The sequence below is a fragment of the Sciurus vulgaris genome (genome assembly GCF_902686455.1).
Source record: "Sciurus vulgaris genome assembly, chromosome: 9".
Classification (NCBI taxonomy): Eukaryota; Metazoa; Chordata; class Mammalia; order Rodentia; family Sciuridae; genus Sciurus; species Sciurus vulgaris.
The window spans coordinates 82,993,949-83,054,896 of NC_136469.1; the positions used below are offsets into that span (position 1 = coordinate 82,993,949).

A 60,948-nucleotide genomic window follows, 5' to 3' on the forward strand; every position below is an offset into this window, starting at 1 on the left:
GGTAGGAAGAGTGGGGTTTATCACATGACCTCATTTTAGTGACTAACTTAAACAGATGCTTTATGGCACCTGCTTAAGTACATGATCATACAGGAAGATCATGATTACTACCAACAGGTACTGATTTGAGAGGCTGATGTGTATCTGAGAATTCCTGATTTCTTCATAGAAGATGTACATAACTGAAGCCATCCTTAGAATCAAGACTAGATTGAACCATGGAATGCAGATGCCTGGCTTCTAGGAACTGTCAGAAAGCATGTGGTGCTGCTTAGAAATTGTTGTTTTCTACCTCCTTCTGGAATATTTCCCCTTAGGAGAAGGGCTCACCTAACTCCACCCTATCCTGTCCATCACAGAAGCTCCTCCAGGTTCTTGCCCCCTTTATGTTCTAAATAAAAGTTGTGCAAGTTGGTTTAAGAGGCCAGAGCTGGTATGGCCAGACCTATCATGCCCCCTCATTTAAAAATATTGGGTAGTGTTTATTGAGTAGGTAAGATTTGGGTAGTTGAGTGATGTACAGCCAACATCCTCCTGCAGCAGTTAACCCTCACGCGGGACATGGCAGAGGCCGCCCCCCATAACTTTTTTTGATCCTGTCCTGAAGTTTTGCATCTTTATTCAAATGTTATCTTTTGAGTAATAACACTGTTGCCGATGTGGTCCATCCTTGCTTTATTCTAAAGGAGATTGTGTAGCTTACATGTTTCTAAATGTTTCATTTAAGTTGTTCAAAGGTTGTATTCACTGTCCAAGGCTGGAAATCAAGGGGACTGTCCAGTTTTGATTTTCTACCAGGAGACTACGTAAATAGGATAAAGTCTTTACTTACATATGGTTTGTGTGTATACACATAAGTTGTGTTGAAGAGCTGCATACTTATTTCCATAAGACTTTTGTGATATAAGTACCACATAATAGGCAAAGGCACCCCTGCATTTGAAGAGCAGGTTCTCATTTGTATATTTTGCGAGTAGAATACGATTTGTAAATATAACCCCCCCAACAAAAAATAGCATTAGACAAAAGGCAATCTGATAAAGTAAATAGTTTAAGCGATTAAAGTTCTAGTTTGATGTACTAAGATTTGTAGTCAACTGACAGTAATATTGAAGCTACATTCTGTACAAGTAACTTTAGACCAACATCTCCATAAAGGCAGATAATTGGGCCCAGAAGTTTTATCTGATGTTCTGTCCAATGCAGCCACTAACCATTGAGATTTGTGATGGGCCAAGTTTAGATTGGTTTTAACTTTCAAGTGTACAGATTTTAGAGACTAATATCCAAAGTAAGCTTGTTGATTTCTGTTACTTGAAGTATTTGATCCATTGAGCTAAAGATGAAATTCTACTTTTGAATGTAGCTACAAAAACATTGATACATGTGGCTTGTAGCTCACATGTCAAAGCACTAGAGTGTTCCGTTGACAAAGACATGCAGAGAAACGTGATCTTGAAGTGCTCTAGGAGAGCCATTTCTGGCAGAAGTCGAGGGCTCTTTGGGATGAGAACTCCGTTTCAGGCAATTAAGATCATGAGATGGTTTATACTACATCCCACTTTTTACCTAGAATTTCCTGAGCCCCAGACCTGAAAAGTGGTACTTTAAGTCCTTTTCAATCATTAGTTGAACATGCCTACTTCAGATGTACCTAGACATTCTCCAGATGGCTTCAAAACCCTCAAAAGAATTAAAGACCAGAAGTTACCCTGAGCATTTCCAAAATTCCTTTCCCATCCCAAAATTTGACCTTGCTTCCAGACATAACATTAGGAAGTAAGACCATGTTGTCACTTCTACAGTTCCTTTAAGATTTCTCTCCCCTCAATTCCTAGGGCATTCAAGTCTCAGTGTTACGTGACCAGGTTAGAATATTTAGATATAGAAGCATAATGAATAGGCAAAAGCATACCAAATGGAGAATTACTTTTGAACGTTTTAAGATTTATTCCCTTATTTCTGAAAAGTTGTGTTGCTGTTAAAAGCTACTTGAGCTACAGTTGGGCCCTTGTCTTCAAGTTGTGACAAGTTTCCGGAGAACAGAGACTCCCTTCAAAGTATGCTCAGCACAAGAGCATTAACTACGGTCTCCACACCAGTCAGTCAAAATCTTCAGGTTTGTTTGCTGGTGGTCTTATTCCAGTTACCAGCTCATGCCCATAACTTGGTATTTGTTCTCTTGGTTTTAAGTGCAGGGGAAGGAGGATCTGCTTATCCTGGATAGCCTCTGGCGGGCATTGACCAGTTCCAGGTACATGCTACACATTAACAAGTTGAACACAATGGTTGGGGAATTTCACTGGCCACCTGAAGTATAGCAGGGTTTGAGCTCTTCAGTTGGGTATCAAGATAAGCATGTTCAGGCTAGACTGAGCCTAGTAACAAGCAAGAAACTCATGGCAAACCAGAGTGCAAAGGATGGTCACAGATGACGTTGTCTCAGGCATAGCCAGATCTCCATCGACAGGGAGAAAGCCTACACTTCTCCCTATTTTGTTCTAAGTGGCCGATTTGAGAAGCTTGCCATTTTCAGCTTTTTCTCCTCACCTTCCAGCTGTGGTTTTAACTGTTAGTCACGTGATTGTGTCCAAAGCCATAGCTGGTTCTCTAAGAAGCTATGCAGCGACACCCTACTACATATGGTGTTATGGTTTAAGTATTCCCAAAAGCTTGTCAATGAAGATGTTTGGTGGCAAAGTTATTGAAATGAGAGCTGTAACCTTAGTTCATCTTCGTATGGAGGAAGTGACTGGGTGAACTGGAGGCAGGTGAAGCATGACGAAGATGCGTCACTGGAGGAACACCCTACAAGGGTTCGTCTTCCCTGTGGCCCTTTCCTACTTCCTGGATGCCATGAATGGAGTAATGCTCCTTTACCACACCCTTCCGCGGTGTTCTGCCTCACCCTGGGCCCAGAGCAATGGATTCAGCCTACCAGGGACTAATCCTCACGTAGTCAAAGTAAACTTCCCATCCTGTTCTTGAATATTTTAGTCAGTGACAAAAAGCTGATTAAGTAGGAATTGGTACCAAGAAGTGATATTGCTGTACTAACCTGACCAGATGGTTGAGACTTTAGAGTTGGTTTGCAGATATTTGAAGATGCCTTAAAAATGTAAGCAAAGCTGAATGGGCAGTTCTGGTGGGCACTCAGAAGACTAGGTTGTAAATTAGGAATGCCAAAAGTAAATACTTTGAGAGGAATGAGGATTCAGTTGGAAATTTGGACTACAGGCCACTCATTACATTCTGGCAGAGATGCTGTTTACATTTTGTCCATGTCCCGACAGTGAGAATGAGTTTAAATAGGTAGTGGACTAAATCCAGGGGAGGAACTTCAAGGCACCAGGACATTCAAGCAGTGGCATGAATATTTCTGGCTACTTTTAGCCAGATTTACTGTAAGAACCTGGAACAGATCGAGCTAAAATATTTTTAAAACTTGCCTTTTGGTCAGAAAAGTGCATGTAAAGTTGGGACCAAGGAAGGTGTGATTGTTAGATTACCACCACAAAAGATGTTAAATACTTTGCCCTCAAGTCAGCCTCTGTGCATCAAGAACTTGCAAAACCACACCTTGAGCTTGCAGGCTCAAGGATGAGGGGAAAATTCCTTTAAGATTACATGAGCACCATACTTTGAGGGCCCTAGAAGTTTTTCCGCCCTGCACAGCCATACAAGCACTCAAAAGCTACTGCAGCCATAATTCCAGGGAGCCCATGTATTGAGCAAGCTGGCAACCAACTTTAGCATGATCCATATAGCGCTGGTTCTTCAGGAGTACAGAATGCTGTAGTTAAGGGGCCAGGGAGACGCCAGATTTAGAAGGTAGTGTGTAGCCAGGTCAGTCCCTGCAGATTGCCCACAAGGTGGTGATGCTTGATGCTGTAAGAGAAGCAGAAATGGAGATCCCAGGAATTCAGATGCCAGTGGTGTGGACTGAGAAAAGTTAGTGCCTACGTAGAGCCAGGCTGAGAACTCATTTGCACCGCAACCATTGAGGTCAAAAGGGACAGAGCCTCCCAAGTCCTCTGGGGGTTACGTTTCACCACATGTCCTAGATGCAGTATGTGGAGTTACAGAACTTGTTTGCCCAGCTGGGTTTGTGGTCTGGTTTTGTTCCCATCCTTTCTGTACCCCCGTTTCTCCTTTTCAGGATGGAAGGGTTTGATCTGGGCCAGTGTAAATTAGCTGTGTGTAGCTTGCTTCAAATTTCTACGAGGGCTCACAGCCAGGAGTTTGCCTTGAGCTTCAGATGAAATGTGGCAGTGTTTACAGTTCCATCATTGCCCAAAAGTCTGATGTGGACTAAATGCATTTTATGTTGTGAGTAGACGTCATCTGGGACCAGAGAAATAGTTTGGATATTGGTGTGCTGCAAAAGCTCCTGCATTCATGCAGGAATGTTTGGAGGTGAAATGAGGTGATTACATTATGAGAGCTGTAACCTAGTCAGTTCATACTAGTTTTAAGGCACTGGGTGGTAAATGCAGGCAAGTTGGGCATAGCTAGAGGTGGGTCACCAGGAGTCATGCCCCGCAAGGGTTGTCTTCCCAGTAGCCCTATCCCCAGCTGCCATGAATAGAGAAGCACTCCACCACGACTTCCCACTGTGGTCCCACCATGGACTACACCTCTGGAACCATGAGCCAAAATAAGCTTTCCGTCTAAGTTGTTCTCGAGTATTTTGATTAGTGATGAAAAGTTAACAGATGGGTAGGGTCATAAGACTCACCTGTAGTTGAGCCCATAGTTGATTAATTGGGTTAGTACACAACAGTTACTTTGTCCTTCATTAGGGGGGAATGAACTACGTTGTCTTCATTTTGTTATTCTTTGATCTATCGGCATATTTGAAATATGCCGATTGTGGTTTTTATAGTTTTTGGTGATGTTTACAAAAGTGAGGGCTGTGAGTCAAAGCATTCACTTCATTATCTTAGATGTAACGCTAGGTTTGACAACTCTTGGAGGACTAAGCTTCTAGAATTCTTAGAAGCAGAAAGTTGCTGTCAAAGTGAGATCTGATTTAGGTCTTTTAATTTTAAGAGGACACAAATGTTGCTGCCCCAGAGCTGCATCCTACAGAATCTTCTGTCCCAACACCCCAGTTGTCCTTATGACCTTCAGTTAGCAACATTTGCAAGTACTGAAGCTTCAAGACCCCAGGTCTCATTTGTCCAGTGATTCTACAGCAAGAGAATTACTAGTCCAGAACCACGACTCCCCTGCTCAGATTATCTACGTGAAGGTAGGAACTTGGCACTTAAGCTCTACTCCCTCCCATGAATAAGTTCCCCAGTGATAGAATAAACGCTGTGCGTCCCTAAATTTATGCTTATTCACCATTCATGTTTTAAGGCAACTGAAGGCGCCCAGGTAGTGTGCCATCTTTGTTGATAGATCAGTATTTCAACTGTAGTGTGCTAACTTGGGACATTACTGTGGTCAGGACAGTGACCACATCCATCACCATGTTCTTCACAAGTCTGTCACCATCGCATCATTCCCTTTTTCTTGGGACAGGTATGGTTCTTGTCCCATAAGCTTAAACAATGTTCAACCCTTCTCTTACTGCCTTGGGCAACCACTTACTAGATTAGATGTTTCACTGCCCCAACCACACAGAAAACTTATTTGCCCATCAGAAAAGTGTTTTCAGGCAAGACTAGTAATGACTGAAGGACCCAAAGTGAATGCATTTCTGCCTCTGCATCCAGGTTTAAGGTTAGTACCTGTCTATAGGTTTTGTAGTAACTTCAAGTCAGACAGCCGCTGAACTCTGGTGAGAGGATTTAAAAGCCATAAGACACCTAATGTTTACTTCAGGTCTTTGTTATTATCTCAAGGACATTCCCTTTTGAGGGAGCTTAATCCAAAACACCTGCATTTTCCTCTGCAGTACTCAGCTAAGGATATCCTGTCTTCCATGTTAAAGAGAGCAGCTAGCTTTAGTTTTTGCCATTGTACTGAACAGGCTGTTTCTGTAACAAGAGGTTTCAGGATTCTAACTTAGAAAATTGTTCCTGGAAAGAGGAAAGGATTTCTGAGCTTTAGGTATAGAAGGGTTTTTTTGTTTGGGTTTTTTTTTTTTTTCTTAAAGTTGAGAGGCTGGAGATATAGCTCAGTTGGTAGAGTGCTTGCCTCGTAAGCACAAGGCCCTGGGTTCAATCCCCAGCACCAGAAAAAGAAAAATAGGTATCAGGAATGGTTTTGCTACAGTTTTGTGAGATAAAGTGTTCAGGTAAGTTTCAGAAGAAATTTAAGATTCAACATTCAGCTTCCACAAGGCCCAACTTGTTTCATGAACCTTGTTAGGGAAGTTTTTCCTCTATTTCAAGGAGGACTGTGCTTAATAAAGTGACTTGAGGAAATTACTGGGGTATTTTCTGTACAGTGACTGGTTCCCTTCTTTCCACTTCCTCAATATGTCTGCTCCATTTCCCCTCACGTCTAGTCTTCGTTCTTCTTTCACTTCTGAAGTAACTCTAGCCAAAATTTCCCCTTTAGACCTACCAAAGGCTTAGGTTCTTTCTACCCATCACTCCTGGTCATCAAAAAAACCCTTGAGAACGTAGGACGTCTAATCAAACCTGAGACTGCATCCAACTCAGAATGACCTACAACCCACACCCACCAGCCCAGCAGCCAACCCACCTGCTCCTGGCCTCTCTTTTTATACTCAAAGCCCTGCCTTCTTTTTGGGCGTGGACCAATGAGAACGCCTAAGAGCTCCTTCAGCTCTGCAAATGGTTCCTAACCAACAGCAGGTGAAACCCAGCTTCCAAAGGCCCACAGGCGTTCTCTTTGGACTTACTGATTTAAGAAGGCATAGCTCCTTCTCCCACTTCTTTTTTGCTGCATTGTGAAAGTTGATGAAGCAGTAAGATTATTTTAAGGGAATAATTCAGTCACCTTCAAAAAATGGCTGAATCAAGTTCCCCTCTACTGTTTAGTCTTAAGATAGATGTTTAATATGCCCTAAGGAATTTCAGAAGGAGAAATATGAATAGCTACGTGCTCAGACACTGGTGTAAGAGTCAAAAGTCCCAACTCTTGGAAAACGCTGATGAACTCTACCACTCACTGGTGTGTCATGCATTTGTTCTCACTTGCACGTGTTACTGAGGCTAAGGATAAGCAAGGAAGGAACCTAGTAAGATGTGGGGTTTTGTGCTTCACAGACTGCATGCTAAAGAATATGAGAATCCTCAGAATAGACATGATTCTGGAAAGTTAATTACATCTGTACATTTGGGAGTGAAAAGCATCACCTTACATTAAGACAACAACAGTCCAAACCAACATAAAAAGATGATTTAATGAATGGAGATAACAGACCAAACTTCCTTACAGAAGAATTTCAAATATATGTGCACACTCCCCCCTCAAAGGTGAAGTTTAATTCTTGAGTATAAGCAAGTCTTAGAGACTTGCTGGGAGGCGGTGGGGGTAGATGGAGTAAAGGGAAAATAATTACAGTGAAGAAACCTGGCAACCTACTTTACTTAAGTGATCTAGACTGACGTCGCCAGTGGCAAATCATGTTACGTACTCACTGATAGGAAGTGGGGAAAAGAGCACTTCCCTCGTGTAGTACGCATCCCTTAACAAAATCCAAACTCCAGTCTAATCATGAGGAAACATCAGACATAACAAAATTGAGGGAGATTTCATAAAATCCTAATCAATACTCTTCAAAATAGATAACCAAGGTCAAGAAAAATAAGAAAAAACTGAGAAAATATCCCATACCAGGAGAAACGAAGGAGCCATGAGGACTAATCTCAGTGTATTACCCTGAATGGGATCCTTATACAGGAAAATATATTAGTGCAAAAATGGGAAATTCTAATACAGTTTGGAGTTCAGTTCTACTAAGACATACAAATGTCTCTCTTAGTCTTGGCAAATGACCATGGTTATGTAAGATGTTAACATTAGGGGAAACTGGATGAAGGGACTATTGACCTCTGCTCTCCCTGCAACTTTTCAGTAAATCTAAAACGATTCCTAGACAAAGCATTTATTTAAAAGAAAAAAAATACGTTGTAAAATTTGCATGAAATTAAGATAAAACATAAACCTTCAAAGAAATCTTATGCTTGTAGCAGACTGCTTTCAACTCTGCCTCAAGGCTTTGTAGAAGCACTTTTCCATTGTTTGGGGTAATTTGGAGTAAACATTTGAAAACTTGAAAGTTTAGCTCAATGAATCCCAAGGCTGTTTAGAAGACAGTCATGAGGGGAAAGGAACAGAGCCTGAGGACAACTGGAATCAAACTAGGATAGAACCAAGTCTAAGGCAGTAGGTCAACAGATGACTAGTTACAAATTGGCCTGCTTTATTCCTGTGACTGCCACCAGTGTATTCAGGGAGTTTTCTGATTCCAAATGCTCACTTTCTTCTTGAGTTTTCATATATCTATAGTCAGGAGAAAGGGGATCCTCTTCTAGGGAAGCCAGGTGGCATCCACAAAATTGGCAAATGTGCTTGAGAAGAATGATTTCCAAAAAACTTAACAAAAATGAAAAATACCTACTATGGGAGACTATTTAAGTAGTGGTTATGAACATGGGCTTTAGAAAACCCTGGGCTTAATTTCCAGTTTGATTACCAACTGGCTGTGTGATCTCACACTGATTGACCTCTCTAAGCTTCATTTTCCTCATCTGTGAAATGGAGATAAAATAGGACTGATGTGTAAGATCATTGTGATGGTCGATCAAAATCATGTTTGAAAAATATCTAGAACAGCTCATGGCATGAACACATAGGGCATTTACTTATATTATGATCTATGTGCAATAGACACTGACTCAATATAACACAACAATCCTTTATGAGGATGAATAACCGGTCCAAGGTAATACAGCCCAAGTAATGGAGCTGGATTCAATTCCAAGCTCACTGGTTCTAGAATCCTTATCTTTAACACACTACATGACATTGCCTCTCCTTCAGAAGGAAAACATTGCCTCTCCTTCAGAAGGAAAGTGGGGGTGGAAAAAGAATAAAGGAGACCAAAAACAAGGTCCCTTTATAAAAGGGAAAAGGTAAGCCCTACTGTGGAGTTGTAAATATATAAAGAATGCAGGAATGAGTTTGAACAATATTAAATATGTGTCTAAGAACTGGCAAGGGAAGCACTTGCTTCTGTTGGCCCAAAAGTCAGTGAGAACTTTCATCTAAAATCATACAATAACACTGTAAAAATAAAGCTTACCCAGAAGCCCCTCCTCCCCTGTGCTCTTCTCAGTATTTTCTCAGTTGATCTCCTGAACAGAAAGCTCAAAGACCAGAGAGTTCAATTCGAAACTAGACACATGACAAGCCTCACTGTAGAGGAGCAGGCCAGTATTTCACAGTTAGTCATCATTCTTCACGGACAAACCTAAGGCAATGATCTTGGAGGTTCCCACTGCTCACTAGCCTAAGCAGATGGCACTCACAAAAGTGGACTCCCAACTTAACCACCCCATCTCCAACCTGTTGCTCAAATATTAAAAGTTAGCACAATTTGAGTGCATAATCAGATCCAGGGATTCTATAAACTTTGGCTCTCTTAATTCCCCTTTCACCTCTGAGATAGATATTTGATATCCTCATACTGTAAATGAGAAAAGTCTGGTTCAAAGTGATTAAGCAACATTACCCAAAATATACAGCTGGCAAGAGGCAGAGTCAGAGGCAAGGTTTAAACCCAGGTTGTTTGAATTCCAAGGCCTTGCTCTTAAGCAGAATTTGCTATAGTTGGGGTTGTCAAGGAAGTGAGTTTAGAGGTATATGCTGGGCTGGCAGGGCCAGTAACATCTTGTTGTTGCCCTATTATGCTTTTTTCCAGCCAGAGATCTCTGAAACCCGTAAAAAGAAAGACTGTAGAAAAGAAATGTTCTTTCTGCCATAGGAGCTATCTTTAGGGACGGAGGCACAGAGAGATGTGGGGAAAGCACTCCAATTTTAATTTCATAACCTTATTTCAATTCTGTTACTTTTTACCCAAGTCGAACTGCTTTGGAATCTTAATCCATCCATTCTTTTTATTTTCTATTTCTTATTTTCCCCCAACCAAAACCTGAGTCAGTAGAGAAAGAAACAAGGAGGAAAATAGTCTTTGTGCAAAGAAAAATTCTAGTTCCAGTTTCCTAACTCAGTCTGAGCTGGACTAATTCCAAAGGCTATTCATTGCATTCTGATGGCTGCCTAGATCCTGGGCCTGCCAGCAAAGAACAAGACAGCCAAGGGAACAGGTGGTGGAAGGTGGCCCTGCCCACCCCAGCACAGCAGGAGGAACTCTCTGTGCTGGTGATCTGCCCTTTGGAAACTTGGATTTGTTATTATCTAACTCATTATTTGAATGAGGCTGGTGATATTACATATGTAGATATATAATAGAATTTATTCAGTCCTACAGTGTTAATATCATATTGAACTCCAGAATGTACAAGCCTAATTTAGAATGGATATAGAACAGTCCCAGTTTCCTGTCATGGCGATATTTCTGTATCCCCGTTTAAAATGAAAAGGCAATGGCAGGTTCTGTATTTAAAATGATACCTACAGAGACTTTCTCATGGTCCTTCCCATAGCATCCACTCTGCTCCTGCCCTCACTTAGGACCCTATTTCTCACTTCTGCCCTTCCATTCATTTTCACTACTTTCAAGATTGTTGTCGACGCTGCAGTCATAGAGATCTTTCTAAAACACAAAGTCCTTCCCTGCTCCCCATTATGTACAAAATAAAGACAAAAGAGGCCACTTTCTGCTGGACCCAGTCATTCAAATACCATCTAGGCTCTGGCCCCCTTTGATCCTCCTTTTAGCATTTTTCCAATGCTCTCCCCTCTTCCAGTATATCATCATCTCTTTTTCACCCTCGCTAATTCCCCCTTATCCTTCAAGGGTCAAAGAAAGTTTTGTTTTCTTTTAGAAAGCACTTCTCACTGGGTGCCACGGTGCACACCTATAATCTCAGCAGCTCAGGAGACTGAGGCAGGAGGATCATGAGTTCAAAGCCTGCCTCAGCAACTTAGTGAGTCCCTAAGCAACTCAAAGACCCTGTCTCTAAGTAAAATATAAAAAAGGAATGGGATTGTTGCTCAGTGGTTAAGCGCCCCTGGGTTCAATCCCCAGTACCAAAAAAAGAAAAAAGAAAAAAAAAAGCACTTCTCTGCTCAGCCCCTGTCTTAGTCCATTTGGGCTGATAAATTAAAAATGACACAAATATTTTGGAAGCATAAAATGTGTGTCTTATAAACAGCAGAACTTTATTTGTGACTATTAAGGTGTGTATATGAGGTATCTCCCAAAACTCCTATATTAATGCAGGAATATTCAGAAGTGAAATGATTAGATAATGAGAGCTATAAACTAATCAATCCATTGTAGTTTGAAAGGACTGGTTGCATAATAACTATAGGCAGGTGGGGCATGGCTAAAGGAGATGGGTCACTGGTGGCATGCCCTGAAATGGTTCATTTTCCGGTGGCCCCTCTCCCCTTTCTCCTCTCTGCTTCCTGGCTGCCATGAATGGACTGGCGCCCCGTCACCATGTTCTTCCACCATGATATTCTGCCTCACCCGGCCCAGAGCAAAGGACTCCGCTGAATATGAATTAAACCTCTGGAACTAAAAGCCCAAATAAAATTTCCCTCTTATAAGTTGTTCTTGTTGGGTATTTTGGTCATAGCAATTCAATGTTGACTAACACAGTTACAGTTCTGCAGGCTGGGAAAACCAAGGTCAAGGGCACATTGGATTTGGTGAACACTAAGGGCCTACTTTCCACTTCATAGATACCACCTTCTTGCTGTGTCCTCATGTGGTAGATGGGACAAGTAAAATCTCTGGGATCTCTTTTTATAAGTCACTAATCCCCAAGTAACAAATGTTGGCAAGGACATGGGGGAAGGGTACACTCATACATTGCTGGTGGGAATGCAAATGGTGCGACTACTCTGGAAAGCGGTATGGAGATTCCTCAGAAAATTTGGAATGGAACCACCATTTGACCCAGCTATTCCACTCCTTGGTTTATACCCAAAGATCTTAAAATCAGCATACTACAGTGACTCAGTCACATCTGTGTTTATAGCAGCTCAATTCACAATAGCTAAGCTATGGAATCAACCTTGGTGTCCTTCAACTGACGAATGGATAAAGAAAATGTGATTTTTTTTTTTTTTACACAATGAACTATTACTCAGCCATAAAGAAGAATGACTTTATGACATTTGCTGGAAAATTATGGCTCTGGAGACTTATGATAAGCAAAATAAGCCAATTTCAGAAAACCAAAGGTCAAATGTTTGCTCTGATATGTGGATATTAACACACAACAAGGGATGGGGTGGGCAGAAAATAGTTCAATAGATTTGACAAAGAGGAATGAAGCAAAGGGAGGGGGACAGAAATAGGAAAAACAGTGGAATGAATCTGACATAACTTCCCTATGTACATATAAATACACCGCAGTGGATCTCCACATCATGTACGACCATGAGACTCGGATTCTAATTAGAATATGTTGTAGTCCATATTTGTATAAATATGTCAAATATACTGTCATGTATAACTAAAAAGAACAAATTTAAAAAAAAATAAGTCACTAATCTGATTCATGAGGGTTCTTCCCTCTCCTAACTAATCACCTTCCAAAGGCCCTGCCCCTAATACCATCACAGAGACCTGAGGATTTCAATATATGAATTGGGGGACACAAACATTCAGATCATAGCTAGGCCCCAGAGTTAGGAATTTCTCTTGCATCCTTTCTTATTGAGCAAAACTGGACAACACCTCTGTTGTCACCCCTCTGTTCATTTGTCTGTTTCCTGCACCAGTATTAGACACATGGAAAAGAAAGTATTCATCTTTGTATCCCAGTCCCTACCATCATTCCTATTCAAGAAATAGTTACTCAGTCATGGTTTTGAGGGAATAGAGGAATGAATGTTTCTAGAAGTAGATGGTAATAGTGTAATTGAGGAGCACTTAATAAAGGGACTGTTGATAAAGGTGTAGACAGGAAGTTAAATCATAAGAAATAACAAAGGTTCTATGGAGTCAGCTATAGCAGGAGCTGTGACCACCCTACACCTACAGGTATACAGAGTAACAGTAGCTCCCAGAACCCAAAGAAAGCCACCACAGGAAGGACCATCCAACAGGAGGTGTGGACATCAACAGAAGATATATTCAACCTGCAGTGCTCTGGCAAGATCAGAGCTGAAAGAATAAATACCCCAGACTCCTCCCATCTTCCAGTCTCCTGTTACTGCCACACATTGGTCAAACCAAGGAAAAACCAGAGGCCAAGAGCATCAGTGAGGCATTCAGTACCCTAGCGGCACAGAGCAGGGTGGGGAGGAATGGAGAAGGAGACCTGGAAGAGTAAATGGAAATGATCCAACACAATTTCTAAGAAAAGAATCATTGCATTCTACAGGTTAAGAAGTTCAAGAATATGATCAGAGGAAAAAAATTATCTTCTTATCAGTTGGTAAGAGACTTAGTTGTAGGAAGAAAGACTTTGATCAGCCAGTTGTGATAAAAGAGCCTAGGCTGGCACTTAGGTCCTTGCAAAAGAAACATATTTCTCAGGATAATAAAGGTGGACACATTATTGTAAGAACAGATTGGACACATTATTGAGGCAAGTTGAGTAGGAGGAAGGCAATGGTTGAGAAATAAGAAGAAAGACTTTGGAGAAGAGCTCAGTCTATTGGAGATTTTTCATGTAAAGTTCTGGGCATTCTGTACAATATTGCTCAATGATTCTATGAATCCACAGTAAGAATGAAAAAGTGGTGTGGATGGAATATACTCAATGTGAAAGCATGTCTCATAAAACCTAATGAAGAGATTGAGTTTACCAATATAGGTAAAGGACACCAAAGGAAAGGATCCAAGAATAGATATATTTCTTCATTAAACAGAGAAGAAACTAGAGTCAGAGAGGTAAAGTGTCTGACCAAAGGACACATACTAGGAGTGAAAGTGGTATTCCAATCTGGTCTATCAGCCTCCGATGTTGGGCATTTTCATCTGTCAAACTACTTCCTTCCATTATATCTCCAACACAGAAGCAAAGAAGTGAACGTGTGCAGACTGATTGCCTCCCTGAATATAGAAACTATATCTCTAATTCTTACAGTTTATAGATGCAAACTAATATACCGGCTAGGATTTGTGGAGTACATACTATGTGCCAAGGCCACGTGGGCCATTTTGTCTAATTAAAGAAACCCAAGAAGCTTCTAGTACAATTCCATTTTACAAAAGAGGAAATTGAAGAGGCAAAGCCAACTTTCTCACAGTTGCATAGCAAGTTTGCATTCAGAATTCATATTTAGGTATCTTTATCTCTGGATAATTTCAGCAACCATCCTGAATACATTTATTTTTTTAAGCATTCAGGAAGATTTGTGTCTTTTAAACTGAAGACCTACAATTCAAGGGTTTTTTGTTTTGTTTTGTTTTTGTTTTTTTGAAACTGGGTTGCTTCCAGTTCCAAAACACTATTGATTTTTTTTTTCTGTCCCAATTCCTGTCATCTTGTATACCACAATATCTGCTATAGTTGTATTTTCCACATTTTTCTCTTTGAAATGAAGCTATCAGTGGGAGCTATGGGATCCCACAGAGTCCCTTCAGGACTGCATATGATAGAAGAGATCCCTTGCTATGATCTCGGCAGTCCCTCATCTCCACACTTGATCCTCTCTGCAGGCCAGCTCTAAGCCCAGGTGCTCCAGAGGGGAGGAAAGGCTCTTTAATAAAGAAAGAAAGAGGAAACGTTATTCTTTGTGGTTCATGTTCCTAACAGGGATTTCTCGGGCACTTAGATTTTGGTAATATTTAATTCCACTGTTACGACCTCAAATTGGAGTTGTATTCTGCCGTTATCTAGAATGTTCTTGATGAGCACTGTGGTCTAAAATGCTGACTTAACATTTTAGACTTTTCCTTAAAGTTCATGGGTATCAAAACATGTGCTAGCATTGCTATTACATTTCATACTATCTTTGAGTTTTGAAATGGTGGTATTATTCCATTTTCTAGACAGTAGCAAAATGTCACCCCGCAAAGGAGGTGACTTTTTTTTCTAAGTTGTAAATCAGTGTCAAAACTGGGGCCAACAGCCTGTGTTCCTGACTCCAGGTGAAATTGATTCATCTCCTAAAAACACCCTCTCTTCTTTCTCCATATTTCCAAAGCCACCCTTACCTACTGGATAATCTATCAGGTTTTTAATGCTATGTGTTGATGCAAGAAGGCAGCACTAACCTTCCATTAGGACCTTATACTTCAGAGGGTGGAGTGCTAGGGATTGAACCCAGGGGCATTTTGCCACTAAGCTACTGAGCTACATCTCCAGTTCTGTTTATTTATTTTGAGACAGAGTCTTGCAAGTTGCCCAGACTAACCTCAAACTTGAGATCCTACTGCCTCAGCCTCCTGAGACACTGGGATTACTGAGGTGCAACACTACACCTGCCTAGCAACAATCCTACAACCCTATGGACAAAAGCATTGACTTTGAGTCAAAAAGAGCCAAATTTGAATCCCAGCCCTATCACTTACTAGCTGTGAATAGGGTAAATCCCTTCACATCTGAGTCCTAGTTTTCTGTAGGGTAATAGACATGCTAGTTACCTGTCTGGTGTTAATTCCCCTATTTCTACCAGAAAACCAGCTTGGTTCAGGACATCAACATGCCCAACTAGAAATGCCTACTTTCCAGACTCTCTCAGCTGGGTGATGTGGGTGCCTATCTCCCACATCAGTGTTTTGGGTAATGAGTCATAGCCTCTACAAATATACACCCAACCTCCTCCTCTTCCTGCTAGATCCCATTTTCCTTTATTTTTTTGCCCCAAGACTCAAATACTCAATTTCTTTATTTCCATTATGTTATTTCTTGGATGAAATAACTAGCCAACTAATTGAAATAAGAACTCTTCTTCCTTCGTTACCAGCCAAAATTATATTTCCAAACACCCTCCTCAGCACCTCCCCAGAGATCCTACCTACCATGTCCAAGTCTAATCTGTAAGTTTGCAGTTTTTTATGTTTTCAGAATATCTGATTTTCTTAGGAGTAAATTACACCATCTTCAGATAATCCAGATTCTGATTCCATATCCGTGTCTTCCTTCTCTTAGTCCTAGAGGTATTCAGCACCATCTCCACAAAAGGTTGAACAAAATGAATATCAGGGTAACTTATCTTTCTCCTTCAGATGGACTCTTTGCTAGTTTCTTTGGGTTTTCCACCCAGGAAACAGAATTGATAGACTCCACTGATAAGGCTTTTGTACTTTCTGCTTCTCATTGGGTCAATAAGGAGCCCTGGAAGAAACTAGAGGGAGGGAGGAGTTGAGGTCAGGATATGTATTTCTCTAACTCCCTTAGGCAAGCTATGTTTCTCAACTGAGATGACAGATTTTTCTCAGTCTTTTTTTTTTTTTTTTTTTTTTTTTTTGGTGGTACTGCAGATAAAACCCAGAGGCACCCTACCACTGAGCTACATTCCTAGCTTTTTATATTTTTAAATTTTGAAACAGTGTCTTGCTAAGTTGTAGAGACTAGCCTGGCACCTGCCTCAACCTCCCAAATCACTGGGATCATAGGTGTGTGCCACCACGCCTGTCTCAAATCCTCTTCTCTACACAGGGTTTCAGCAACCCTATCTTCCTTTCATCTCTGTGAGCCTAATTTGGTTAAACTTTGTGGTTTTTACCTCTGGCTTATACAATCCCTGTGGTTTCCCTATACCCCATCCTGACCTTTGGAAATAGTCCTTTTATTAGAGCCTCTTTGAATTACCTTAATTTGAGTGTGTCATCTGTTTCTCTGAGAACAACGACTAATACAGATGAGAAAACTAGATTGGTCCATTTGTGCTTCTAAGGAGTACTCCTCAGATTTCTTAGGGTCGAGTTCCCACAATTAAGGGACAGTTACCAGAATTCCCGCTACTACAGACCAGCAATGCAGTATTCCTCACTGTCTCTCTTGTCTATCCCATACTTTTCTTCAACCACATATAAAACTTACCTCTTCTATTTCCTTTGCCTATGACTCTGTCTTCCTAGGTGACAATGAGTGAATGTGTCTGTGGGTGCTGATAATTCACAAAAGAAGGCTGACACAATGCTTAATAGTCTGCTGTAAACAAGTTGTGCCCACTGGTCACCTTTCTAGACAATATTCATTGTCCTCATAGTCTGAATATTCCTTGCTTTTCCACTATAATTAATCAAATGGGACAGATTCACCTAGGAAATACAGGCTCTACTTCATTATTTCATTGCAGAAATAAAAAAATATAGTTTACAAGTTCCAGGCTTTTGATATTTAAAAATTATTACTGATTAGGACATATAATCTTATTTTGCCCTGGGGCTTGAATAAACCTGGGACTTGAATAAACCTGGGACTTGATGCAAAATCTCTGTTAAGACTGGAAAGCACAAGCTCAGGGAGGACCCCAATGGATACACATGTTCACCCTTTTCCAAGTTTTGTCTTTAGCTTTCAGACCTTAAAACTGCTTTCTCAGTACCCCCAGTGAATATTGATTTCACAAAGACTGACCAATTCTGACCAAAGTGTTAAGAAACTGATATGTAAAGCAGCATGCCATCTTACTAATTTATAATAAAGCTTATGAGAATTTATATGTGTTATGAGAACCAAGCAATGAATATTGTATTAGTTTATCTGCAAGTAACAAAAATAAAAACGCAATGGATTAAACCATAAGAACATTATTTATTACTTAAGAAAAAGACATAATGGTCTCATCAGTCTATCAAGGAATGACATCTTTTGGCATGTTTGCTTATGGCCTCATAGCTGTAAGATGGCTGCCACTCCAAACATAGAACTGCATTCAAAATCAGAAAACAAATAGCTGAGATGTGTGTGGGGGGGTGTGCTTTTCTTTTCATAAGGTTTTTGTCTTTTCATCCAGCTAGCTTCTCAGAAACCTGATTAACCAGAACTGGGTCATATGATCATTCCAATTGTTCTGAAGACCAGGAAAGTAAATAACTCTCCAGTCACTTTTTTTATGGAATAAGATTTGGAAATGGCTCTAGACAGTGTGGCAGGTCTGTGTGCATGCGGCACAGATCGCCCTTCAAGAAAGAAGCACTGCTGAATTGTGAGGAGTATAATTGGCTGATAGACCTATCTACAGGGCCCTTGACATATGCCACCCTCTTCCTGGGTGCCCCAGCCAATACTGTACCAGCTGGGAGATAGAGTCTGGCCATGTCAGTTCAATGTGAGCTCCTCTATAGGGCGTTCTTCATCTTGGAGCTCCCTGCCGGGTTGGTAGAAACTCGTGCAGATCCACGTCACAGTCTGAAACTCGCCCTGCCCAATTCCACTTTCTTCGCAGATGTGTGATCTGCATTATGGTGTGAGGACTTCCCTGTCTGGTCCCATTTCCTCTCCCTTTGCTATTCATGGCCATCACATCCCAATAAACCTCTTGTCCTCCTAACTCCATCTCAGCATCTGCTTCCTGGAAGAGCTGAACTGACAGCTAAGGGCAACATGAATGTATTTATTCCCTATAAAGAAGTCTCCATGGAAATCAAATACATTGTGTACCAAGAGAACATAGTATCAGAACAAGCTAAGAGAATGGGATCTGACTAACAAATCCCTTTCCACTGTAAGGATGTTCCCAATCTATTGCTCTTTTGTCTTACTTCAGAAAGGACATTCATACCTTAGCTTCTGCTGGTGAACACTGGCAAAGTTGGTCTCAGACTCTGACTCATGTTTCTGTTTTCATTCAAATTGTGCCTGTTGTTGACCTCTGCTTTCTTAGCCAGGCTAATTCCATGGAGTATGCTATAGCCAAGCTGTTTTTTCTCACCTTGGGGCCTAGAAGACTATTTTCTTTTTTGTTCGGGCATTTGCTTATTTTATATTGTTTAGGGAAATTTCTCCAAATGTCCGATCACTTCCACTATGTGTTGACTTTACAATTTCATTTTTCAGAGTTAAGACGTTAAAAATATCATCAATTCTGGAACATAATATTCTCTGAGTAAAGCTTCATTTGTTTTATATGTTCACTTAACCTTCATTTTTAAAACATCTCTTCGGTGTTAGGCATTCCAGAAGGTGCTGGGCATCCAACAATGAACAAGATAGAAGTGCTCCCTGAAGAAGCTAACAGAGCTGTTTTTAAGTTGAATAAAAAAAATAGGAAGAGGTGAGATTTAAGCTAAAACAGTGAATCACTCCTCAGATCCTTCCTATAACCTATGTTTTAAGTTTTTCCTTTCTCCATGAAACACAACTTCAGAGATTCTCAAACCAGCATAGCCTCTCTACATGCATTTGATATTAAATATGGATGTAGCTTTTGTCTGCCAGTGTATATGCTGCTTGTCGCTGTCTGGCGCCACCCCTCAGATCCCCTCTCCTGATAGCTGCCTGCCTGAGACAACTTCTCTCCACCAGTGTTTGACAAATAATGGAGCTGTCTGAATGGTGATTATTTCTGCACAGACACACATTCCCAAGTATGTCTGTGTTGAGATCTGTCCTTGTCATGGTTTCAAAATGTGTATGTGCTGAATGCACTCATTCCCATTTATTAATGACTGTCATCCATTTTCCCACCATAATTATTTATGTAATCATTTATCAGTTCTCTTCTTCTAAAGTAAAAATTAACAAAGCTCAAAACAGACTTGACTGGATCACAGACTGGATGTAATCTTGAGAAAGATTACAAGTGAAAATAATGACAGTCCTCTAGTCTGCCACTTAAGAAACCCTTTCCCAGCAGACCAGAGTCTTAGGTGCTTTAGAAGTTTTTTTTTCCCTAAGTCTTGAAATGAGAATGGCAAAGTTACAATGGACCTCAGACAATTGGCAAGCCCAAACCTCTCATTATTTCATACAGAGCAAAATTAACTTTCTTACATCAGATAACTATTGCCAGATCTGGGACTAAATCCCAAGATTCCTCCTCCCAGCCTTGGCTCTTTCCAACAATCTGCCTGGTCTCACTGTCTCCCACAGCTAATTCTGCTCTTTCCATACTTTAATCCCCACCACATCCCCTTTCTTTTATCCTCTTGTCACCCGCAGCTTCCTTCCCTTCCCTCTTCTCCTTCTGAGGGATTTCTTACATTCCAGGCTGTGCTCTGTGTTTTTGTCCATTTTTTCTGTCTTTGCCATTAGTAAAAAAAGATAACTTGTATGCATGGATTTGTATTGTCCACATTTAGTACTTCTTTAAAAACCTCGATATATATGAAAATTCTGAACTATCTTTAAAATTGCAGTTCTACATATATACTATAGGTTGAGTATCCCTTATCTGAAATGCTTGGGATATTGCTTGGAATATTTTTATATACATAGTGAGATATCTTGGGGATGGGACCCAAATCGAAATACAAAATTCATCTTGTTTAATATACATCTTATATACATAGGCTGTTAGTAATTTTCTACAGTATTTTAAATAATTTGGGGCATTAAACGGTTTCATGGTGTGAAATTTTCCACTTTTAGTGTCATGTCAGTACTCAAAAAGTTTTTAGTTTTTGGAGCATTTTAGAGTTCAGATTTTCCAATTAGGGATGCTCAACCTGTACAAAGACTTAATAGCACTTCTTGTGCTAAAATAGCACTTAAAGCACTTCTGGGATGGCAAAAAAGACTTAAGAATGATTGTATAAGAACTTTCCTGACTTGAAGAAAAGATCTAAATATTCGGTGTCTTCTCTAGTTTATGTGAATTGATAAAATATATTGAGCATAATTGTATGCTCTTGAATATGGTAGGCTATTTGCCCTCTGAGCATAGACAATCTCCATAGAAATTGGTTTCAACAATCCAGGAACAGTGAGAATAAATGATTGAAGGATAACTGGATTGGCTTCTGAATGTGTCTTCTTTTTTCATGTTTTTCTAATAGCATCAAGAAAATACAGGAAAACAGTCTTGAGAGCCTACTGATCCAGGTGAGTAAATACCCAGTTCTCTTTGTTCTCTTCTCAGTCCATTTCACTTTTTGCTTGAACAACCTTGTCTGTTCCTGGAACTCAGAGTCCTGTAAAATGCACAAAGAGCCATGTCATTGAACCCCAGTCAGGGCTCTTGCCCTAAGCCCAGACAGCAGCTGGTAAGCAGCTGCATCATTGTGCTATAAAGCTGCTCAGTGTAGGATGCAGAAGAAAGAAGAATGAGCCCTCTGAACCTATGTAAAAAATATAACCCCCTGTGACAACAGCTGGCAGGTAACAAATTTCAAGAAAACATTTGTGCATTAGAATAGATGCATAGTGGACAAGATTTAGAAGAGTATTTTAAGGATTTTTTTCCCCATAAAAGTTATGTACTCAGATATTTACAATAAAAAAAACTAATTTATGAAAAGGGAAATGAGAAAACTAAGGCAGCTGGTACAAGACAGGCATGGAGCCCAGTAAAATGTGACTCCCTATCATCCTCACCTCCTTCCCCTGCCTCAGTGCTCCACTTAAAAATGGCATGAAATGTTTCCCTGGAGCAACCAAGATGAATGTCTGTTCTTAGGGCCCCAAGTTCAGACACAGCACCACTTCCTAGAGTTGGCAATTTGACTAGCCTTTGATCTCCTTTCCTTCATGGGACAGACACATCAATCTTGCTCCTCTAATTTGCAAGACGGTGCAAGAGTCAGGCCAGGCAGGTATAGCTGCAGGCAGGGCTTTCTCCAATGCTACACTGAAAGGCTTTTTGCCTGCCCAGGCCAGAAGCAGTTGCTGCAGTTGCTTACCTGCTACATCCTATGGGAAGGAGTCTTGGGTGTTCGGTGGCTTAGGATATGTGTTGCCCAATAATGGACAAGCTGGAACCTGGGACTTAATGGAAAGTAGGTATGGGTTACTTTCTGAGTTTAGCTTTTTTAGGATCTATGCTTTTTCCTCCCATTCTTTTTAGGGACATCTTTTGAGCCCTTTAGAAATCTAATAACCCCATTGACTTTATTGAGCCCTTTTCATCCCCCAACCTCATCCAAATTCTCTTATATGAAAGGAGGGAAACAAGTTCATTTTTGATGGGAGTATAATTCTATATGCCCCTTTCAGGAGAGCAGATCAACAATATATAAATTTTAGATGTATTTTGGTTAGGCCCAAGAATTTCACTTCCAGAAATGTATCCTAAAGATGTGATTCACATGTAAGCAGAAGTGCATGTACAAGAACCTTTACTGCTGCTTTGATTAAAACTACTAAACAATTAAAAATAGGCATCCATTAAAAGGGGATCAGTTAGGCAAATTATCACATAAACATACAATGAAAAACTCTGTAGCCATTAAAAGTAAGGAAGTTATTCCATATTTATTCACACATATGCCCCCTTGATAAATTGTTAAATGAAAAAAATATGTCATAGAAGTTATATAGAGTAGGATCCCAGACTTAAGTAAAGGAAAACTGATGTATTTGTACTTTCATAAAAAGAGTTGAAAAATAAATATTGACAGTTATTTCTCTGTTACATCTTTGAGTAGTAGCATTTTAAGCATTATCAACTTTATATTTTTATAAAGGAAGTATACTAACAAAAAAATATTCTGATGTGTTTTTAAAACCTTCTTTTAGGAAAATATTTGTGATGTCTTCCCATAGACAACTTGCTTTTGTACAGAACTTTGCAGTTTTATTTTCGTCATTTAACCTGCTCTGTCTTCATAGTCCTGTGAAGTAGGAAAGGTAGATCTTGGTTTTGTCAAAGAAAAACAAAACCATACAATCATGAAAGTGAACAACAGATGTTGTTCAGCAACTATTAACAGTAGTACAAGGAAGAGCTGAGCTCTTCTGATTTGTGCAGAGGAGACGGGGCCATTTGAAGGGGGAAATGAGGGAGTAAGGAGGGAGAGTAAGCAAGTTCTCAAGTGAACAATTACAAAGGACTGGTCAGTGTAAATGTGATTAGACCAATTGTGTGCTAGCTGGCAATTACCAGAGTTAGAATTTTGTTCTTCGACAGAGACTGGGAGAAAGACAGAAGCCTTCCTTCTCAATGATTTCAAAGGAATGACTTTAAGGTTCTAGAGAAAGACACTCAGTTGTTTCAAAGGGACAGAAATAATTCATGATGTTAAGCCATTTTTAATAAGTGTCCGGGGAAAGAGGAGTGTAAGGCCTGTCATCAGATTTTCGCTAGAACAAACAAAAAATTCTTTTCACAGCTCTGAGTTTTCCTAGACAGGAATTCCAGAGGGGGCTGGGTTGTCCCAAGGATGCAACCTGAGGCTGCTGAAAGCTGTGTTAAGATTGGTCCAGTATGTCAGTGTAGTAGTTTGAATGGAGTGTTTGTGCTTTTGCTGTTCTCAAGATCACTTTCATATTAGAAAAACTAGTTCTCAGAGAAATTATGTATGTGGCATGTTGGATGTGCCCCACATGGATTTCTCTTCCAGAAAGAATTTGCCTCACTAAAAGGAGGGGAATAATTGACAGTCTCCACCTCAGTATTTGAGCCAAAGCCAAGCTCTTCCTGGGTAATACACAGGCAGTGACTTAGTGCTTGGGAGCAGTAGACCAGCCATTTCTGCTCAAAATGGGTACAGCTAAATGGACAACTTCTGCTCCCAAGTTATCTAACTCTGTTACATCTTGGCATCATAGAGGTTCTCCTGTACTTCTGACTTCAACTCTGTGTCTGCTTCATGGAATGCCTGAACTAATAAATAAGACTTGTCCAAAACTACATTCACAGCTAAGAGGTGTTCAAACCCTACCTCAAACCATAGTTTCTGAAGCTCATGAAAGTGTAAACCCTGTTGGACATAGCTGTACTTGAACCAGACTGCAAGTGTTTAGCTAAAGGAAAGACTTTCTACAAGTGGAAAGCAGAATGAACTGGAGGAAAACAAGAATGTGAGGGGTTCCACGAAGAAGACAGACCATCAGGGTCTTCCTTGAATGACTGAGATTTCACCATATGGAATTAAAAGTTTACATCTGAAAGGTTGGGAAGAGATGAGAAGCAAGGCCTGGTCACTAACACAGCACCTTGTAGACGTTTCTGTTGTTTCTTACATTACACCTGCCTCTCCTTTTAGATTGTGGGTTTCTCCAGGAAAAGAACTGTGCTTGAATTCCTTTTTGAATTCTCAGTGCCTGGAACAACACTATACATCATAATGGCTCAATAATAATTACATAAATAAGTTATAATTAAATAAATAAAATAGGAATTTTATCAATCTTGCTGTTCTCAAGATCAGGAGATCTTTAGCAGAAAGGTAAGAAGGTAGGGACAAAAGTGGGGTAATAATTGTTATAGCCAATATTTACTGAGTGTCTTATTGGGCATCGTTCCAGAACCAGCATATTTAATACACATAGTAACAGGGAGGTACTGTTGCCACTGGTGGTGTCCAGGAAGTGGACTCTGAGAGAAAATTTAGGATGCAGAGTGTTTATTAGGGAGTGCCTTTGAGATTAGCAGCCATGAAAGGAAGGAGGACGAAAGGCTAGGCAGAGGGACTAAAGCTACAATGCAGACCCCATAATAGCTTCAGTCACTGGAAGCTCTGAGGCCAAAATGATTCATTTGGATTGTCCTATATTGTATCCAAGTGACAAGACCTTACACATCCTCCATGTGTTGACCTTCCTGGGAGGGTATGGCCCAGGGCTGATGCCTCTCTGCGTAAGTAGGGCAGTTTGGCAACACACTTTGGGTAACTACTGTTGTTAGTCCCTTTTACACATATGAAGAAACTGAGACACAAGATGCTTTAGTTAACACTCTGCCTGGTCATAGAGATAGTGGCCAAACCCAGTCTCAAACCCTGACATTCTGGTGCAGAGACTTTCTTCCTCAGTACACCTTCTTCTTGATAAGGTACACCTAATTATAGCAGTGGGCCAGGGCCTCCCACATTCCCTGTTAATGATTTGAAATCCTGGCTTTGGAGAGGGTGCTTTTGTCCTTAGGCACATAGAAGTTTACCTTCACCAAACAAAGAATGGAAAAGACATGGTCAAGCATTATTATCAATGCATAGGAAAGCATTGACACACGTTTTTGCCCAGAATTATGCTAGGCACCTTGAAGGATATCAAGGAAGCAGAATATGTGGTCTCTTTTCAGAAGCTTACAATTTAGGCAAGAGGATAACCACAGACATGTGAAATAATTATTGGAAATATCCCAGAGCCTAAATGAGTAAGTGCAAGGTGATTGCTATGTTGGATAATAGTAAAACAAAGGGCAAGCAAACTTTTAACAAAACAGTCCTCTATTATTACAAAGTTCCACCCCCGTTAACACTGACTTTGAGTCTTGGAACCCAGAAGAATAATAAACTATAACCTAAGTATAAAAAGAACTAGATGTTCAAGGGTTCAGAAAGGCCCACAGGCCTGAGTACAAAGACATTTCCAGGGCAAATTAAAATTCCCAGCCTTTGGGCTGGGGTGCAGCTTAGTGGTAGAGCATGTGTTTAGGCATGCACAAAACCTTGGGTTCCATCCCATGTGCATGCCTTGAATTTTTATATTAGTGTTTTAATCTGACTCCTGAGTAAGTAAAATACATTTTCACTCTAAATCTTAGCCACTTTTCCTTAATATGGGTGAGAATGCTTAAAAATGGGAGAATAATGTGATTTACTTTACTGGTTTTTTGAATAGGATTTTCTTCATACAAATTTCATTATTCATTCAATAACTATTTGAGTACTATAACTTTTGGGTAAACATTGTGGTTAAGAGCATCATGTTTGGCAGACAAACTTGGATTGAATTATGACCCTGCCACTTACTAGATCTGTGTGAAGGGACTTCTCTCTCTGATCCTTATTTTTTTCATAAGTAAAATGAGACTAATAGCAGAACTTGTCCTTACCACAATGCTATTTGACTAAATAATTCATGTAAGGTGCCTGGGACACAGTTAAGCTGCTTGTTACCTAAATAAAACAGCAGGAGTGTGGGCCAGAAATCCTGCTGGGTGTTGGGAATTCACAAAGGACAAGGGAGACAAATAGCCCCACATTCATAGACAGACAAGCAAGGTATTAACTGCTAGGATAATAAAAAAACATAGAATTTCATGGAAATAGTAACACTCACAGGGAAAGTCAAGGAGTTACAGAAAGGTCTCTTAATATCACACCCTTTAAAAATTATATTAATTGCTGTGAATCATTGTTCCCACCACTAGACTCTGAATTCCCAGAGGGCAGCAATATTGTGCATTGTGCTTGGTGCCATATAGCAAGCATTTAATGTGGTGCCTGGCCCATAAGAAACATTCAGATATCCAGCAAATGAATTCTCAAGTGAATGAATGAGTGAAAGCAAGGACTACCTAAGGTAATTCAGTAGGAATCCACTAGATGAGGGTGGCAGGGTGTTCCAGCCAGAGAAGTGTGCATGAACTCACTGAAGTGAATGAAATCATGGCTGTGAGTGGAAGGAGCTAAAATAAAGTGAGGCTGAGGGAACAGAGCCAACTATGGAGGGTCTTCTCATAGGAAGGAGTTTGAATTTGATGCTAAGGAATAGCAAGATGCCATTCAGGATTTTCACAAAAGGAAAGATATCATGTGTTTGTTTTTTTAAAGTGCATTCTTTATTCTTTTAATACACCACTAATTTAAATCCATTGTAAGAAAAAGAAAACTACAGATAAGCATAATTTTAAAAATACCTGTAATCTCACTAGAAATAATCACCATTTGACCATAAATAACAAACTACTCCTGTGTAACAACAAATCACCCCAAAACCTTGTGACAATGACTTGTCAGTAGGCTGACTGGGATCAGCTGGGTGGTTCCGCTACCATGTACACCACAGGGAGGATACAGTGGTATTCACCTGGGAGCTCAGACCACCCAAGATGGTCTCTCATCCTCAAGAGCCTCTCTCCACATGTCTTCCTATCTTTCATTAACTCGGCCAGAGCTCTTTTGCAACATGGTAGCTTGCTTCCAAGAAGGATAAAAGGGTAGCTGCCAGTCCTCTTACAGCCTAGGTATACACATACACTGAAAGTTTTCCACTGCACTTTAGTAGGCAAAGCCAATCAAAAGGCCAAACTTCAAGGGAAATAGAATCTACTAATTTGATAGAAAGAGCAGCTTGTATTGAAGACTGGCTGGCTGCCATCTTGGGAAACTACCTGTGATACAATCTGGCTAAACACAAATGAATAGATTTTTTTATCATTTCTGGTATTAATTAGGAAAACTGAGTTCAAAAATAACAAATGCAAAGTATATTGTCTTAATACAAATAAAAATCTAAGTGAATTGCCTAAATAAAGTAATAATTTGCATGTGTGGTAGGAGAGATGCGAGGTAAGCAGAGAAATACCATATTGGAACGTAGCATTAAAATGCTCAAATTGAAGACAATAGCAAATCCTAGATCAAGAAAATGGTTAAAATTGCTATGAGAAGTGCACAACCAATGCCTTTGTAATTAACCTGAGTATCAACAGAGTGTGACAGGTAATTAAAACACATTATTTATCTAATCTCAACTTCTTACAGGGAAGGGTAGAAGCAGGGTCAGATGGGTAGAGACCCAGGGCCCTGACATAATACTTCACCACGCACAACAGAATGGCAAAGCACACACACCTGCTCCAGTCCATCTTCCACATAGCTGTTAGTTTCCTTCTTAACACAAAATTATGTATGAAAAAACAAATCAGAAACAGGTGCACATTAGGAAGAGACATATATCATCATATAGATTTTATGATTGGGACCTATTAAACAATTTTCAAGTCTATTTTACATATTTTAAAAGCAGGTACAGGTAGCAAGGAAGAGATCAGCAAAAAGCCTAATACATTGCAATAACTCGTTAAGAGTACAGGTCTGAACCAGGGACAGAAAAAGAAACCAAGTAAAGAGAAATGGCATTAAGAATATCACATAAATGATAGAGGCTGGTGACCCTTTAGTAAACAGGTAGAGATGAGCATCTCTCTGACTTGCATGGATAGAATTCTTATTTGCTGAGACAGACATACAGGAAGAGCAGGTTTAGGAGTGATCAGAAACTTCCAAGTAGAATGGCCAGTTGTTTAAAAAAAAAAAAAAAAGGTTTGGGAGCTCAATTGAGTTTAGACTAAATATACTTAAAATCAGAAAAGGGTACAAATGAAATCATGAACAACTCACTCAGAAGAAGCATCTAGCAAGAAGCAATACAACCCTGGAGGAACTCAAGAGGGTCATAAGATTTGGAAAGTCACAAATAACTTCTATATCTCAACAAACCAAAATCTGAAAGCAGAATATTTTGTTCATTATTTGCCAAAATTACCGAAGAGAATCATCCTCAAGCAGATTCTCCACCTGAAGGGTAGGAAAATATACCCTTATCTCCAAGGAAGAAAAGGTATTACATGAAAACCATATTCAGTGTACCTTATTTTTCAACCAACACAGAGAACAAAGTCTATGAAATCAAATGAGAAGACCACCACTTGCAAAACAACCTGAGACTAAAGATCCAAATAGCCAGAAGCCAGCAGGGATCCATCCATGCTTATTCACCAAGCAACATTCTGATTAGAATTTGATTTGTCATAGATTGTACTGATCTGCCAACCTGGGCATTCTGGTCTACTTGATACTTGTTGCCTTTCACCATAATTTAATAGGCATTCAGGTTAATTCCCAGTCTCTGAGAGCTTACTTAATATGAATCCACCCCAGAGAAAAGTCAGTCCTCAAGTGACAGATTCACTTTTGGTACTTTCAAGGCAGAGTAAAACTGTTGAAAGAACTATTACCCAAAAGACTTTTGGTAGCCAGTTAGAAGGTTGATGGTGAAGGCATTTTGAGCTTTCTTATTGAAACTTGGCAAGCATTTTTACCAAAAGATTAAAAATTAAGATGTGAATGCAAACGAGAATTCATTAATATTTTTATTTTGAATTGTAATCTATTATCACTTCAAAGATTCACTTCAGAAAACATCCAGTGGATGTTGACTTACCAGTAAAAAAGTAAGTCATCAATGTCTGATTATAACACTGAATACACAATAAATTATATTTACATGCAATGACTAGACTATCACACACACAAGGTAAAAAAATACAGTATTTTATATACAATATGAAAGATTTACATTTTCATATACAGTTTATAAAGTTAAAAATTCTCTGTACAAAATCTTACGTGTACAGAGTTTATATATCCCCATCCTTATGGCTAGATCACCAAAGATTTGCTTAAAACTATAATACTACAAACACTGGAGTTCTTTTCACTTCATATTAAAATCTTGGCACCCATATACTAACACATTATTTTTGAAATGTGAATTACAAAGGAAATAAAATGTGATCATGCAGACTTTAATATAAGAAAATAAAATGTGCTACTAAATCAACATTTATCAATTCCATAGTTACCTAGTTCTGTTTAACTTCCTGTATTGCTTTCATACAGGTACATGCAAAACTAGCAGATCATGGATTTTTTTAATAACATTAAAATAATACTATAGTCTGACAATACTTAGGCATTAAGAATGCAACTATCTAACAACCCTAGCCTAACAATTATTTCTGCTTTAGCAGAAACCTCAATTAAAGACATCAAATACTAAAATTCACAGAAAATTCCTAAGTTTATAGGATCTGCATCAAATAGTACAATGATCATTTTAAAAACAACAGAATTATGTGTCTGACATTTAAGAGTACTGTATAGTCTGTTTTGAAAATGGGGAGAGAAGAAAATCTAAGAAACCATTAAAGGACTAACCATTGTCCCTGCTAAGGAAGCACTTGCACACTCCCAATCTGTTAAATAAAGACACCTGAAGGCTTTATTAAAAAGCTTAAGATAAGCTACACTATTCAACTTTAAAAATCTTCTTGAAAAGTAACAAAGGTATCAGCACCTTCCCTCCTGCCCCAAGTAGCTAAAGATCAACAACAAAAATAAAGTGCCAATGTCTAAAGTATTGTTAATTATTTAAGAGGCACTAACCCATTTGATGGCTTAGGATTAAATATGAAAATAGGCCAGATCTGATCTGAATAATAAACAGAAGGTAGGTATTCCAGTTCATGTAATTCCTGCCTAGATGGGGGCTAGACCAGAAAACTACCTACTCCCCCACTTATTGCTTTAAAACCGGTAGACATACTTTAAATTTTGACACAGAATAATTAGAGTTAAGATGGAAAACACAGTGTCTGTGCCACTTTGAAATCGAAAAAGAAGGTGCACTCTTGGTCACTGGGTGGAGAACTGCTGAGACTCTCTTCTCCACAACTCATATCTTCACAAGAGTCCTCACTAAAGAGAAAAGGAGACAAGCAGAGAGGGTCATTACTTAAAATACACAGATACTTTACAGAAAAAAAGAAAACGGAACCTGCTATAATCTACGTGAATATCTCTAGTCTTAGGATTTTTGTATACAAGTTATTCTTTATAATACAGAGCTGAATTTAACTTTTAAGGACTTCCTAAGGTGGAATCTATTGTAATCTCATTAGAAAATAATTTTTCTTGAAGAAGCTTACACAAATTTCTACTTGCCAATCTATTATTCTTATACCAAGTAACAACTCTTGCAGCAATTAAAGAATTCTAAGTATTTTAAATCCAAGAAATGCAAACTAAAGACAACATATCTCCTGTCCTGTAGTCTACTTAAATGTCCTTTTTATATCAAATATCAAAGAAACCAACTATAAAAATGAAAATTCTAGTCTTTTATCTCCATAGCATAAAACAATCAAAAAGTATTCACTTTACAAAAACAAATTCTAAACAAGAAAATGACATTTGACAAAACTGCAAGAACATCCATAGAACTTAGCCCCAGTAGTGATGACAGTTCCCTTTATTTTCCAATCACCTTCCCTGCAGTCTCTTCCTCATAGCACCATATTAGAAATTCATGCTAACATTAAAAAGGTCTAGAATACTGTTTCTTTGATTGTTTAACTGATCCATATTTCAAAGAGCAGGAGACAGACAAAAAAACAGTTTTTTATTTTAAAGGGGGCTTATAAAATATTACCATTTTAATGAAACTGCTAGTTCATTTTCTCCTCTGAAGAAATAATGCCTTTAGAGTAGGAGCTTTCTCTAATGCCTTATTTTGTAGTAATCTGCAGCTCTTTTTTAAGTATAAAAATCACGCACAGTCTGTGGAAGTCTAATTAGATAAGATACCAGCTTACCTTTCACTTTCATCAAAACAACCCCCCTCTGGAATTGTTGGCAACTCAGGAACACTATAGTAGCTATTGTGGAGGTTCTGAGCTGTGCGCCTTGAAACAATCCAAACCAACTTCTTCAGATCTGGTTTGCAACATTCAGGAGACGAATACTCAGCTAAACATTTAGATACTAACTCCTTCCAGTAGAAGAATTCAGTGTCGTTAATCTGGGGGGGGGGGGGGGGAAGTATTTTAATGAAAAGGAATATAGCACTGGTTCCCAAACACTGTACCTGGAATCACCAGGTGATCTGTAAACAAAATACTAATGGCTGGTTCCATCGCCAAATGTTATAATTTAGTTGATACAGAGCATAACCTGGGTGTCAAGATATTTTTAAGTTCTCCAGATGATTTTAAGTGCAACCCAAATTTGGGAACCAGTTTTAGAAGAAAAGCACTGTAAGTATAATTTACATAGCATTCAATACATAGAAAGGTTTGCCTACAATAACACATATACTTAATACTAGGTCTGAAGATAAATCACTTATCAAATACATTATACTCTTCTTTTTCCCAAGTATGAGTTCCAATGCAAAGAAATTTAATATTCCTTTTCTTACAGAAACAATTTGTTATAGAAATCAAAATTATTTCTATAACAAGACACCATATAGATTACTAATATACATTTACATTGTGATATCAGATACAAACTAAAGGAGAAGTTATCAATATGAAAGAAGAGGTTTTCAAAAAAAATGGTTCCTCCACCCCTGGGGAGTGCCCAGTTTATTTCATGGAATCAATTTTCACTGATGATGCTTCCATATATTACAATCAATAAGTTCAGATGAAAACTATAAAATTTTGATTAAGAAACCTCAAAGTTACCAAAAAAAATGTTTCACACTGAATGCACTTCCACCACAAGCAGAAGACTTTTTTTTACCTTCATTTTATTTATTTATTTATACATGGTACTGAGAATTGAACCCAGGGCCTCACACATGCCAGGCAAGTGCTCTACAGCTGAGCCACAACATCTGCAGAAGATTTTTGTATCATCTTGGCCTCCATTTCCACTAGATCCAGTCACATATTTAGTCTCCTGTAATCTAGCTTCAACCAATCCTTTCTCAGTACTCTATTAACATCACCTCTGAGGCATCCAATGACTTCCTTCAATTTTCATTATACTAGACCTCTCATCAAAATTCAGTACTCTTGGCCACCTCTGTCTTAAAAACTTCTTTCCAACTTGACCATGCTCTTACTTGTCTGGATACACCTCTCCCTATCTTGGGTCCTAAGGGAGGAAAAGGCCAATGCTGAAAACCCCAGAGCTTCAACTGACCCCAAGGACTCCCTAAGTTTCTTTAAGTTTCAAGTATCACTTCTTCATGGAAAATTCCCAAACTCAATCTCTAACCACAATTTATCTTAAGAGTTTTTATTCCAGGCTGCCAAAACACATGCATGCCTGGGTATACAAGCATCTAAAATCATACTTCATTCATCACAAATCAACTTCCTCCAAGCCATTATTCTCTTCATCACTAAGTCCAAATCTTGGTCATTCACAATTCTTTGCTTCATTTCCTTGCTTGGTTCTGAAAACTACTGCTTGTGTTGATTTTTCTTATTCCTGCATGTGGCTATCACCCAGACAGTCTACCTGCAAGCCTACCTTAAAATGACTTCCCAAACCTATCTTCTAGCAGTCTACTAATTTCTTAAATATAAGCTTTACTGTGTAAACCTTCATGCTTCAAGAACTGTTTAGCACCAACCAGGCTCCTTTCTTGGTCTGTCACATATCTTGGCTAACGGCCCCCAAACACTTCCTAATTCATTATTCTCTGCAGTGAAGCATAATAATAAATAACAGAAAATACCACCTCATGATATATTTTTTCAACTAGATTCTCTGTTTATGAACACAAACTGTGCTTATTTTTGCCTTACACCTTGTGACTGCAAAGAACACTGGAACGGTCTGCCTTAAAAGGCTTAAAAAGAGAAATAATGCTATTATTTTGGTAATGCTACAAATGAAATGATTCAGCCCTACAGATGTGAAGGGATGCCATCCTATTCCATTAATGCACATTATTAAGTCTACTTCCTTGTTTGCATTTTAAAACAATGTACATGTGGCAATACATAGTTATATTACCCTCTGGCATGAATACTACAGAAAGGACACCTGCATGCAGACAGTGCTGGACTAACTGATCAAATTCCCATCTAGCTTAATACTCAAAGCTGTATTTACACTTGAGATACAAGAAAAAAAAAAAAAAATGTGGGGCTGGGGATATAGCTCAGTTGGTAGAGCGCTTGCCTTGTAATCCCCAGCACTGCGGGAAAAAAAAAAAGTTAAGAACCCCATAATATATTCCGTAATGTTTAAGGTACCACGGGGGCGGGGTGGGGGGGAGCCTTGGGGCAGGGGCAGAGAGCAGGAAAAAAACTTGGACTGAAGGTATTTACCTTGGAATGTTTTTTAACAAGCAGGAGAATTTCCAGTAATTCAACAGATTTCAAAGTTTCTACTTCCAAATTGAGAAGGCACAAAGCTAATATAGATGGCTACCAAAAGAAAAAAAGAGAGAAAAGAAAAAAAATAAATGTATTTTTAAAAATTCAAAATTGAAACTATAAGACATGTAGGAAATACTTACTTTTGCTTTGGAAAAGACAAGTCGGCAGTGGCAAGCTTTCAGCTGAGCTTCTAGTTTGTCAAGGCTCAGTATTTCTTTCCTATAAAATGCAAAGGTAAAAGTTTTAAATGATTTAAAGGACTTGCTATTAAAAGTGCACATCTGGGTATGGTGGTGGCCTATAATCCCAAAGACTTGGGAGGTTGAAGCAGGAGCATCCCAAATTCAAGGCCAGCCTCAGCAACTTAGTAAGGCCCTAAGCAACTTAGAAAGACCCCCAAACTCAGTGGCACTTAACTACTGAGCCACATCCCCAGGACCAAAAGCCAAAAAGAGTACAAGTTGAAAAATGGCATTCTAATTCTTTACTGTTACGGCAATGCTCAAAGTACAAAACTTTTTTAATCCCACTGACCTTTCTGATGTATGACAAAATACAATAGTATGATATAAGTGCAAAAAGTTTAAGGCAGTAGTAGCTTCCAATTCATAGTGCAATTTTTCTGAAATTATTTTTTCCATCCGTTTTATGTCAGAAGCAGTACATTTACACTGACTAATCCGGATTACATCATGAATGGACGGAATATTGCATTCTTCTTCAACTATTCTAGCAGCCAGCAAAAAACAACAGACTCCAATGCAAGATAAATGTTTAGGTTTCACCTGGAAAACAAAGAACAAAGGAATTCTTTTAACAACTATAAAGTGACACTTAAAAAATAGAACACAATCAAGCTGCTTCTCTTAAATATACTTGTCCTTACCCACAATTATACTCATTTTTATATTTTAGACCTTAACATTCCTTTTTGAGGCCTGCATGGTGGCACATGACTGAAATTCCAGCAACTTAGGAGGCTAAGGCAGGAGGATGGCAAGTTCAATGCCAGCCTCAGCAACTTAGTGAGACCCCGGCTCAAAATAAAATAACAAAGGGCTGGGGATGTAGCTCAGTGGCAGAGTGCCCTGGGTTCCATCCTTAGTACCAGTAAAAACAAAATCCAGTTTTTGTAAATCTGAAATATAATTTCACTCAAAAAATTAAGCTTTTCAACATTAAAAAAAAATTACTTCTTTGAATATAAAAACAATACTTTCTACAAGTTTTTATGCAAAAATCTTTAGGAACTATTCTACATAATTTCGCCCAAGAGAAATATTACATCAGTTTGTGCAGCATGTGGGATATGTATAAAAGATGCCATGGACAGATGGCTGTCCTTTTCTTTCCTGTGCCCTGAAAAGTGACCTAGCAGCTGAGAGCAATCCTACTGGTAGGAGAATTAAACCACATTTTTCTAACAGTTGCTAGTGATTGTTAATAAGACCATAGCTTGCTTTGGAAAGACAGGGAAGGGTGTGGATTATTTTTGATATATTGTTATACTTCATTTGTTGTGTTTCAGTATTAAAAACATCTAGGCTCTAATAGAAATGTGATGAAAATGAAAATATGAAAAGCTTCTGAGAACTGTATATGTATTCATATTGAGTACTGAAAAAACAGTAGTCTTTTAGTCACATTTTTCCAAGAGAAAGTATTTAAGAGATACAGCAAAACCTAACATAAGATATAATACACTTACAGTCTCTTGATCTGGCACTAACAATCACAATTCTTACTATAAATACATATGTATAATAGACTTTGTTACATTCACTTGATAAACATTTATTGAACCCTTGTGTGCTAGGTTGTGCTAGATACTGGACATAGAAAAAGGAAAACATATTGATAAATGTAATCACAGAAATTGATTAAATACCTTCATAAGAGCCAAAAATCTGTCCAAAATATTGACAGCTAGAACAAATGTTTCAGTGCAAGATCCAAAAAAGTTAGTTAAACTCCTTAAATCTTCTACTTTGGCATTTCTCAATCTTGAACACAAAGTATTATCATTCTACAAAAAAAAAAAGAGCCAAACTTAATTATATTCTTAAAATTACATGAATAATGCACAGATTCAAAGAATAAGGTACCTTTTCCTTTTAATTTTCAATAACACAGAGAGAAAAAGTGGTTAATAAAGCCTCATCAAATGTAAGATGTAAAACACTACCTTTAAAAATATACATCAGAGAAGAGCTTCAGCAATTCAATATAACCTGAACTGTTCCTACACTCCAGAAGGCAATGGCAAACACAATATAATTCAATTTCCTTGGAAAAGAGGTAGCTGTTTCCTTGCTTATTTTTATTTTTCAAACATCAGTTAAGATTCTACGATATTTCATTGGCAGAGGGTAGGAAATGAACTGCTCAAATTTCTAGAAGTCTCCCACTCAGAAATTGCAGGCCGGGGATCCAACATTTGAACAACACTTCTCTATACTTGGTATTACTTCCCTTCTTGCTAAGAAACAAAAAAACATGATACTGTACGGTACTAAGGTTTTTCTTAGTAGTCCTCAGAATGACCAATTTTGGTCTTTTGCCGGCCTTAGTCTTCATTCAACAGGAAGTGTGTGGGGGGGGCGGTTCACCTTCTCTAATCCTTATCATCTGCTTGAGCAGGTCCTCATTTCTGCGAACTTACCTCTGGGGTAGCCTCGATCAAGCTCAGCCCTTTCTCTCGAGGTTGGAATCTCTGTTCTTGTTCCAGATAGAAACTCAACAATCCAAGGAGCTGAACTCCTTCACGATCTGCCAAGCACTCTGCCCCCAAATCCTTCATCTGTAGCAAAGACACCACATAAGGTTAAAAGTGTAACTTGGGGGTGCGGGGACAGTGAAGTAAGGCAGAAAAACTGATGACAATACCTCCAGCGAGGGGCGCCCCAGCACGCCCCGGCAAGGAACCAGTGAGGGGACCAGTCCCGCCTGCCAGAACGCCACTGGAATCCTCCCCTAAGGCCAAGGAGGTGTGGCAGGGGGAGGGCACGTCTGCTGGCCAGCGCTGGACCAAACCGACCAGCCCTAGCTGAGGCGGTTCATAAACAGGAAACTGCGGGCGGCGGTTTCCCTACTGTCTGCCTATCTATTCCACCTGAGGCAGCCCGGAGAGGACTTCTTTTTGCTGGGGGGCGGGGGCCACCGGGCCGGCCAAGAGCGGGGGAAGCTACTGCAGTGGGTTCTGGAGGTGGGGTATTGCACAATAGGAGGGAGGGGAGAAAAAGTCTCGCGACTGAACAAAGAACCAGAGGGAGGAGACTCTGGAGCTCCGCCCCACCCGAGGATCCCAGCAGCAGAGACCCCCTTGCTAGAGCCCAGCCCCCAAGCTTTCCCCATCCACTTCCGCAAGGCCAATTACTTAAATGCTCCCAATGCCAGACACCCCAATACGAGGGGGCGTGGCCCATCGGGCTGGGGTCGGGATCACAGAGGTTCAGTCTGCCCCATACTGGAACATCACCGGTAAACCCACTCATGCTTGGGTTCCGCAACTGTGCGGAGCTCTGGGGCTGTCAATCCTAGAAGCACCACCCAAGCAAGCCCCCGTGACAAAAAGAGGTGGGGACCCCGAAGCAGAGAATTGCATTTAGCCTTGCTGCCCCCTTCATCCACCCCACCAACATACCCTGCCGCAAATCCCGATGGGCTGGAGCGAAGGGCAGGACCCAGGTTGTTCCCGGGGGTGAGGGGTGGGCAGCAACCGGAATTCTCTAATCACCCTCCCCCATTCCCACTGCTATCTCGACGAGGAACAAAGAAACCCAGAGCAATCCCGGGAGGCCCACTCACCGTGCCGGAGGTGCGCCTCCACCGGCCCCCCGGCGTTGCGCTCCGGAGGGTACGGGGTGCGGTGGGGGCGCAGGACCAGTCTCCGAGGTCTGGGACCCGCTGCCTCAGCGGTGCCCCGGGGCCGACATCCAAGCCTCCTTCCTGCCACCCCCGCCTCAGCCTTACAGCCCCGGCTTCATCCTTTCCCCGGGCGCGCCCACCCTCCTCGGGGCGCAACGCCGGCCCCACACAACCGGTGCCTCCACCGGCACCGTAGCCTCAGCGAGGCCCCAGCAAAGCTCTTGTTTTTGTTTTGAGTTTTCGACGCCCCCAAGGGGGCGGGGCACGTGACTCTCCGCGGAGGAATCCTTCACTTCCTCCATAGACTTAGAAAAAGAGTCCCGCCTCTAAGCCACAGTGTCCAGCCTCTCTCTGGGCCTCCACAGCTCTCCTAGGCTTTACCGAGCCAGCGCCCGCCCGGTTACAAAGGCCAAGGGTGGAGTCCGGACATCGGGCTTATTCCACGATTGATCCAGAGCGGGAGGAAAAGGCAGTGAGCGGGTTGAGAGGCGGAAGGAGATCGTTTATGGTCGCATTGCACCTTTTAAAGGTCCCCGATTTGTTTTGTTTTCCCTGTTTTGAAAAGTCCGCCCAGAGTAGCCGGCTCTCTGATTGGATACGGGTGGGGTGAGCAGAATGCAGAGGACCTGATTCACTTTCTAATCCGGATTGGCTAACTGATTAGTTTTTGCGCCCTCTGATTGGCTCTCGTCGTATCCTGCACCTCTATCTTCCTCCAGGCCTTAGCAACTCTGAGGCGTGGATGCGCATGCTTGGGTTAGGTGTCTTTGATGGCATTCAGTTATCTGCCTCAGGGTCTATGTCTTTTCTCCAGGCCGCCTCCACCTGTCCAAGGAGATAAACCATGCTAGATAGCCTTTGTGACAACCACTTCTGCCAGAGGAAGGTTGTTTTACGTTTCTTAATTTGTCTAGTTCTATTTTGCAACCACCAATCAAGTTACTGTAACATTTTCAGGATCCTTACTGAAATATTTGCAAATAAAATGCGTATTGGTCTTTAATTTTTTTTCTGACCCAGTAGGCGGGGCGGGGGGGGGGGGGGGGACTCTGAGCTAGATGAAACAAAATGGACAAAAAAAATGGGCAGCCATGGATATATGAGATTTCATTCTTATTCTTTCTACCTTCATGTACCTTTAAGTTTTTCTGTACTTAAAAAAAAAAAAGTTCAAAGGAAGGTTTTTTCAATAAAAACTGCACATGATGAAGGCACGTAAACATCTAATCACTATAATAGCGTTCCTCCAGAAGTTGTGGTTGTGCTGCTGTTTTAATGAAGGCTCCCAGAGCCGCTTGGTCCTCAGTAGTTCATAAACTACCATTTATTGTCCATTATAATTAGTATAGTAATTAAGGGGGACACCTCTCCCGAGGCGGGGCATAAAGCAAACCAACTAGGTGCCTTAGGCCGGAGAAACTTTCACACGAAATATGTTCAGAAGATGTAGGAGACTACCCTGGAACATTTATAGTTTCTTTCTGCCTCCTCAATCCTCCTCTCCTGCCAAATTTGAAAACCCGCAAATAGCACATTCATGAGTTCTAATCTAAATAATCAGCCCCTGAGAAACAGTTTCTCCTTTTGCTTCTCTGTATATTTTCTGTGAATTATTTTGTTACTTCTGAAAAATGGGAAGGCAGATAATATAGCTTTAACATCAGCTCTCTTCTTTCCAAAGTAGCTAAGGAATTTTAGAAATAGGTCCCTTGTATATTAACTGGAACTAGACACAGACATCTGTCTGAAACACTGGGCGAAGGGAGCCCAAAGAACTAATCCTTTTATTTATGAGAGATGTGGCCTTGTTGGAATTTTAGAAAATGATGTAAAACTAGTACACTATTACATAATTTTATTCAATGCTTGCTGATCCTTTAAACCTTATTTAAGTTCTTATTTGACATAGTCATTTGGCCAGAAATCCTTGCTAATAAGCATAAACAGAGACATGAACTAATTTGTAGAATCAAGCCAAGATTAGACTATAGATTATAGCTCCTATACAGAGAACACAGAAGCTCAGGGAACAGTGCAGAGACAGAAGCAGCTGGAAGAAAACATGTACCATGAGAGATAAGAGAGAGTTTGTTACCAAAACATGAAGGTCACTGAGGACTTTTTTTTAAGAGAGCAAATGTAGAAAAGGAACACAAGATATAAACTAAGTGATGTAAAATAGGAAATGTAAAATTATGTGATAGGAGATTTTAAAAATAATAAGACTAGAAGGAAGAGATTTAGAAAATATTCTTTGTTTAGACCATTTAATGGTATTAAATTATACAAAATGTATATTATATTTCATTACTGGTATTTTGTGTGTCTTTTTCCAGGCAGCCTCTTGAATGATGTGAACAGTTTTCTAAGAATAAGAGAAGATGTTTGTAAATGGTTTTGAATTTCCTGCTCTTTGTATGGTTAGCTCAGTACAAGAGAAAGACTGATCAAGTTGTTCAATAGGGAGTCCTTTATCCACTTTAGTCCACTTTTCTCTTTAAAAGTAAAGGAAAGCATGGTTAAAAAATATTGGTCCTAAAGTTGCATCATTTTTGTTTTCTTCAAAACACCTCTTGTTATTTAACAATGGTGATATTCTGGAGGGAGAGGAGAATGGTGTAGGTTTTCTCTGCTGATTTTTGTTTGTTTGTATATACTTTTAAAATTTATTACTTTTTAAAAAGTATTCAAGGTACTATCTCTAATGAGCAGGAAAGTTGGGACAACCTTTCTCCAGACTTTTTGTCCTCCCTACCCTGGCACACTGTGTTAGGCTGTCAGTACTACTTATTAAAGACATTCCTCTAGTCTAATCAAACTTTACATGTCAGCTGTTTTTTATCCTTTTCTGAGCAGTTATTAAGAGTGCCCCCAAGAAGAATTTTGAAGGAATTTATTTCAAGATAGTTGGTCTTGGACAGCAGAGTGATAGGGATACAGTAGGGTTGGGTGATCCTTTGCCCCCAGTAACCCCATGAAGGCCTGACACAGAGCCCATTGTCCTCAATGACATCTGAGACTGAAACTAGAAGGTGGGGATGAAACGGGAAATAAGCAGTGGGGCACCCACAGAGAAACAATGCCTGCATTCAGCAAATTTTGACTTATGAGGTGTGTCCTTCAAACCTACTCACTCTTAAGAATCTGCCTTGAAAAGAAAACACGGCATGCCCAAGGGGCTCCTGCACCCTTCCCTAAATGATTCTATTCGGACTTCTCTGAACTGTGCAAGGAATCAGAATTCCCACAACTTTCTAGATACCATCTTCCTCTTCATAAATGATGGTCAGTGACAGCAAATCCTAACTTTATGCAAAAGAAATATAATGAATACACAGTAAGTACTAGTCATGATACTAGGCCTCAGGGATACAAAATAAGTAAATAAAAATAGATAATGAGACAAAGTCCCATAATGTACCATTGTATATCTGCAGTAGGGCAAAAGTGTCAGTGTTTGGATCAGAATGACTTTTAAGTTCCAGCTTTCCTACTCACTAGAAATAGTACCTTGAATAATTTGCATTGTCCTGAACCTCAGCCTTCTAACAGAAGGGGAGCGGGGGAAAGTGTGATTATGTCTACTTTGTAAGTAACAATTAAGTACAAATGTGTGTGACAGCTTTTTGCTGTTCCCATCTAAGCTATTAGGATTTTTCATAACTCTGTAACTTCTGGAAGAGGAGATAAGAAAGGATCAGCCCTAACCTCATCAAAGAAATCTGATGGAAAGCAACCCTAAAAGGAAAGAAACTTAGAATGAGAATTTGTAAAGCAGACATGAGGCTACCTGCCCCCTCTCCGCTTTCCTCACTGTTTCTGGCTCCCTGTCTGCTTTCCGTCATAGAAACTGGTTTGTAGCCCCAAACTTCCTGCTTAGATTAACCCTGCTAGCAGAATCCACAAAAGAGACAGGAATGCCTGTGCCAAAGAGAGGAATGGGGAAGCGATTACCCAACCTAGGATGCCTTTTGAAAGTGATTCCAATTTTTCAACCAAGAGCTCAAGTTTTTAATCTGAACCTGGAAAAATGAGACAATTTATATTTTATTATCTAGTAAGACAATCAATCCCTTTCCTCAAGTAATCAGCTGAATAAACCAGCAAGGCTTTTCATATATTCTCCTTTCTGACTTTCTGAACATGCACAAAATCTCAAATCTGAAATCAGCAAGCCCAACATTTTACCATTTAGGTATTTTTTTAATGATAGAAGCACAAAGTATCTTTCTAGGGAATCGTTTATACATCTATGGAAAGATTGATGATAATACAACACAGTTCCCAGATATTAAAATGCCCCGTCTCAGAACTGTGGGAATTATCCACACTGTAGAAACCATTTGAATGACTACAGCAAGAGGACCAGTTTTTCTAGCCGGTTGGTTTAGCCCCTCCCAGTTCTACCAGCTTAAAGTGAGTTAGCCTCATGTAAACTCTCTGACATCCTAGAACTCTGTGCTCATTTGACTCTATGGCCCATGCATGGCTTTATTATCCAGAGCTCTTTCTTTTAGACTGAAAGTCAACTGAAAAAATGAAGTAGCGTCAACAGGATGTGGAAAGGCTTGTAAAAGAGAGTGCAATTGAGAGTACAGAGATTGCTGAAATCAGAACTGGTTATCTCAGAATGGTGGATCTCTCCTAAAGTATATATATATTTTTCTTTGTCTCTCTTGTTTTTAAGAGATAGGTTCTTACTATGTTACCCATGTTGGTCTCGAATTCCCAGGCTCAAGTGCTCCTCCTGCTTCAGCCTCCCAAGTAGCTGGGGTTCAGGCAGGCCCACTGTGCCAGCTTCCAAAGTAAATATAAGTGCCCAGACTACATTCTGGGACGTGATATATTATTGTTTACAGAGCACTTTCTTCTTCTATAGTTTGTTCCAAGAACCTTAACATAAGTCAGATATTTTCTGTCTTTTCTTGATATCACACTGCTGTGTAAAGTTGTCACTTTCAGCAAAGAATCACTTAGGAGACGTCTGTTGAATATATCATCTTATTCCCAGAAGAAGTTTTACATCTGTGAAAGTAAGGAACTCTTATTTTGATCTCAAATGAAAAGGCAGTTGACATTTACAGTGATATGAATAAGGAGTATAAGCTTAAATTTTGCTTTTGTTAACATTTTAAAGTGTTTTCAAAATGAAGGTTCTTTTCAACTTCTAAAAAGAAACATTGCTTTATAGCAAAAATTCACAAGTCTGCTTAATTCCATATATGATGTTTTTACCCACATTTTGAAGAAGAAATTGTAGCTACATGCAGGAACCAAACCAGATTTGGGGGAGGGGGAGGGGAGTTGAAATTTGACAATTTGGAGGGGCTCTCTCTAGGAAAAAGAGAAGACTTTACAAATACAAAATTAGATACGAAAGTGAATATTTAAGATGAGACAAATCAAGACAAATTATACATTTTTAAAAGTTGGCATATACTCTGTTGTAGCTCTCTATTGCTGTGCAATGAATCACAACCAAACTTAGGAATTTTAAACAATAGTTTTATCAGTATCTCCCATAGTTCTGGTGTTGGCTGAGCTTAGCTAGATAGTCCTTGCTCAGGTTCTCCCATGGTAGGGTCTGCAGTCATTTTTGTGACTCACTTCCTTGTTATCTAGAGTCCATGCTGACTGGGTACTGGAGCCTCAGCTGAGGTTAGTGGTGAGAAAACTCACGTGCATGGCCTCACCACGTAGTCTTTTTCCCTTCCTCATGGCATGGTGATGCGACTTGAAAAAAATTAGGTGAATGACATTATCTCCTTTTATAAACTAACCTTGGCAATCACATGGTGTCTGTTTTAGTTTCACATTCTTCTATAACAAGTTCCCACAAACTTAGTGGCTTAAAGCAACATCCATTTACTCTCTAATAGTTGTAGAGGCCAGATGTTCAAAACTGGTCTCACTGGGTTAAAATCAAGATAATGGCAGGGCTGCGTTTCTTCTGCAGACTCTAAGAATCATGCATTTCCTTGCCTTTTCCAGTTTCTGGAGGTCATTTGTACTCCTTGGTTCACGGCCCCTTCCTCTGTCTTCCAAGCCAGCATCATAGCTGCTTCCTTTGACTTATAAGGACCTGTGGTTACACTGAGCCCACCCAGGTAACACAGAAAAATCTATCTTGAAATCAGTCAATTTATAGTCTTAAGTCTCCCTTGCCACATAAAATAACAGGTTTACAGGTTGTGAACATTAGAATGTGAGCAGTTGGGGGATGTTTTTATTCTGCCTACTACAGAATCTCATCATCCATTATGAGTCTGTTCAGGTTCAATGGGAAGTGTCAATCATCTCACAACAAGAGCACAAAGGATGGGAGAGATTGTGGTGTCCCTCTCTGGAAAATAAAATCTTTCACATTCATAAACATCAAAAAACTGGGAAATGTCATATTTCTTATTAATTAATTTCCTGGTTTGGGGTTGTAGCTCAGCGGTAGTGCACTTGCCTAGCATGCGTGAGGCACTGAGTTTGATCCTCAGTACCACATGAAAATAAATGAATAAAATAGTTATTAAAAATAAAATCTCCTGACATGTGACTGTAAAACTTTTTGCTAATATCTTTTTCTGCATACCCTCTAATCACCTCTTCATATGATAATAATATTACAAAAAAATTCTCTGTAGAGAACATTTTTAAAAATTTAATCATTCCTTTCAACATGGCTGATCAGGTTTAGGATTTTTTTTAAATTACAGCATTTTAAAATATATGTTTCCATTTTATAATTCATTATTGACATCCTATTACATTTTAGGGTTAATGTCTAATTTGGGAAAACCTGTATAAGTTTTTCTGTATATGAGCTACAAAAATTCAGAGCATCAGTAAAAGTTGGTCACACTCATTATTTAACCTTGTCACCTGTTTCTTTATTGCAGAAGCATATTTTGAGTTTTGTGTCATCTTTGTCAGTATCAGAATTTTGTATCAAATGATCAAGAAATTTCTGTTTTTAATATGGTCTTATGATTTCTTCATTAAATTAGAGTACCAAACAATCCAGTAGTCTATCCAACACTTCTTTTGAAGTTCTGTCCTTTTAAGGAAGTACTGCTTTTGGAATGATCTGGGGGGGGGCGATGGTTTGTTTCTTGACATTTGAGCACATTCTACTGATTTCATCATGCATTTTTATGACTTTTCTTTCACACACCATTAGTTTTTTTTTTTTAATTATTTAACAAAAACATTTATGAATGACAAAAAGAGGGCATATTTTATTTTACTTACATAAACTGCAGTACTGGGAATTGAACCCAGGGGCACCCTACCATTCAGCCTCATCCCCAGCCCATTATGTGTTTTGAGACAGGGTCTTGTTAAGTTGCCCAAACCGGTCTCAAACTTGTGCTATCCCTGGCTCTGCCTTCTTCTTTTGGGGGCGGGGGTCCCATGGACTCTTGACCACCAAGCCACATCCCCAGCCCTGTTTTGTATTTTATTTAGAGACAGGGTCTCACTGAGTTGTTTAGTGCCTCCCTTTTGCTGAGGCTGGCCTTGAACTCACGATCCTCCTGCCTCAGACTCCCTCAGTCTGTAATTAAAGGAGTGCGCCACCACACTGGGCACCTGCCTCAGCTTTCTGAGTCATTGGGATCACATGTATGTGCCATGGCACCCAGCAGCACCTTTCTTTTTTATCCAAATTAGGAGTCAGCCATTTCCCAATTGTTTTATTGAAACATACCAAAGTGTATTTCCAATTTTCAGTTAAAATGGCACATCCCAAACTCAACTTTCCCTTAGGTTCCAAAAATGCTAGTATACACTCAAATACCTCCAAACACAAGTGAAAATGATTAGAGTAGAATTTGACATGGAGAGAGAAAATAGCCTTAACTGATTGCAGCTAAAATCACTTACTTTATATAACAACAAAAAAAAAAAGGAACTCTATAAGCTTTCTCTGAGAATTAGACCCAATAGGATATATCCAAATATAAATATATAGAAGATTATGAGGAATTGGCACATGCAATTCTGGAGACTAAGAAATCCTATAGCTGCTGTCTGCAAGCCAGAGACCCAGGAAAGTTAGTTGCTATAGTTTGAATTAAAATGTCCCCCAAAGGCCCATGTGTTAAAAGGCTTGGTCCCCAGCCTGTGGCACTATTGGAAGATGATGGAAACTTTAAGAGGCCCAGTAGGAGGAAGTTAGGTCAGTGGGGGTGTGTCCTTGAAGGGGATATTAGGATCCTAGTCTCTTCTTCTACGTCCTCTTTTTTCACACCCAATCATGAGGCAAATGGGCCTCCTCCAACACATGTTCCTGTCATGATGTATTGTGCACTTTTGGCCCAAAGCAACAGGGACAGTCAAGAACTAAAACCTCTAAAACCATGCCAAAATAAACCTTTTCTCTTGTCAAGCTGATTCTCTCAGGTGTTTTGGTACAGCAACAGAAAGCTGACTAACACTCTGGTTATATATGTGCAGTTCACATCTACAGGCCCAAGAACCAGAAGTGTCAATGTCCATGAAAGGAGAAGATGGATGTTTTAGCTCAAGTAAAGAATGAATTTTCCTTCCTCCCCACTTTTGTTCTCTTCAGGCCTTCAGTGAATTGAATGATACCTCACCACATTGGAGAGGACATACCTTCTTTTTTCAATCTATTGATTTAAATTCTAACTTATTCTGGAAACACCCTCACAGACACACCTAGAAATAATGTTTGAACAAGATATCTTGGCATCTCTTAGCTTAGTCAACTTGACACATAAAATTAACCATCACATAAACTCTCTACTAGGGCCCCCTCCTGAGGACGGAGATAGCTTGTGCAAGTAAAGGCCCCTGATGTTAAATTTCATTAGCTTCCTAATAAGCCCTCATGTAGTAATCAATAATTGTCAAACACTGTGCCAGGTGATTGACATGTATTGACATAATTTTAATGCCCAAAATACACCAAGTGGTAAGTACTACAGCACAGATGCAGAGGCCTGGAGAGTCACTTGACCCCACAGTGAGACAGTGGTGGAATCAGTGCTCATACCCAGACAAACTGACTCTAGCACCCACAGTTAACCACTACTTTATATAATGATTCCAGTATCAGAGGGAAGGAAAATAAAATTCTGATTTGGACATAAAGTTGACACATTTGGCTGTATAAGTCACTCAAACTGCTTGTATCAGTAGTTTAGGTTAGCCTGTGCCAAGACAGCTTGGATTGAATATTTGATTAGAAATTTTAATCAATAAACTATTTACCTGCATGCTTAGATGATTTCCTTCCCCCAATCCCACTTCAATATGTAGTGAACATACTTTTGAGAAATTTCAGATTAATTTCTACCAAACTAAATCTGGGGGTGGGGGGAACCTGTCCCCAGAGATCAGGCCTACAAGGATCAACTGCCCTTGGCCTAGAGTGTTTGATTAATTTATTTCTAACAAAGGTAGGCTAATTGTTTCAGTACAGACCCACTGCTCAAAACCCAGAAAAGGCAGTAGTGGAAGAAGAAAGACACTCTTTCTTTTCTGCCTGGGGGAGATGTCTAAGGACTTGAGAGTGTCATATCAATATTCTGCAAATGTTTAGGAGCCAGAGGAAAATTACTACTGTGTTCCTATTGTTCCTGATAAGGACCATTTTGCAGACATTTGGGTTATTTTCTATCTTGTGACATGGAAGCATTTTCAAATTCTTTATAACAGAAGGTTATAATCAGCAAATAATCTGATTTCCTTGCATGGCTGGTTCTGCAACCATATTCTCAGAACCATCATACAAAGTCAAGGCCCTCTGATAACTCACTGTTAAAAAGACAGCCTGCACTGCCTGGTAGGAGGGTAGATAGGTAGAAGGCAAAGGTGGCACAAATAGAATATATAAAGGCCAGAAGTTATCAATTTATTGTGCTTGTGTAATGCTCATAAGTTTTTATGCTAGACAATAATGTATCATCTCATGATCTTCTATTTAAATATGAAAGACATGTATTGGCTTATTCTGCATGAAAGTTGGTGAGTTTTTTAACAATATTCAGGTTTCTGTAGCTAGGTATCTTACAAATGCAGCCCCCACTACATTTAATTTTTTTCCCTTCTTTGGTTCAGTTTAATAAACATTAAGTGGCAGCTACCCTACTCTAGGAACAATGATGGAAACAGGAATACAAAGTGACTATGGTTTAGACTCTGCCTTCAGAGAGCTCAGAGCCTAGAGGGGATGAACTGAGTGAAAAAATAACAATGCTACTTGGAATCTGTGCAAAGATAGGAGTGTTTACAAAGTGTAGCAGCAAAAGAGGGATATAATTTAATCTCCGGAGGAGAAGGGAGATTAGATAAATCTTTGGAGAGGAGATTGTTGACTGCTTCTAAAAAATAGCTTCTATCGTGTGAAGTCTCCCTTCAACTCAGAATGTTATGTTCACATCCAGGAGTGAGAAGCTTCCTTCCCAAGAACAGACTTAACAGCTTCCGAGCTACCCAAGAGTATGTGTTGGTAAAACTTCCACCTTGGGAAGTTCTTTCTTAACATTGGTACTTCCCAGATTATTTGTGAAATCCATGGTCCTAAATAAAGTTACTTCAAGTTATATTTTGTGACCTATTTAGGATGTCAGAATATTGTCATTTGTCTAAAAATACATTTATGTTTTGTTTTAATTATGAAAGTAATTATGAAAAGCACATTATGGAAAATGCGGGTGGGGGAGGAAGTCTTCTGGTCTTTTTTCTGATACATTTTTCAAAAACTTTATTTTGAAAATACATATAAGACAGCATATAGGATATATATACAATTTAAGGGGCAGTGATAAAACAAGTAATTTTATATCCACCAGCCAGGTTAATAAATAGAAAATAATCTGGAACCGCTAAATTCCATATTAGAGCACATCCCCCATGCTGTCTCCTAAGGGTAGCCTTAGTATCAATCATTCCCTTCCTTATAACAAATTATTGTTTATATCCATAACAAATTTATTGTCTAGTTTTTTAACTTTAAGTGGAATCACATTGAGCATATTTTTGTATTGTTTTGTTTTGTTTAATTATGTTTCTGAGCTTCATCCATGTTTCCCCACATCCATGGCAATTTTTATAGGTATATAATTCCAATATATAAAAATACTCTTCTTTGTTCATCTGTTCTACTGTCAATAGGCTTTGGGAATCTTTCTAGTTTATTCCCATTACAAAAAAAGTGTTGCAATTTATGTTTTTCTTCCATTTATTTGTGTACACATTCAAGAGATTCTCTATAGTAAATGCCTAGAAATGGAATTTCTGGGTCTCCAGGTGTGTCCATCTTCAACTTGACTGAGTAGCAACAACTGGTTTCCAGAGCAAATGCATCAGTTTCCACTCTCATCATCACTCTATAATATCTGCTGTCCCACATCCTTGCCACCACGTTATTTTATTTTATTTTATTTTTTATTTTTGGTACTGAGGATTGAACCCAGGGGTGCTTTACCACTGAGTTGTATTCCAATCTTTATTTTTTGTTTGGTCAAGGTCTTGCTAAGTTGCTGAGGCTGGCCTGGAGCTTGCAATCCTCCTGTTTCCCAAGTTGCAGGATGACAGGTGTGCACCACAGCACACAGCCACACATTACCTATTTTTATAATTCTTAAAAACAAGAACCAGCAGGGCACAGTGGCACATGCCTGTAATCCTAGTAGCTCTGGAGGCTGAGGCAGGAGGATCATACAAAGCTGGCCTCAGCAACTTAGGGAGGCCCTAAGCAACTCAGTGAGATCTTGTCTATAAAAAAAAATGCATAAAAGGGCTGGGGATGTGGCTTAGGGGTTGAGTGCCCCTGAGTTCAATCCCCACTACAAAAAACAAAACAAAACAAGGACCAAATGGCTTATGCTTCTGTTATCTTCCTCTTTGCATACAGTTAATCACAGAGCAGATTTTCAATAAGAACCTTCTGGCTGCTTGATTTGGGAGAAAATGTTCTATAAAGTCAAAGACAACTACACTTAAACATACAATAATTGTTTACATATTTAGGCTAAAGCTTTGCTTTTATTTTTAAATTAATAAACATAGGTGCAAACATACATATAAACAGAAACAAAGGAATGTATAATGTTTATTAACAAAAAAAATGGGAGCAAGTAAATAGCACTTCTTTAGGTAAAAGGTATTCTGAAAAAATCGTTTGCTTCACACAGACACGTACATGGTGTGTGTGCAGTTGTGCATGATGTGTGAACAAACATGTGCCTCCTTAAATATTTGGATCTGTTAATAAAATCAGTTTTAAGATACTGAGATTTAAACAGTAATCCACTTCATGGGCCCATTTGGAACCACTGACTTGAGGTTCTGAATTATCAATTTGTGTAGAAATCAAGTTAAAAACACATAGTTTAAAATGAGCTTAAATATGCACAATCCAAGCAGGAATAGAACTTCAGTGTATTACCTGAAACTCTACATCTATTTTCTCTCTATCTATAACAAATTGTTATCCTCCTACTATCAATTTAAAACTAGCTTTGTTTTAAAATGTAAAACTTTTATTCATCAGTCAATACAATTTCAAGGCAAACTTTGAGACTTTTAAAGCTAAAGAATACTGTATTCAATTTCAATAATCAGCAAAAGATAAAATTTATAGTTCTAAAACTCTGAACATTACACCTTACTAGTCAAACACATAATTTTTTACTAAAATAAAAATTGTTACTAAATATACATTAAAAAGAACATGACAAATACATTTGTTATCAAGTAACTTTGAGGGACTCCAGTTAGAAAACATAATGGAATAAGTAACCAAGAATTAATTATATTTCAGACATGTTCTTCATTTCATTAAGCAAAAATAAAATTGGTTGGATTCTATGGAAGCCTGAATAATCTGGATTATTATGAAACCCACATTTTGTTTTGGAATATATAGTCTTTTGCTTTAACAATAAATAAACATATGCCTGATCTTGGCTGTCTGATAATTAAAAGATATTGAAACCTGATTTTCAGTACTGACCTGAAACACCTACCAGCCAAGTGGCCTCTCTAAACCTTCATTCTCACATTTGTAAAAATAGGGTAACTCCTGATTCCTTCATGAGACTGAGAAGATAAAGTGGAAGAATGTCTGTAAATACAACTATAAACCATAAAATGCTGAACTGATATAAATTATTATCTCATGTTCAAATTTCAGTTTTATTATTTAATATCCATATAACTTATATGGAAACTTAACTTTTTTTTTTTTTTTCCAAAGTGCTGGGGATTGAACCCAGGGCCTTGTGCCTGCAAGGACTCTACCACCTGAGCTATATCCCCAGTCCCAAACTTCACTTTTTAAAGCCCATTTCCTTACTAAAATAATAGCTTCATGAAGATTAAATGAGATAATACACACAGAAAGCTTAAGCACAGTGTAGATGGTATTAAGTATTTGGTAAGGGGAACAAATTTTTCTTAATGTTATTCATTACCTTTCTCAAGAGAGAAATTGTAGGGGCTGGGGAGATAGCTCAGTCGGTAGAGTGCTTGCCTTGTAAGCATAAGGCCCTGGGTTCGATCCCCAGCACCGCAAAAAAAAAAAAAAAAAAAAAAAAAAAGAAAGAGAGAAATTGCTTTGAGGTGTCCTTTCAATAATTATAAACAGGCTGGGGATATAGCTCAGTTGATAGAGTGCTTTCTTGCATGCACAAGGCCCTGGGTTCAATCCCCAGCACCCAAGCTATAATAATAATAATAATAATAATAATAATAATAATAAATTCTACCAAACTATCTACATGATTCATGACCTGTGCTTGGGAGAGACCCAAATTGAATAGCATATGAACTATAGCAAAGGAGCAGAACTTTCCTCTGTATAGAGCTAACTTGCCAACATGAAAATGTACCTTGTCCTTATGAAGTAACTGGGTGAACCAATCTGGACACAAATTATGTAAACAGATCTCACATATTGAAACTATTGTTGCCAAGCCCAAGGATTGGCATCAGTATAACTTAATGAACAATGCATTCATAAAATGTTTGGATAAGAATATTGCTTGTTTATTTCTTACAAGGACACTGTAGTAATGACCCATTTCCTTCTCTTCACTTTGGTTTTTGTATTGCCTTGTCCTTGCAAATCTGTGCTCTGTACTTCCTCATCACCCATTTCTACCACCAAATGGCCATCACTACCCAGCTGTCTTTTTTCCATATTGTTCTGAGAGGTGGACAAAGTAGGTCACCATGGAGAAAAGCCATGTGCTTCCTCTCACAGGCTTAATTCACTTTCCCCTACAGCACTTGAGGTCAAATATCTCCAAGCTATTTATGACCCAAATTCAGATCTGCCATGTGCCAGGGAATCTAGACAGCTGTGTATAGGACAACTTTGCTCTAAATGATACTAACCCTTTTTGTGATGTTATTGAAGAAAAAAAGATGACATTCAATTGAAAAGTATAGAATTTTTGTTGTAGTGTATGGCATATAGAACAATAGTAATGTAATCCAAATAGGTATTATTTCTCCATTTCTGAGATCACAGAGTGATCTCAGAAGCTACTGATTCATGGTAACTTCTGATCTTATCCCAACCAGTTACACAAGTACTGGAAATCAAACACCTGTTTATTGGTTAATACAACTGAGGGAACTCAATCGTTGGGTTTTAAGAACTCTAAAATATACACATATATTCTGTTTCAGATCAAACAATGTATTTCCTTTCATATATAGGTTTGTTGTGATAGTTTCCTATTTGAAAAACTCATGTGATTCACATACTTTGCCTCACTGTTGATGATTTATTGCTCTTGTTCTCAAGAAATAATGTAAACTCTCTATGCAGAATTTTAAGTTTTAGGAGTTGTAGGTGATGTCAATAAATGACTTAGCATTCCTTTGGGATGCAAGACAATCAGTTAAATGCATCTATGTCACATCATATCCTAATATAAGAAATATAATATTAGCATATGCTCTATAAATTAATTGTAGACTCTAACCACTTCATGTTCCCTGAGGAGAGTGTTTTGTTCACTGCCCAAAGATCTCCTGATGGGGATTTTCAAGACATAGGACCAGTGTCCAAAATGCAGGTAATACTGTTGGTTATGTATCAGCTGTCACTTTACCACTTCTGGGAGGGTTTTCTAAAACTTCACAGGAACATTGATTAAGAGAAAACTTTCACTTCAGCTCAGTGAACACTTTTTGAGCAACTACTGTGTGGCAGGTACTATATGGGCCTTGGGGGAAAAAAAAGACATAGCCCTTTATAGTCTGGTCAAAAAGCAAGCACATAAATAGGTCACTTAAATAAAACATAGTAAGTGCTATGCTAAAGCTATGCACAGGACCTTGGGAGTTTGGAGGAGGAGTTAGAATCTTCCTTCCTGAATTTCAGACTCCCTAATACAGCAGCCTTCTGGGTATCATTAACTTCAACATATTCAAGACAACACTCAGAAACTGTCTCATCCAAACTGTATCAGATATTTTCTTTGGACCCCAGTCTGTTCTGCCCTGTGTGAGAGCAGTCCTCAAAGGATAACTGACTGGGTGGACACATAACCCAGCTCTGCCCTCATTTAAGTAGGATAACGCAAAGGGAGGATAATTTCTCTTATATGTTCTACAATTGTCCTATTGAAATTTCTGCCCATTGGGGATCAGATGGTGGAAATGAGTCAGAAGTCATCCCTGGAAATTCCTATCATTACCAGGATTGTAAAGCATAAGCAATACCATTATCTCTCATGGAATTTAGAAATCAGCTCCACCATCAAAGATTGGACAAAAAGAAGGGTCTGTGATTCCTATCACATCCTGATTCACTTTTCCTATTTGGCCTATACAGAAATCAGATGAATCCTGGAGATCAACTGTATATTATTGTAAACTTAAACCAGTGACTCCAATTGCAGCTGCCGTTTAGATATAATCTCATTTCTGGAACATATCAAGAGCCCCTAGCACCTAGTTTGCTGCTGTTTATCTTTAAATGCTTCTTTTTCCATACCAATTTGCAAGGACCACCAAAAACAGTTTGCTGTTACGTAATGTAAGCCTCAAGACTATGGCAACGCTCCTGCTTTCTGCCTATAATATGGTCTGCAGAGATTATTAGAACCTTGACAGTCCACATAAAACACACTGGTCCACTGTATTTGGTAATATTATATTTGTTGCAGCTGATCAGGACCAGGATAGGAAGTAGAAAGTATTTTTAGACACTGAATAATGTATATGAGAACAGTAAATAAGAGCTAAACCCACAAAAACCAGGTTTAAGGACCTGTTATCTAGGTGAAATTCCTGAAAGTCAAGTGATATGGGACATCTCAAAATATCTCTTTTGAACCTTGCAGAATCTACCACTAAAGAGGTACTAGGTGAACCTTTTAGGAGTATCTGTGTGTGTGTGTTACTTAAACCCAGGACCTTACACATGCTAATCACGAGACTTATCTTGATTCATGGGCAATTGCTAATAGTTTAACTGGATGTTCAGAGACTTGGTAAAAATAGTATTAGAATATAGTTAAGAAGAGGTCTAGGGAAGAGGTATGTAAATGGATTTTTCCAAATGGGGCAACAATGTGAAAACATTTGTATTTCATGTGAATACCTATAACGGGCATTGACTGCATAGGTTTTCAATAACCAAGTAGGAAAATGTCATATTCTGTATATTTCAATCAGTTTCTTTCACCAGCCACTGTGGGTCTTTCTTATGGTTCCATGTATAAAGTGGTCAGAGTGGCAAGAATGGAGGTTATTCATAGCTTTAATAAGGTAGACTGACCTTGCTACTATTCCTGATACATGCCTAGAGGGCTGGCAGCAGAGACTAACACTAGTTTCATTCCCAGGAGACCAGTTAGCTACCTGGTACAGTCTGATTACAGTGGATCCTTGTATTATGGAGGAGGTGGAAATTTGTCCTCACTAAAATGGGTATGGATTTTGGAAATGGATTTTCTTTTCTGTTTGTAATACTTTTGAGAGTTCATTTGTGAACTTTCAGAATGCTTTATTCACCATCATGGCATTCTGTAAACATTGCTCCTAATCAAATAACTCATTTTGCAGCCAGAAAAGTGCCACAGGCTCATTCCCATGGAATTTTCTGGTCTTTCCACATACTCTATCACCCAGAAGCAGTTGGCTTACTGGAATAGTGGAATAACCTCCTGAACTAGTTTACAATGCCAGTTAAGGGATGGAGTTCTAGCATAAAAGATGAAATACTCTTTAAATCAGCAACAATAGATGCTGTCTCCTCTGTAAACAAAACATATGGGACCAGGAATCAAGGGGGACATGGGAAAGGATCCCCTCAATATTACCTAATGACCACTCACAGAAGTTTTGCCTCACATACTTAAAGTTTCAGTTCTGTTGGTTGCACAGTCTTAGTTTCCAAGGGCAGAAAGTTTTGCCAAGAGATAAAACAATGGCTCTATTGAATTGGAAGTTGAGACTGACATAGGATCTTTTTTTGGCTCTTTATGCTACTGGCTGGAATGATTTCTCTAAATTGCAGAAGATAAATCGAGTTTCTGTTTCACAATGGCGGCAGGGAGGACTATGCCTGAAACCCAGGGGATTCTCTGAAGAGCCTTTTAGTACTTCCATGTACAATAATGAAATTTAATGGAAATTTTCAGCAATTAAAAAAAAAAAAAAAGTTAATATTTAGATGTTCCAGCATAAAGCCTAGATCCAGGCAAAACAAAAAACAAAAAACAATCACTTGAGGTCCTACCTGAGGACAAATAAAATATAGAAAGGAAGAAATGTTAAAAATATCAATGATGGTCTTGTGGCCAGTTATAAAAATAAAGACTTCAGCAGTTTTGTATATTTTCTAGTCAGCTTACTATGTACATATTTATAGAGAGAAATAGACACAAATTATTTTCTTCTCGTTGACACAAGTATTGAATGTTAACTTTATAATTTAGTCTTATCAAGAAAATTCAAATGAGACTATGACTGAATTTGAGGGATAACTGACATGGTCCAGAGAGAGGTAGTATGACTGTCTCCCAGACAATTTTTTCTTTTTTAATTTTTTTTATTTGTTCTAATTCGTTGTGCTTGACAGTAGAATGTATTTATACATTTTGATAGATCATACATAAATGGAGCACAATCTCTCATTTTTCTGAGACATTTGATTCAATAATTATTAGCACTTAGTGTCTTCTCACTTTGGTAGAAGGTAAAAATATCTTCACTCATATAAAGGATACTTGAATTTCATTGGGCAGAAAAACAGTTCTTTTTGTTGGTGGTTAGAAGATTGAATTAGTAGGTAAATGTGGATGCTAAGCAGCCAAGAGATAGACTGTGTCAGTTATTAAGCTATTATCTTTCAGCTGCAAATGTACCCTTCCATATTCTGCCTAATGATGTTGGTTCAGGAACTCTCCAAACCACATTTCTGCTTTGCCAGCTGGCTTCCTGTTAAGCCCTGCTGATAGGGTGTTCTAGAAGGACACAAAGTGGGGAGGAGAAGGACAGGTTTTGTCACATGTTCTCTCTCTGCCTGGTTTTTGTACTCTTGAGCATTGCCGGAGCATCACTTCTTCACACTCACAGCACAGTTTACTTCTCCCATAGCAGAAGTTTTTCTTATCCTTGCAGAACCATCTTCATTTTGTTCTGCTCGAAGACAGCACCAGATTGAGCCTCATCCTCTGATATCTGAATTTCAGCTTCACAGGCCACTACTAAAGCACCTGAATTTCAATCATTCCAATCTATTTTCTTTATTGCACCAGCCTCAAAGTGGCAGCTGCTTCCTGAAATGACTTCTTCTGTAGTCACTTGGTATTTTCCCTTTGCCCTTTTGGTTACCTAGGTAATGACTTTGTACCTGGTTAACAATTCCTCATGTTAAATCTCAGTGTGATATTTTTTTCTCCTTCCAGGATGCTAACTGATAGAGACACCTTCCTAGGATTCTGTCATGCCCTGGTCTAGGTCAGAAATTTCTTTCCCACTTACCATTAACATCCCCTAGCATAAGAATTATCAATATCCCCACTACATAAAGAACTCTATAATGACAGATAAAGTTGGAAAATATTCATCTTGTCAGCTTCATTTTCCAGTATAATGCCTAGAAAATAGATATTCAAGGAATACTTGTTGAACAAATAAAAGAATGATTTAGGATGATTTTCTATGGGAAGGTGACAGAGGAGAGAGCTAGAAGTACCCACTAGCCCAATGCTTTTACCAACATTTTGATCTCAAGATTCCTTTACAGAGGAATGCATTGGTATGTTTAGTAAATAATTTTTTAAAGCTCTAATTTGCAACCTTTGTTGATATATGCTTTGTAAATACTTCCTATGTGGCCAATTTCAAGCCACCAAATGATGTCATTGAATGAAGAGCTTAAAAGAGATGTACACCATTGGCTTTCATGAGCCAGTAACAGTTGGCTCTAGCACTTCTCCTTGTTTTGTTTTTTGTTTTTTTGTTTTTTGTTTTTTCTTTTTTTTTTTTTTTTTAACAGTACTAGGGACCGAGCCCAGGGGTACTTTGCTTTTGAACTTCATCCCCAGTCACTTTGATTTTGTATTTTGAGGCAGGGTCTCACTAAGTTGCTCAGATTGGTCTTGAACTTGTAATCCTCCTGCCTCAATCTCCTAAGTCACTGAAATTATAGATATGTGCTACCACTCCAGGTTTGCCTTACACTCATATAAATATTGTTAACCTCAAAGAACTTTTGTGAGGACCGTATCTAAAAACATTTATAGGATTCAAAATTAGAACTGTGAAATTCATAAAATTTTTGAGTATCCAAATAACAATAGTAATCCCATCTTTATTAACATAAATAACATTTTAATTTAAAAAAAGTTAATGAGAAGAGAAACATTGTTTCACATTTTGGCAAAATCTCCTAAGTGTCTGGATTAGTAGAAAACATCTTGGGCTGGGGATGTGGCCCAGAGGTACAGCCTTGCCTAGCCTGCAGAAGTACTAGGTTCAGTCCCTAGCACTGCAACAAAATTAAAAAAAAAAAAAAACTAGATAGTCCTATCTACTTGTGTATGTATCCTGTGATTATATGTTGTCTTGATTTAAATATATGAAGAAAATCTAGCCCCATTACAGATATGTTATTAGAAAAGAGAGGAACACATATTTTAAACAGGCTTTTCAGGTAATTGTGGTTATTTTTCTTTGACACTACACTAAATTTAAAAAGTGGCAGTTCCTTAAAGGTCAGTTGTAATGTAGATTCTGAAAGCATGTAATGAACTTTTAGAACCCTGCTATATAATATCCACCAGTCTGTCTTTCATTTCAAGTGAATCTTTTACCCATGCTGTAATATAAAACTGATCATTTAGAAAATATTGGCTCACTGAGTTGTGCAGATCTTCCAAATGTTGGCATATTTCATTACATATGTTAAAAAGTATATTCACTACTATCATCCCCAATCTTATCAGCAAAGTCTTAAAGTATTAGAAGACTATAAAGCTCACAGTGGTGTATACAAGCTCTTTAAAATTCTAATTTGCACTCAGATTTTATCATTGGTAATAAGTCAATTGTTTCCCTTAAAATAACAGGCTCACTTCATGAATTTTTGAGATGATAACTTCCAAATACCCAAATCTGAATAGCCATAGTTTTTCTATATTTTCTATGTTCTCTCAAGAAAACTGGTATTCCATGAAAAAAGCAGTTAGTTCAGCTTGTATCTCAAATAGTTGCACAGAGTTTTTCTACAAGACAACCATTGTACTTCTGTATGTAGCAGAAGTGCTTTATGCATATGTTCTGGAACAACATGGCTTCAGGGAATGAGAACTGGCCCGAAGGTGCCATGAGAAGGAAGAAAGGAAATACAGAGATCTAGAATTACATGGAGTACAATTGTTGGAGGACTTGTTGACAGAAGCATGCCCTGGGTAACAGCATGATCTGTCAGATCCTTGCAGTTTGGGCCAGAAGCAGTGGGGGTAGGATTAAAGGGACTTCATTCTGACTGGAATGTACCTGGTTTATCTTAAACTGATATCAGAGAGGCAGGCATATTTCTGGAGCCCAAGTCTGGTTGTAAAGCTCTTCAAACCACTCTAATGATTTCATCTATTTATAGTCCTGTTGGGATAGTATGCAGGAAAAACTAGCTAGGGTTACTCTAGGGCAACTGCAGCAACTATAACTCAGGATGGCTACAGTTACCTCAAGCTAACCCATATAGCATATTTCCCATTTCTATGTAGAATATTTAAAAATTACAAATATTTAAAAGTGTGTAACCAAGGTCTAGATTTAATTAAATCAACAATTTAACTTGCAAATGTACCAGTGAGAAAATACAATGGCTCCAAGTATGGTTTGGTGCTACTGTCTTGAGTCATACCCAGATGCCAGCATTTTAAACCACCATTTCTTTACACCATTAGTGAAAATGTCAGCACAGTTTAACAGTATTATAAGATTATACCACCTTAGAACTATCATAAAATTATTTTGACCTCATAAACTCCAAAAAGGTTCTCTACAAACTCATAGACCACACTTTGGAAACTGCTACACAAGACAACTGAAAACAAACCTAGCCATGAGTGGTCTTCTGTGAAGTTTACATGTATAGAAGGACCACCACAAATGTGAAAGATTGGATATATTTTTGCCTTAGGAAGATGTTTCTCCAGGTCACTAAGCTGGATGAAAAAAAAAAAAAAAAAAAAAAAAGGAAAGACTTATTTATTGAGAGTTATATTAAACGAATTAATTGCATCCACAATCCCTCATGAGGAGACAGCACCAGGCAGCTAATATCTACCATTAGACCATGTGGATCCTTCTTAACATTCACCATCCCCGTCATCACCAAGTCATGACTTTGAGCGGAAGGCATTCAATACAAAACCTAAAAAAAACCCAGGATATTTATGATGACATTAATGCAAGAACTTTACTGACACAGATATTAATGAGAGAAATCAAACTCCTTCTCTTCCAATATTTTATAGGGGATATACAAAAAAGGAATCTGCCAGGTATAAGTGGCACAGGTGCTGGAGGAGAAAGAAACAGCCAAAGAAGAAATGGGGTAGTCAGGATTGATGGGTCATGAGCATGACAACAATTAGAAGCTGAAATTACATAAAAGGAGACACAACAATTAAGGAAAAACAGGCACAGAAGACAGGCTTAAAAGGGAATGAGCAAGTAGAGGCAGAAGCAATAAAAGCATGAAGAGGAGAAATCATCACAATGGTGGAAGGTCAGCAAACTTCTTCTGTTGAATGGCCAACTTGAAAATCTAAGTCTTAGAGTTGCCATGCCAGCCTGTAGATATTAGCTGGATTCCTTTTGTCTATTTATATTCTCCTAAAATTCCAACTTTTTTTTTTAATAACTTGAGTGAGCCTCTGTTTCTTGCATTCAGTGGAGGTTAATTAACTCATTTACTGATGAAGGCATCCTGCTAGGTCCTTCTCCATCATCTCAGTGTCAAATTAATATATCTCAACTTAGACATATGTACCAATAATGCTTCCAAACATAAGGTGCAATGAGAGAAAATAAAATTGACATGATTTTTATGTTCCATAGACCATGTACAGGCCACAAGCCCAAGGGAAGAAGCTATGTATTTGAAAAAATGTTGCTATTTTACTCCTAATTCAAAAAGAGAAAAACAATTGAACTACACACTTAGACTGATAAGAGAAAATGGTCTGATTGGGAGTCTTTTAGTTGCAGAAAAACAAATCCAATTGAATTAAGTTAAATAAACAAGGAGAAATTAATACAACCACAGGAGAAGCTGATGGAGGCATAAAGACACGGTTTGGCCTCCAGAAGACCATCCCTGATTTCTTTTGTGTTCCAATTCATGTTTCTCTCAATGTAACAAAAGCATCTTCTGCCTGTGCACCCCCAGCTTGCTGTTTTCCTGTCTGCCTGGCAGAGAAGGCCACCTACAGCTCCTGTTTACTGGTCACTAGTCTACCTCATAGAGATTGATTCAATCCCCCTCCTCCTTTCCTTCCCTCTGTTCTTCATCTACCTCTATTCCAAATCCATGGGGAAAGGGCTCCGATTGATCCAGCTTGGGTCAAATAAGAGGCAGCGTCAAGAAACCACCTTATAGAAAATGAAAATGACAATGGACTGGTGTGGGCTGGGCAGTGGTTCACTGGACCACTGGATCACCAGGTGGGGCAGATACACAGGGCATCATCAGTTAGCTGATTCCAAACGATATCCAGTGTAAGGTATGAACCCTCTGTCTCCACATCTTAGGCAAAACAACTCTTGAGTGATCCCAAATAGATGAGGTTACGTCTTGTCATCTAAAAATAGGACATT

The 60,948-nt window shown here is 38.9% G+C and overlaps 1 protein-coding gene across 2 annotated transcripts; it reads right to left on the minus strand.

Moving 5' to 3' along the window:
- Positions 1-29,114: 29,114 nt before the first annotated feature.
- Positions 29,115-37,886, minus strand: CCNG2 (cyclin G2). Of its 2 annotated transcripts, none has more exons than XM_079153499.1 (8): positions 37,570-37,886; positions 36,425-36,562; positions 35,651-35,788; positions 34,297-34,547; positions 33,903-33,981; positions 33,712-33,810; positions 31,234-31,439; positions 29,115-30,337 (listed from the first exon to the last, which is right to left on the minus strand). In XM_079153499.1, the coding sequence occupies exons 2-8, from the start codon at positions 36,560-36,562 to the stop codon at positions 30,214-30,216; spliced, it is 1,035 nt and encodes a 344-aa protein (XP_079009625.1). In that variant the 5' UTR covers positions 37,570-37,886; the 3' UTR covers positions 29,115-30,213. The 2 variants fall into 2 exon arrangements, with proteins under 2 accessions (XP_079009625.1, XP_079009626.1); XM_079153500.1 differs by lacking the exon at positions 37,570-37,886 and adding an exon at positions 36,649-36,787.
- Positions 37,887-60,948: the final 23,062 nt, after the last annotated feature.

Coding starts and splice junctions, on each gene's coding strand:
- CCNG2 (XM_079153499.1), bottom strand. CDS start 36,562: ATGAAGGATTTGGGGGCAGAGTGCTTGGCAGATCGTGAAGGAGTTCAG. Junction 33,982..34,296: donor TTTTGTCATACATCAGAAAG/GTCAGTGGGATT, acceptor TGCATTTTATAG/GAAAGAAATACTGAGCCTTG. Junction 30,338..31,233: donor TGTTTTGATGAAAGTGAAAG/GTAAGCTGGTAT, acceptor TTTTCTCTTTAG/TGAGGACTCTTGTGAAGATA.